This window comes from Dryobates pubescens, chromosome 20 (assembly GCF_014839835.1).
Source record: "Dryobates pubescens isolate bDryPub1 chromosome 20, bDryPub1.pri, whole genome shotgun sequence".
In the NCBI taxonomy this organism is placed as follows: Eukaryota; Metazoa; Chordata; class Aves; order Piciformes; family Picidae; genus Dryobates; species Dryobates pubescens.
In genome coordinates this window covers 1,236,592-1,305,634 of record NC_071631.1, presented here as the reverse complement: position 1 = coordinate 1,305,634, position 69,043 = coordinate 1,236,592, and the positions used below count along the sequence as shown (strand labels likewise).

Genomic DNA, 69,043 nt, shown 5'->3' with positions numbered 1-69,043 from the left:
CCACCAAACCTGACCTGGGGTGGCTCCAGGGATGGGACATCTCCCACCTCTCTGGGCAGCCCGGGGCAGGCTCTCAGCACCCTCAGTGTCAAACATTTCTCCCTTCTCTCCACTCTGAATCTGCCTCTTGGAGTCCAAACCATGCCCCCTTGTCCTGGCACCACAGGCCCTGCTCAGAACTCTGTCCTCAGCTTTCTGCTCAGCCCTTGAAGCACTGCAAGGCCACCAGGAGGTCCCCCTGGAGCCTTCTCCTCTCCAGGCTGAGCAACCCCAGCTCTCCCAGCCTGACCTCACAGCAGAGGTGCTCCAAGCCCTTGGATCATTTTTTGTGGCCTCCTCTGGACCTGCTCCAACAGGTCCCTGCCTTGTGCTGAGAGCTTCGTGCAGAGCCTCTCTCTCCCCCTCTTGTGCGAGCCCAAAGCCCTCCCGAGGCTGTGCCCACCCCTGGCACAGTCGAGAGCTCCCTGCCACCGGCCGCTCCTCCCGCAGCCGGCAGTCCCCCGGGGGTGGGGTGGTGTGGATCAAACCCCCCCGGTGCAATCAGGCAGCCATCAGCCCGTGGAGCCTGTGGACCCTGTGGTTGCCGGGCTGGCTGGCTGGAGGAACCCAACCCAAGCTTTCATTCCCCAGCCGTAAACACGGCGGGGCCGGGGCCGGCGTCGCCTCCCGTGCGGTGGAGCCGCGGCCGCCGGGGGGGCTGCAGCTTCCCGGCCGGGGTGGGGCAGGCAGCTGGGGGCTGTAATTGCCGCAGCCACCCGGCTTTAATCCACCTCTCCTCTGAGTCAGCGCCCCCGGGGGTATGCCAGGGCAGAGCTGGGGCTCACTGTGTATAGATAGAGAGAGTCGGTGGGGCTGGGGGGAGCCTGCCCCTCCCCGGTGGCTGCCCGGGTCCCAGCCAGGGGCAGAAGTACCCCGAGATGGGGAGTTAAGCAGAACCTGTTCCACCTGGTGCTGGCCCCAGCGAGGAGCGCAGCTGTGGTCGCTTCTTGCAGTTCATCTCCGGCTGAGGCAACTTCTCAAACCACCTTGAATGTGCTCCTGAGAGGCTGCCTGCTGGTGCAGGGCTCTAAGGCTGGATCAGCCCTGGGAGCCAAGGGTTGTCCATCCCAGAGGTTTCCACTCTGTCTGGCCCTGGGGGGTGCTGCCCCAGCTCCCCCCTGCCAGCCCCAGCTGCCCCCTGCCAGCCCCTGCCCCACAGCAGTGCTGGTGTGGGGGCCCAGGTGTCACAGAATGCCCTGGCTGGCAAAGACCTTGAGCCCATGGAGTCCAGCCAGAGCCTAACATCTCCCTGTGCACAGCTCTTGGACCATGTGCCTCAGCTCCTCATCCAAATGGCTTTTAAACACCTCCAGGGATGAGGACTCCACCACCACTTCCCTGGGCTGAAGATCCTCAGCACCAGAAGAGAGGGCCCAGACCTCCACCCCACCAAGGTGATGGAGAATAAAGGCTGCCACAGAATTGTTTTGGTTGGAAGAGACCTTGAAGATCATAGAATCATTGAGGTAGGAAAAGAGCTCTAAGGTCATCAAGTCCAACCTTCCACCCAGCACCTCCATGACCAGGTCCTGCTCATCAAGTCCAACTGGTAGAATGTTAGTCTCACCCTTAGGAGGTAGAGGAGCTGAGCTGAAGGTCTGAAATCCTCCCCTCTGATGAATCTGATGGAATTCTCCTGCTGACAACCAGGATTCCATCATTTCCCACTCTCAAACCCTGCCACAGCACCTGGGGCTCCCTTTGTGCCCAGCTCCTGCCAGGCTGGCTGGCAGCACTGTGGCTGATGGCAGGGATGGAGCAACTCCCCAGCACCACATGTCAGTGGTATTTGAGGGCTGAATTGGGCCTTGGGAATATTAGCAGCCTTGGAAAGTCAATAACAACATCTCCTAATGAATGCAAGATGTCCCTAGGAGACTCAGGCTCCTGCCCTCCACTGGGATCCTGTGACTGGGAGAGGAGCAGTAAACAAGCAGGAATGCTTCAGCTGGAGATGGGCAGGAGATACAGAGTCCACACAGAGGTATTTCAAACACACCCCACACGTGGGTGGTGGTGGTGGGGGTGGAGGAGGAGGGGGAGAGAAGCAGCAGCCACTGGCAGTTGTGAAACGTGGTGGTGCCTGCAGCCTGCCTGTCCCTTGTGTCTGCCTGGGGAGGGCAGAGCTTGGACACCCAACTGCTGAGCCCTGGGGAGAGCTTGGACACCCAACTGCTGAGCCCTGGGGAGGGGAGGGCTTGGACACCCAACTGCTGAGCCCTGGGGAGGGCAGAGCTTGGACACCCAACTGCTGAGCCCTGGGGAGAGCTTGGACACCCAACTGCTGAGCCATGGGGAGGGCAGAGCTTGGACACCCAACTGCTGAGCCCTGGGGAGGGGAGAGCTTGGACACCCAACTGCTGAGCCCTGGGGAGAGCTTGGACACCCAACTGCTGGGCCCTGGGGAGGGGAGAGCTTGGACACCCAACTGCTGAGCCCTGGGGAGGGCAGAGCTTGGACACCCAACTGCTGGGCCCTGGGGAGGGGAGAGCTTGGACACCCAACTGCTGAGCCCTGGGGAGGGGAGAGCTTGGACACCCAACTGCTGAGCCCTGGGGAGAGCTTGGACACCCAACTGCTGAGCCCTGGGGAGGGGAGAGCTTGGACACCCAACTGCTGAGCCCTGGGGAGGGGAGAGCTTGGACACCCAACTGCTGGGCCCTGGGGAGAGCTTGGACACCCAACTGCTGGGCCCTGGGGAGGGCAGAGCTTGGACACCCAACTGCTGAGCCCTGGGGAGAGCTTGGACACCCAACTGCTGAGCCCTGGGGAGAGCTTGGACACCCAACTGCTGAGCCCTGGGGAGGGCAGAGCTTGGACACCCAACTGCTGAGCCCTGGGGAGAGCTTGGACACCCAACTGCTGAGCCCTGGGGAGGGCAGGGCTTGGACACCCAACTGCTGAGCCCTGGGGAGAGCTTGGACACCCAACTGCTGAGCCCTGGGGAGGGGAGGGCTTGGACACCCAACTGCTGAGCCCTGGGGAGGGCAGGGCTTGGACACCCAACTGCTGAGCCCTGGGGAGGGCAGAGCTTGGACACCCAACTGCTGAGCCCTGGGGAGGGCAGAGCTTGGACACCCAACTGCTGAGCCCTGGGGAGAGCTTGGACACCCAACTGCTGGGCCCTGGGGAGGGGAGGGCTTGGGCACCCAACTGCTGAGCCCTGGGGAGGGCAGGGCTTGGGCACCCAACTGCTGAGCCCTGGGGAGGGCAGGGCTTGGACACCCAACTGCTGAGCCCTGGGGAGGGCAGAGCTTGGACACCCAACTGCTGAGCCCTGGGGAGGGCAGGGCTTGGACACCCAACTGCTGAGCCCTGGGGAGAGCAGGGCTTGGACACCCAACTGCTGAGCCCTGGGGAGGGCAGAGCTTGGACACCCAACTGCTGAGCCCTGGGGAGGGGAGGGCTTGGACACCCAACTGCTGGGCCCTGGGGAGGGCAGAGCTTGGACACCCAACTGCTGAGCCCTGGGGAGGGCAGGGCTTGGACACCCAACTGCTGGGCCCTGGGGAGGGCAGAGCTTGGACACCCAACTGCTGAGCCCTGGGGAGGGCAGAGCTTGGACACCCAACTGCTGAGCCCTGGGGAGGGCAGGGCTTGGACACCCAACTGCTGGGCCCTGGGGAGGGCAGGGCTTGGACACCCAACTGCTGAGCCCTGGGGAGGGCTTGGACACCCAACTGCTGAGCCCTGGGGAGGGCTTGGACACCAACTGCTGAGCCCTGGGGAGGGCAGGGCTTGGGCACCCAACTGCTGAGCCCTGGGGAGTCCTTCCTGCCCCCCTCTGCCACCATGCAGGGTGGGATGAGTCCTGCAGCTGTGCCCCTGAGCACCCACAGCCCTGTGACCTCTTGTGCAAGGGTTGTGTTTCCTTCTGCCCCCATCCAGGCCCTGCCTTCAGAGGCAGCCCTGTGCTCCACAGGCATCCCAGGCTGCTGAGCACCCCGGGGAGCAGTGGGGCTGCTGCTGCTGTGCCATGTGGCCAGGGGGAGCAGGTTGTGACCTCCAGGCTGTGCTGTGCCTCTCCACGCCTGGCCCCAGGCTCACTGCCCCATCCTGCCAGGCCAGTGGGAGCAGCAGCAGCACCAGGGCTCAAAACCACTCCAGAGGAGATGTGGGAAGAGGCCAGCCCTGCTCCACCACCACCTCCTCCTCCTCACTCTGCAGACACCATAGTTCCAGGCAGGTTGACCATGATTGATGTCCACCACCCACTGCCCTGTCCCACAGGCTGGTGCAGATCTGCCTGGATGCTGCCACACCACAGGGATCTGCTCCTTGACCCCAAGCTTTCCTCTGCCAAACCATCCCAGCCCTGCAGGCAGCCTCCTGAGCAGAGCATGGAGCAGGCTGCATGGAGCAGGCTGCATGGAGCAGGCTGCATGGAGCAGCTCATCCTTACCCCTTGCCAGCTGCCCACCCTTGTGTTGGGAGCAGGGTGCTGGGGCTAGGGCAGCTCTGGATCTTAGAAGTTCTGGAGGATGAAGGTGGTGAGAGCCTGGCACAGGCTGCCCAGGGAGGCTGTGGATGCTTCCTCCTGGGTGAGTTCAAGGTCAGGCTGGATGAGGCCTTGAGCAGCCTGGGCTGGTGGAAGGTGTCCCTGCCCATGGCAGGGGGTTGGAGCTCTGAGGTCCTTTCCAACCTGAGCCTTTCTGGGGTTCTATGAACCTTCAAGACCTCACCCAGCTCCACCAACCTTGCAAAGGAGCTGGAGCTGTCCCTGCCACTCTGGGTTTCCCATCCAGATGCCCTGAGCCTCACAGATTCATGGAATGGTTTGGGTTGGAAGGGACCTTCCAAGACCATCCAGTTCCAACCCCCCTGCCGTGGGCAGGGACCCCTCCCCCCAGCCCAGGCTGCTGAAGGCCTCCTCCAGCCTGGCCTTGAGCACCTCCAGGGAGGGCCACGGGGACAAACCCTGAGAGACCCAGGAGCTGCCAGCAGGTTGGAGGTGCTGCCAGCAGGCAGCCCGTGAGGCCAGGTGCCCTTGGCAGGAGCAGGGCAGGGCAGGGCAGCGTTGCCCAACCCAGGCCCAGGGAGCTGGAGATGCTTTGTGAGCAGAAAAGGAGCCCTGGCCGCGCAGGGGAGCTGGGTGTGTGCAGCTGTGGGTGTTCAGAGGCTGCAGGAGCAAGCTGGGATCGCCTGCGAGAGCCTCCTTTGTGCATTTAATTAGCGGTGAGAGCCATTTGCATGCGAGATGCCTCTCGGTCTGAAGCTGCTGTGCACTTTGTTTGCCTCAGACCACAGCAGCAGCACCTGAACCCAGCAGAGCTCGCTGCCCTTTTTCCCCCTTTGCATTTCAAAGCCAGGCTCTGCTCACCGGGCTGCTGTTGCACAACCTGCTCCCGCTGCCCCAGCGCCAGCCCTGTGCCCAGGGAGCCTTGGCACCAGCTCCCCTGGCCCCCCTCTGCCCCTGTGAGCTGGGGATGGTGCAGCTGCTGGGTGGCAAGGGCTCGGTCCTGGCCTTGGTCTCTCCTGCCTAGTGTCAGGTGATGAGATGAGAGGCAATGGCCTCAGGTTGCTCCAGGGGAGGTTTAGGTTGGTTGGTTCCTTCAGGTGATGCCTTTGGCCCCTGGCTGCTGCCCGTGGTGTGGAACAGATCTTCCACAGTTCTTTGCCAGGAGGGTGCTGGAACTCTGCAACAGGCTGCCCAGGGAGGTGCTGGAGGCTCCATCCTGGCAGATATTCAAGGTCAGGCTGGGTGTGAGGCTCTGAGCAGCCTGCTGGAGCTGGGGATGTCCCTGCTGACTGCAGGGGGGTTGGGCTGGATGATCTCAGGAGGTCCCTTCCAACCCAAACCTTTCCATGGCTCTCTGATCCTCTTCTCTCCCACACCAGAGAGGAGCCAGCAGAGCCTGGTGGCTCCTCCTGCCTACGTGAGCTCTGGCAGGCAGAGCCTCCACACCTCAGCCTGGCTCTCCCCCACCTCCTGCACCCTTGGCAGCCAGAGCAGGGCACTGGGATGGGCTGGGGCCGTCAGCCCCCCGTGCAGGGGCTGGGGGTGCCTGGGGGCACCGTGGGGGTGGTGAAGGTGAAGCCTTGACCCCGTGGTGCCTCCCAGCCCTCCGTTACACTGCAGCCCTGCAGGCAGAAGTCCCACAGCCAGGCATGGAGCCCACAGTGTCAGCCTCCCCTGGGGCACTGCTGCTCAGCTGGATGCCACCGGTGTGCAGGGACCACGACTCCGGCAGCAGCTGCAAAGCCAGCTGGGTTTGGGTCAGCCTGGCAGGGCTGCAGCAGTGGCATCCTCAGCACTTGGCATCCATCACCTCCCTGCCACCTGCCCTTGCATGGCTCCCTCGGGTTTATTCCACCCCCCTGGCTCCCTCTAATCCCTCTGGAAGCTTTTGCTGCTGAATGTGAGCTGGGAGTGCTGCAGCTGATGCCTCAGCTCGGGGCAGCAGGGCTGGGCACCCGCAGTGGCACCCTGCCACTGCAGGCTGGGTGGCCCTTGCTGGGGTGGTGGCTGAGGGCCTCTTGTAATTGAGATGAGGCTTTAACACCCAGCAGCAGGTGAGCTGACACCAGGTGGAGGGGGGGAGAGGCAGAGATGGAGGTGAGCTCAGCGTGTCTGGGTGCAGTGGGTGCTGCTCTGCCAGCCCAACCTGTCCAACCAGCCCGTGCCGCGGTGCCCAGGGCTGGGCTTGCACCACCCCCACGCGTGCCCTAGGGTGGCACCCAGGTGCCAAGCTGCATGAGAGGCTTGGGCTTCTTTTGTGCTGCAAGAGAAAGTGTGGAGCCACCTGGAATGCCAGCTCAGGTGGGGATGGCAGGAGGAGGGTGAGGGCTGTGGCACGGCCCTGGGGAGCTGGCTGGCACAGCCCTGGCAGAGTGCTCTCTGCAGAGAGCAATGTGGGTGCCCTGGGGACAGCTGGCACGGTGGGGCCATGCTGGCTGGGGTTGAGCTCTGGCTCTGGAGGGGGCTCGTGGCCAGCCCAGCCCAAGCCGTGGATGTGGAGGGAAGTCTCTGACCTGCGAGAGACCTGTGGCCACCCCAGCACAAGCCCTGGCTCCGGAGGGCACCTGCAGCCCCCCAGCCTCTCATGATCACTGCCTGCAGAGGCAACCTGTGGCCATCCCAGGCAAAGACCAGAAGCCTCCTTTGCAGTGCCTAAAGCCCCAAATCAAGCTGAACTCGAAGGCTGCCCCCAGGCAGAGGGCCACCTGGAGAAGCCAGCAGCTGCTGCAGCCCGGGGCAGGGATGGAGCACAGGAAGGAAAGAATCCTTCAGCCAAAGACTCTGCAGCAGGCTGCCCAGGGAGGCTGTGGCTGCCTCCTGCCTGGGGGTGTCCAAGGCCAGGCTGGATGAGGCCCTGAGCCTAGCTGAGAGGTGTCCCTGGGCATGGTGGGGAGCTTGGAGGAGCTGAGCTCCGAGGTCCCTTCCAACCTGAGCCATGCTGTGGTCCTGGGATGATGTAGGGGGCTGGGAATGCCTCTCTGCTCCCTGCCCACCCTGCCCAGGGAGGTGTGGGGGTGGCTGTGAGGGCCGAGGGCTTTCCCTTAGCAAAACCCAAACAATCACAACCCCCTTCCAGAGAAGCCCTGCAGCACTTCCCTCTCCCCCCAGCGAGGATTGTCTCCTCTGCTTCCAGCGCCACGGGAGAGCAGCAGGGGTGCAGCCAATGAAACCTGAAGGGCAGATGAAGCCCGGGGGGGGGGCTGCCTCTGCACTCAGTGCTCCCCTGCTCCAGGGGGTGGGGGGGAACTGGGGGGGTGGGGGGGAAGCCTCCAGCACAGCTCGTGGCTGATGTGGAGATAGAAAAGGTGGAGAACATTTCTGCAGCCTTCTGAAAACATTCCAGCAGCTCCAGGAATCAAAGCCCCATTGAGAGCTAGAGACCCCCCCTCCCCTCCCCCCCATCCAGGGGCTTTAATGAAAACCAAATCATTCTCTCTCTTTTTTTTTGTTGTTGGTTTGGGGCAGGTTTGGGGGTTGGGGTTTTTTTTCATGCCCTGAGTGTTTGCCTTTGTGAGGATTTCCAGGGGGACACAACCCAAGCTGGGGGGCTGGGATGCCAGGAATTTGGCTGCAGTTCCTCCTGGCCCAAAAGGCAGGTTAGGAATTTGGGCTTTTAGTGGTTTAGAGATCACAGAGCTGCAGAATGCTCTGGGTTGGGAAGGAGCTGTGCAGGTCCTGTGCCCATGGCACCTCAGGACCTGCTCTGAAGGCCATGGTTGGTGTGAGGGCAGTGGTTGGACTCTGTGGTCCTAGAGGGCTTTGCCAGCTGAAACCATTCCATGGATCCATGACCCAGTCCAAGCTGCCTGCAGCAAGACCACAGAGTCCTGGAAGGGCTCAGGTGGGAAGGGAGCTCAGAGCTCCTCTGCTCCAACCTCCCCATGCCCAGGGACACCTCTCAGCCAGACTCAGCTGCTCAAGGGCTCATCCAGCCTGGCCTTGAGCATCCCCAGGCAGGAGGCAGCCACAGCCTCCCTGGGCAGCCTGTGCCAGAGCCTCACCACCCTCCTGCTGAAGAGCTTCTTCCTCAGCTCCAGTCTGACCCTGCTCTGCCTCAGCTTCAAACCCTTCCCCCTTGGCCTGGCTCCAGGCACCCTCATGAGAAGTCTCTCTGCAGCCTCCCTGCAGGATCCCTTCAGGTCCTGGCAGGCAGCTCTGAGGTGCCCCTGGAGCCTTCTCCTCTGCAGGCTGCACAGCCCTAGCTCCCTCAGCCTGTGCAGATGTGGCCATGGCACCTCAGGACATGGTTTAATGGCTGTGGTGGTCTTAGCTCAGGGGCTGGACTCCAAGAGGGCTTTGCCAGCTGAAACAGCTCCATGGTTCCATGACCTAGTCCAAGCCCCCTGCAGGACGAGATGGTCCTCGTGGGTTTGGGCTTGGGCAGGTGCTCTCTCTGGCCCAGGATCAGCAGGGGCAGGAGAGGAGGCTCTTGATTGCTTGTTGGGTGAGGAGGGCTCCCAAGGTCAGGCTGAGGGCAGGAAAGCCAAGGCCCAGCTTTTGGGCTTAGTTTTTAGCAGCATGGAGCTGAGTGAACCCTGCTGTGGTGAGAGGCTGGGCAGTGCCTGCCCTCCACAGCTGGGAAGCACATCCCAGGGGCTGCAAAGTGCCTGGCCCTGAGGAGGGAAACCTCTGTGCAAAGCCTCTCTGCACCCTCCCTGGACAGCTGAGGGGGTTTATGTGTCCCCCTCCCAAAATGCTGGGTAGAAAACCAGCTGCTTTGGGTCAGCTGGGAGGCTTTTGGTAAGAAACATCTTTTTTTGGGGTCTTCTCCCCCCCACCTTCTATGTCTTTAGTGTGGAAGTGAGCTGTTGTGATGATGAGGATGATGCTGATGAAGAGGAGCTGGCAAAGCTGCCCCCCAAATGGCTTCACCCCACAGCAAGCCCCACGGCTCTGCACCCAGCTGCAGGTAAGGGGAGAGGGTGAAAGGTGGTTGCCCACCCAGCCAGGGGTGGCTGTGGCTTGGCACTGGACCACACAGCTCTGAGGCAGCACAAGGGAGGGATGCAGGGAGCCCTAAAAAACCTCAGCAGCAGGCAGGGGCAGCCTGGGGACCCCCAGGTTTTGCAGGAGCACTTAATCCCCTCGTTAACATCCCCCCCCCTTGGAACAATTCCTGCTTTGACTCTGGCTTGAACACCCAACTTTGCTTTCCAGCTCATTTCATTTATGGCTGAGGAATGGAATTGCTGCATCCATTTCATGGCAGGCAGCAGAAAGAAAGGGGGGAAAAGAGAGCCCTGGGTGTTCCTGCCCGTAATAAACCCCTCAGCTGCACAGGCAAACAGCAAAACCTGCCAAGGAGAGGCACCAGGCTGCAGCCCCCCCAGGCCCGGGGCTGGAGCGGCACGGCCGGGGCTGGAGCGGCACGGCCGGGGCTGGCAGCGGCACGGCCGGGGCTGGAGCGGCACGGCCGGGGCTGGCAGCGGCACCGCCGGGGCTGGCAGCGGCACGGCCGGGGCTGGAGCGGCACGGCCGGGGCTGGCAGCGGCACGGCCGGGGCTGGCAGCGGCACCGCCGGGGCTGGAGCGGCACGGCCGGGGCTGGAGCGGCACGGCCGGGGCTGGCAGCGGCACGGCCGGGGCTGGAGCGGCACCGCCGGGGCTGGAGCGGCACGGCCGGGGCTGGCAGCGGCACGGCCGGGGCTGGCAGCGGCACCGCCGGGGCTGGAGCGGCACGGCCGGGGCTGGCAGCGGCACCGCCGGGGCTGGAGCGGCACGGCCGGGGCTGGCAGCGGCACCGCCGGGACTGGAGCGGCACGGCCGGGGCTTGAGAGGCACGGCCGGGGCTGGAGCGGCACCGCCGGGGCTGGCAGCGGCACGGCCGGGGCTGGAGCGGCACCGCCGGGGCTGGAGCGGCACGGCCGGGGCTGGCAGCGGCACGGCCGGGGCTGGAGCGGCACGGCCGGGGCCGGGAGCGGCACGGCCGGGGCTGGAGCGGCACGGCCGGGGCTGGCAGCGGCACGGCCGGGGCTGGCAGCGGCACTGCCGGGGCCGCTCCCTGCAGCCACCCCCAGCCCTGCTGTGGCTATTTCGTTCCCCGGCTTAAAAGGCTCAGCCGTGTGGCGGGACCGGGGGGGCTGTGCTGGTTGCTGGAAGGGAAAGGAAATGCCCTGCCTGGTAGCGCTGGTGTGAAATATCCCTGCTGGAGCCCTGCCAGAGCACAGGCAGGGGCTGCAGAAGGGGTTCCCTGCATCGCCGGGGCTTGCTGTGGTGCTGGGAGGGGATCTGATCGATGGCTATCGATAGCTGAGGGGTGGAGGTGCCAGGCTCTGCTGGGTGGTGCCAGGTGATAGGACAAGGAACAAGCTGGAGCCCGGGAGCAACTTCTTTGTGGTGTGAGGCTGCTGGAGGCCTGGAGCAGGCTGCCCAGAGAGGTTCTGAGAGCCTCCAACCCCCCCTGGATGTGCTCTGGGTGCCCTGCCCTGGGTGCCCCTGCTCTGGATGGTCCCTTCCAACTCCTCCCACCCTGTGACTCCATCCTTCCACGGCCCTTGGCCACCCTCCTGCTCTCCTGGGTGGGATGGAGCCAGGGTTTGGCCGACAGAGCTCCAAAAGGTCACTGCTGGGCGCCTGCCCCTCCCCCCCGCCCCGTGCTGAGGCTGTGGGCAGCGCTGTGCCATGGGCACAGCTCAGGGCAGCAGCTCTGTGCTTCCCCTGCTCTCTGCTCTCCCTGCTGCCAGCCCAGGGCTGCTTTTGCTGCCCAGCTAAGCTCCCAGCAGAGCTCCCAGCCCTGTGCCCCCTGGAGCTTTGCTGTGCCGGTTCCCTGCCTGCCAGGAGCCCAGGGCACGTACCCACAGTGCCCCTGTGAGCACCCAGCAGCAGGGCTGCCCCTCAGGAGCTGCAGAAGCAGGCAGTGATGCTCCTGCCCCAGTGCTGGGGCCACATCCTGCCCCACAAGAGCAGAGGGCATCCCCCTGGCAGCCACACATCCCCGCGGGCATCCAGCCGGGCAGAGGTGCCTGAGCAGGGCTGGCAGGAGCTGCTGGGCACTGCTGGGTGATGCTGGGCGCTGCTGGGTGATGTTGGGCGCTGCTGGGTGATGTTGGGCGCTGCTGGGCGCTGTTGGGTGCTGCTGGGCGCTGTTGGGTGCTGCTGGGTGATGTTGGGTGCTGCTGGGCATTGCTGGGTACTGCTGGTCACTGCTAGGTGCTGCTGGGTGCCGCTGGGTGCTGCTGGGCACTGCTGGGTGCTGCTGGACGATGTTGTTTACTGCTGGGTGCCTCTGGGTGCTGCTGGGTGATGATGTGCACTGCTGGGTGCCTCTGGGTGCTGTTGGGTGCCTCTGGGTGCTGCTGGATGCCGCTGGGTGATGCTAGGCACTGCTGGGTGATGATGTGCACTGCTGGGTGCCACTGAGTGCTGCTGGGTGCCGCTGGATGCCGCTGGGTGATGCTAGGCACTGCTGGGTGATGATGTGCACTGCTGGGTGCCTCTGGGTGCTGTTGGGTGCCGCTGGGTGATGCTAGGCACTGCTGGGTGATGATGTGCACTGATGGGTGCCTCTGGGTGCTGTTGGGTGCCGCTGGGTGATGCTAGGCACTGCTGGGTGATGATGTGCACTGCTGGGTGCCTCTGGGTGCTGCTGGGTGCCTCTGGGTGCCGCTGGGTGATGTTGGGCACTGATGGGTGCCTCTGGGTGCTGCTGGGTGCCGCTGGGTGATGCTAGGCACTGCTGGGTGATGATGTGCACTGCTGGGTGCCACTGGGTGCTGCTGGGTGCCGCTGGGTGAGTTTGGGTGCCTCTGGGTGCCGCTGGGCATGCGTCCCCTGGCCACAGGGAGCTGTCCCATCACGCCTGTGCCCACGCAGGCAGGTGTCTGCCCGGGGGCACTCCCCTGGGGGGGGTGCACCGTGCCCTGGGATGCAGCCTCGTCTGCCCTGGCCTAATTAAAGCTCTGCTATCGTCCCATCTGCCGTGATTCCGAGGTTAATGAGGCCTCCCTCTCCATCCCCTCCTGCCCCAGCCCTTTGAAGTGGAGCTGCTTTCGCTGCCTGCTGTCTGCCAGCCACAGGAGGTGCTGGCTGCAACGGGCTGGGGTCCCAGGGCCGTGCCCCTCGCAGGGCTTTGAGCCTCTGTGCTGTGTCCAGTTCTGCAGTGCCCAGCACAAGGACATGGAAGTGTTGGAGCAGGGCCAGAGGAGGCCTTGGAGATGGTTAGGGGGCTGGACAGCCTCTGCTGTGAAGACAGGCTGAGAGGCTTGGGGGTGTTCAGCCTGGAGAAGGCTCCAGGGAGACCTCAGAGAAGCCTTCCTGTACCTGAAGAGGGCTACAGGAGAGCTGGGGAGGGGCTTGGAGCAGAAGGACAAGAGGCAGTGGTCTGAAACTGGAGCAGGGGAGGTTCAGATTGGACAATGGGAAGAAGTTCTTTCCTGTGAGGGTGGTGAGACTCTGGAGAGGGTTGCCCAGAGAGCCTGTGGACCCTTCATCCCTGGAAGTGTTTCAGACCAGGCTGGATGAGGCTTTGAGCAGGCTGGGCTGGTGGGAGGGGTCCCTGCCCGTGGCAGGAGGTTGGAACTGGATGAGCTTTCAGGTCCCTTCCAACCCAGCCCGGTCTGGGGTGTTCCCTGCACGCCGCCTGGGCTGCCCAAGGCAGAAGCAAGCAGGCTGCAGGGCAGAGAGGCAGCCTGGCATGAGCTGAGCAGCCAGGAGGTGTTTATGGGCAAACACAGCCTGCCTGGCTTGGGGTTTTGAACCAGAGAGTCTCCTCTGGGGTGGATGGAAGGATCTGGGGCTGATTTTAGCTGACCAAGCCGTGGTTCAGGGCTGGCTGCTGGCACTGGGAGAAAGAGCTGAGCAGAGGAGCTGCAGAGGAGACAAGGAAGGGAACATCCTGGGTGCAGCTGAGCCAAACAGCTCCTGTGACCCCCAGGAGGATGCTTCTGTGTTGCACCAAACTTGAGACCTTCTGAGTGAGCAGGAGTGAAGGATTGTTGGGGGGTTATTTTTTTGGGGGGGGTTATAGTTTGGGCCCTGGACCAGCCCCAGCCCTCTGCTCCCTGCCCTGCTCCCAGCTCCCAGCCTTGCCAAGCCTCTTGCCAGCCAGCACTGAGGGAAGAGCCAGGCAGGGCTTGCTGCCAGCAGGTCCTGCTGTGCTGTGGAATTGCCCTTTCCAGGCTGGGCTGAACAGCTCCTGCCTCTTGCAGGGGGGTGGGAATGCCACTGGCCACCTAGCAGAGAGCTGGGACACAAGGGCTGGCCCCGGGCAGGGGGTGGGAAGGGAGCAGAGCCCAGGGAGGTCAGGAGGAGGGCAGCAGCTCTGCTGCAGGGGGGAGAAGCAGAGTGGCTCAGTCCTTTTGTGCCTGCTTGGGGAATTGAAGGGGGGTAGGGGAGGAGGAGGTGGAAAAAACCAGCCCCAAGAGCTGCTGTGTATAAAATACATCACTACAAGTCTCTGGCTCCCCCAGGGCAGGGGGTCCTGCTGGCTGAGTGGATGTGAATGACGTGAAAGCTCACACTTTCCCAGACACCCTAATGAATTTTCCATGTTTTCCACCATTTAGCTTCTAAACAGGCAGCAGCCAAGGAGGGGATAATAAAATAATCAACATCCTCAAGCCTGACCTCAACAAACCTCAGCACAGCTCCCAGCCCTCCCTGCAGGGTGGCCTGCAGGAGGTGGTCATAGGGAGCAGAGAAGGGCTTGGGCTGGAAGGGAGCTCCAGAGCTCATCAGATCCAACCCCCCTGCAGGCAGCAGGGACATCCCCACCGGAGCAGCCTGCTCAGAGCCCTGCCCAGCCTCACCCTGAGACATGGCAGAGTGGGAGCCAGCAGCTCTGTTTGATGCTGGTCCAGCTGATGAGTGGCTGCAGGGGGTTGAGGTTTGCAGGTCCTGGGGGTGCAGCAAGGGTAGCAGACACCTCACAGGGTAGCCTCAATACTTCAGAGGAGCAAAACTGTGTCTTAATGATGCTGACAGAGCCCTGGAGCAGGCTGTGGAGTCTCCTGCTCTGGAGCCTTTCCAAACCCACCTGGATGCATTCTTGTGTGGACTACCCTGGGTGACCCTGCTCTGGCAGGGGGGTTGGACTGGATGGATGATCTCTGGAGCTGCCTTCCAACTTCTGCTCTTCTGTGCTTGCTCTTTGGGGCAAGGCTCCTTCAGGGCTTGAGGAGGGAAAGGGATGATGGGGAGCAGGTGAGACCCCAGAGCACCAGGGCAGGCTCACCCTTGGTGTCCTTCACAGGAACTTTTTTGCCAGCCCCAAGCTGATTTCCTCAGGCAGGAGGCTGGGACACGACACAGTCACTCAAAATCAAGGCTGGGGGTTAGAGTTTGGCCTGGAAAGAGATTTTTTTGGGTGTATTTTTTCCTTTGCTGAGACTTTGCTCGCTGTGCTCTCAAAGCAAGAAGCCTTCCTTCTCCCTTGGAGAGTTTTGAGCCCAAGCTCCACTCAGTTTAATACCTGGATGCTCAAAAGGAGAGGAGAAATCAGCCAAGCTTCACAGGATTTTATTATTGTTACTTTTTCTCCTTTTTAATTTCAGTTCCAAAAGAAACCTCCAAACATTTCTGCTCTGCCTGCCCCACACAGTGGCTTCCAGCCCTGCTTTTCAGCATCCCCGTGGAACAGAGGCAGCTCTGAGATGCTTGGCTCTGCTGGCCAGCACCAGAACCACCACCTGTGGCCACTCTCAGCTCCTGAAAGACCTTTGGCAGAGGCTTGGTGCCTGCCACATCCCATGCTGGGCTCCAGCCTTCCCATTTTAGCCCATTACATTGGTGTCAGCTCACCCACAGCCCCAGCACCCGCAGCGCTCTGGATCCTGTGCCTGGGAGGTGGCCCACGGGAAAAGAACCCCCAGGGAAGGACACCAAGCACCCCTCTGGCCCTCAGGTGTCACTGGGTGCATTTAACCATCAGCTATACAGAGAGAGTGATTGCCCATTGGAATGGGCTGCCTGGGGAGGTGGTGGAGTCACCATCCCTGGAGGTGTTCAGGAGGAGACTTGAAGGGGTGCTTGGTGCCATGGGTTAGTTGTTTGGGTGGTGTTGGATTGGTTGATGGGTTGGACACGGTGATCTTGAAGGTCTCTTCCAACCTGGTTTATTCAATGTATTCTATGTATTCTTTCTGAGCCACTTGGGCCTCCCAGCTGTGCTTTAGCTCCTGCCTTGTCCCCTCAGCACTGTGGCAGTGCCTGATCCAGCCCCAGCCTCGCCTCACCGGCACCAAAGCAGCTTTGTGGAGGGGCTGCACCTCCCACAGTGTCCTTTCCCAGAGATGATTCAGTGCAGGTTGCCTCAACAGAGCCCTTTTTCTTTGGCCTCTTTCTCTCTCCCTTTGCCTCCTCTCTCTTTTCCCTGCAGCTCTGAAGGAGGCTGTGGATCAATCTGGAATGGAAAGTTCTCCTATTTATAGCTGCACCTCGGGGTGTTTCCTCTCCCAGTAGCTGTGAAGCAGAGTCTTGGGTTTGTCTTGAAACACATTTCTGCTGGCCAGGGCTGTGGAGCTGAGTTCTCACCCAGACCATCATTTATTGTGGCTTTCTTCAGGCTTTTCCTCTGGCTTTGTGTTGGGTTTGTTGGTTCCCTCCTCCCCCCTTCCCCCCTTTGCTCCTTTTTCCCCCTCCTCTTTCCACTGCACTTTATGGAGCTGCTGCAACCAAGAGGCAGAGCTCCAGCTCCAGAATGGCCACCCCCTGGCATCAGAGGCACAGCCTGGCACTGCCCTGGCACACTGCTGCTGCTGGGCTCATTGATGGTGCTTGTGTTGAGTGCTTTGGCTCCTTGGGAGCCGCCACAGCCTCCAGCGTGTTGGCATCGGAGGCTGCTGCAGGCTGGGGGGCATTGGAGGTTTGCTTTGCAGCTGGCATTAGGGGACTGGAGGCGAGGGGTGAGTGGTGAGGGCTTGGGGTTTGGGTCCTGGGCAGGGTTTGGGCAGGAGGTTTTGTGTCTTGGGAAACAATGAGGTGATGGCAGGCAGCAGGCAGGGGGTGGGATGCTTGGCTGGGGACCCAGGGATCACCTCCCAGCTCCAAGTGGCTGCAGTGAGAGTGCTCCAGAGCCACCCTGGAGAAGCCCAAAGAGGCTTTTTCAGAGCTCAGAGAATCACAGGTTGGGAGGCTCCAGAGAAGGGGCTTGGAGGTCTCCAGAGCAGGAGACTCCACAGCCTCTCTGGGCAGCCTGCTCCAGGCCTCCAGCAGCCTCACACCAAAGAAGTTTCTCCTCGTGTTGAGGTGGAACCTCCTGGGCTCCAGCTTGTACCTGTTGGCCCTTGTCCTGTCACTGGGCATTACCCACCAGAGCCTGGCACCTTCACCCTGACCCCCACCCCTCAGATGTTTATAGCTGTTGATAGGAACCCCCCAGCCCATCACCTCCCCCCAGCCCCAGGATGGCTCCTGCCCGCCCTCCTCCCTGGACACCCTCACAGCTCCTGCTCAGGCCAGCCTGCAGCCAGCAATGCCCTCCCCCAAGACACCTGGGAAGCTCTGAGGGATCCCAGCACCAAAGCCTGGAGAAGGAGCAGGGTGGCAAACCCTCCTCTGCCCCTGGGCACGGCGCCGCTGCCCCGGGGGGGCAGTGAGCAGGCAGCAGGCAGACTTTGCATCCTTTATTGTTCCACATGGAAAGTCAGGAATGAAAAAGGATTACACAGAGGCCTGACCACCCCATCAGGTACATTGGAGAAGGACATCAACACCAGCAGCAGGGAGGCACAGCTGGACCACGCTGCTGGCTCCCTACCCAGGCGCCCACCACCCCCTCCCTGAGGCGCCCAGGCTCTGTTCTCCTCGAAGCCGGCGCAGCAGAGGCTCCTCCAGCCAGGGCTTCTTCCAACGACTTCAACAGGAGCCAGACCCTCCTCTTCCTCTCCCTCCCTCCCTCCCCACCCCCCATCCCCAGTGACAAGTGCTACAGGTTAAGAAGATGAGCTACATATTAAATACAGGGCAGAACCTTCAAGTAGGGCTGGTCTGTCACCCCCACCCCCCACCCCCAGGATCAGTATTTGGGATCAGGGACATTTGGCTCTTTTTTCCCCCCTGTTTTTTATGTTTTTAATGTCCATCAGAAGACAGCATGGGAAAAATGTAATAAAATACTCATCACCAACCAACCACTTTGGCCTTTGTTGTCTCCAGAGCTCTTTGCTCTCTTTCTCTTTGGAGTTGGTTTGGTGTTGTGGTCTTATTTTTGACCCTGCACAGGCAAAGCAGTAGAAGCAATTTGGTAAAGGAAGGGGAAGCCTTCAGCTTCAGATTAGTAGAACAAATAAGAACCCCACCAAAAATAAACCCTCAACAAACAAACAGCAACAAAAAACCCCCAAACAACCCAAAAAAACCCCAAACAAAACAAAACCAAAGCAAAACAAACTAAACCAACCCAAATAAAACCAAACCCAAACCCAACCCAACCCAAACTAAACCAAACCAAAACCAAACCCAACTCAAATAAAACCAAATCAAAACCAACCCAACCAAACCAACCAACACCAAGCCAAACTAAACCAAAACCAAACCAATCCAAATCAAACCAAAACCAAGCCCAAACAAAACCAAACTAAATCAAACCAAACCCAAACCAAACCCAAATCAAACCAAACCAAATCAAACCAAACCAACCCAAACCCAACCCAACCCAAAAAACCCCAAACCAAATAAAACCAAACCAAAACCAAACCAAGCCAAACCAAAACCAAACCATACCAACCAAACCCAAGCCAAACTAAACCAAAACCAATCCAATCCAAATCAAACCAAAACCAAACCAAACTAAACCCAAAAGAACCCAAACTAAACCAAAACCAAAACAATCCAAACTAAACTAAACCCAAACCAAACCAAATCAATCCAAATCAAACCAAAACCAAACCAAACCCAACCCAAAAAACCAACCCAAAGCTTAGATTTTTTCCCCCCTCTTTTTATAGTTCAATATTCTGTGAGCCAGGAGAAGTCAAAGAGGAGGGGGGTGGGGGTGGGGGTGGTTTCTGTACAAGCAATTGTGCATTTGGTTTTTCTCTTCTCTCCTTTAAAAACAAACAAACAAACAAACAAACAAACAAAGCAAATCATAGTGCAAAGCAAATCCTCTTGGCCTGTCCCGGGACCAGGGGCAGCTATTTACCCCTTCGGGTTGGCAGCGTGGCAAAGGAGCAGCCCAGCGGCCCTGCCACTGCTTCCCAGCCTCTTCTTCTTTCCAATCCACGCCAAGCAGTCTTAAATTAACCTGGGACTAATTAGTGCCTTCTTTCCTTTTGTGCTTTCCATCAACCCAAACAGGAATCCAGCACCACACAGGCTGCTGTGCTCCAGTTTCGACAGCTCGGCCAGCGCCGCAGAGGTGCTGGTCGGTGCTGAGGCAGGGGGGAGGGGGGGAGGGGGAGGGTTGCAGTTTTGCTGGGGGGAGGGCTGCTGCTTATTATTATTATTTATTATTTATTTATTATTATTAATAATAATTATTATTATTACTGTCTCAAAGAGTTGTTCTTCTTGTTGCTCTGTGGAACTCACGAGTGGTCATCCCAGCTCTCCAAGGAAGCCAGGATGTGGTGCTCCAGCCCGGAGGTGGTAGTGCAATTTCACAAGGCTCTGTACCCCCCCCCCGAGTGCTGACAAGCTGCCAACTGAGATTTGGGGATGGGCTGCGTGGCTGCAATGGCGAAACTCAGACAGAGGGGGGCCCGGAGGGGCAGCTCTGGGCTTCCAGTGTTCTTATTCTCGTCCAAAACCGCTGGGTGAGTGGTGGCACCGGGGGCTGGGGGCTGTCTGCACCCCTCTGCTGCGGCTGTGCTCTGCAGGGCAGTGGCTGCCACGGTTGTATGCTCCCCAGGAGCCTGCCCACATGACCTCAGCACTGCTAGCACGAGGGATGCCCAAATCCAGCCTGAATTCCCATGCCAGCACAGCCAGCCTGTGGGGACAGCCAGGTCACCAGCCCAGCCCTGGAGGAGCCTCCCCAGCCGGCTGTGACCCCCAGCCACAGTCCCTCTTGCATCCTGGGACCATAAAACCACAGAATGGCTTTGAGTTGAAAGGGACCTTGAAGATCACCAAGTTCCAACCACCCTGCCCTGGGCAGGGACACCTCCCACTAGGGTTTGCAACCTCCTTACTGGCAGCCATGAGGGTGTGAGGTGCCCGGGAGCCCTGGCTCCTCCAAACGCTGCGTGATGCCACCAGCTACCAACAGGCCAGCAGCACCTCCGGTGCCCCATCTGCAGCAAGGTGTCTGGGGTCACCTGGGGGGGATGGGGAGGAGGCTGAGGGGATGGGGAACAGGTCATGGTGCTTCACAATATTCCCACCACCAAGGGACCGAGCAGGAATTGCTCCTTTCTCCAAATCTCAGTTAGAGCTTTCAGAATGAACCAACCAGGCTGAGCCTTGTCTTAATCAGAGGAAGTCATCACGTGTCTCTGGGTGAGAACCTGGGAGAGGATGGTGACAGGAAGGTGATGCTTGGCCACCAGCTGCACCACTCAAGAGAGGATGAAAGGAAGGCTCAGAGACCGGTGGCAGGGTCACATCAAAGGCTCCCAAGTCCCTTTTGCAGCTAACATGCTTGGAAATGCACCTCACAAACTCTTGGCTCATCCTGAAGGCCTCTCCCCCTCCAGCCACCATCACTGAGCCTCACTAAGAGGAGTAAAGAGTCGCAGGGGGAGGTCAGGACAAGAGAGCAGAGAGAACAAAACCAGAGCACGTCTCGTACAGAGCTCATCCCCTGTGTAAACACAGAGGGGTGGAGGCCTGGGGGGGCTGCCAGGCATGGGATCAGCCACAGTACTGCCTTAGGAGCGATGGCAGTGAGCAGAACAGGAGCACTCAAACCTCTGCCAGCAGCAGCAGCAGCAGACCATAACAATAATGACCTCACAGCTCCTGCTCGCGGGGCTGATGCCAGCCGAGGAGTCCCCACCAGGCTCTCAGGTGCCACAGGTGGTCAGGAGCCCAGCACTGGTGGGGAGGGACAGAAAGGAGACAGGGAGGGGGGAGGGGTCCTCTTGGTTTGTTTTGTTTCCTTTTCTCATTCTTTCCTCTGTTCAGTCCTCCTGTGCTGGCTGAGAGATGGCTTGGAGGACTCCCTGGCCCTTCCTCTTCTCCAAAACACTCTGCAGGAGAAGGCTGAGCTCTCTGTGACTTCTGAATGCTTCGTGTGGGGAAGAGAAGTGAGTGAGATGAACTGAGAAGTGTCCTGCAAGAAGCAAACAGCTGATCCCAAATGTCCTCTCTGGGGGTTGTTGGTTTTCCTTTTTGTGGGTTTTTTAGTTTTTTTTTTTTAACCCCCCCCTGTATCCAATCCACAGCCTTAAAACATAGGGAGGGAACCACAAATTCAAGCCTGGGGGACACTCATCTTGAAATGTAAGGCAGGTCCTGGTCCACCTTCACTCGGTGTCTGCCCACACGCTCGCATGCAGAGGCTCCTTGGGTTGCTTGTGGGGGTTGGGAGGCTTCGGTTCCACCTTTCTTCCCCTCGGCATCGTTTCGCTCTACTCACTGCCGGGAGGAGCAAGGGAACAAGTGGCTGAGTTAAGTCAGAGCTATGGGTTCCCCGTGGTGAGGTCCTCCTAGTAGGGCCTCCAGACCGACTCATCCATCCTGCCAGTGGTGGTCATGGCCGTGGGGGAGTTGCTGTGGCTGCCGTCCGCATCCACTCCGTCGCTCTGGCTGCCCAGGTTGGCGTTCATGAGGTTGTTCCCTGCCGAGGCGCTGGTGCAAGAGGAGAGCATCCTGGTGGGGGAGCGCTCGCCCCCTGCCACCATGGAGAACTGGTAGGAGCCCGAGGAGGTGCCGTAGTACAGGTGGTAGGGAGAAGGGTTGGCCTGGAAGGGTCCGCTTTGGTTCTGCGTGGAGCCGGGGTAGGGGGGCGGCAGGTAGGTGTGGTGGAAGCGGGTGGTGGCTGGCATGCTGCTCATGCTGAGGCCGCCGATGCCCGTGGCGGAGGGTGAGGCGGTGTAGGGGAAGGCAGTGGACATGGCCCCGGGGTAGTGCATCCGAGGGTCGGAGAACCTGGTCTCAGTCAGCGCCGGCAGCGTGGGGAAGGAGCGCTCGAACTGCCGGGGGTCGGAGAAGGGGCTCAGGTCTGATGTGCCTGTTGAGCAGGGGCGGGGAGGGGGAGAGGAAGAAAGGGAGGGGTTAGAGCCCAGAGGATCACAGCTCACAGGGTGTTAGGGGTTGGGAGGGACCTCTGGAGGTCTTCGAGCCCAACTCCCCCTGCCAGAGCAGGAGCATAGAGTCCAGCACAGGTGGCACAGGAACGCACCCAGACAGGGTGATGAAGGGACTGGAGCAGCTTTGCTGTGGAGAAGGGCTGAGAGCCCTGGGGCTGTTTAGTCTGGAGAGGAGAAGGCTGAGAGGGAGCTGATCGATATCTATCGATATCTGAGGGTGGGGGTCAGGGTGAAGGTGCCAGGCTCTGTTGGGTGGTGCCCAGTGATAGGACAAGGGCCAAGAGGTACAAGCTGGAGCACAAGAAGTTCCACCTCAACATGAGGAGAAAATTCTTTATGCTGTGAGGCTGCTGGAGGCCTGGAGCAGGCTGCCCAGAGAGGCTGTGGAGCCTCCTTCTCTGGTGAGCTTCCAAATCCACCTGGATGTGTCCCTGTGTGCCCTGCCCTGGGTGCCCCTGCTCTGGCAGGGGGTTGGACTCAGGGATCTGCAGAGGTCCCTTCCAACCCCTCCCCTTCTGTGATTCTATGATTCTATTCTTGAGGCTTGGAGAGTTTGCTCTGGAGCCTGGGCCACCCCCTGCCTAGAGAATTGAAGTCAGAGGGGAAAGCATCTCTTGGGCCTGCCAGGGAAGGGAGCTGGAGAACTTACATAGAAAAAGCCTCCCCCCATTTGTTTACCTTGTTCCCATTTCCTGTCCTACAATTTGTTGTTTCCTATCCAAGAAGGGACAGGGCTCTGCTGACTTCTCTTGGGGTCTATTCATCTCTGGCAGATTAAAAACAACACCCAAACACCCACACCCCATAAACACAGAAACAAACCCCAAACTGTTTAGCCATTACATCAGCTGTGTAGTAAATAAAGGGCTGCAGGCCCCAGGCAAGCAGTCCCTGGGATACTCAGTGGTGTATACACACACACAGGGAGACAGAGAGGAAAAGCTGGAGTCCAGACCAGCCTGCTAAGCCTTCTTGTGGGTGGCCTCTTCGTGCTGATACCATCAGGGGATGGAGCTGATAAACACACAGCTGAAAACTCCCAAGCTAGGAGCCACAATATCCTTCTGCTTGAGCTCTCTCTGTCTTTTTCTCTTTCCAAGAGGACAGAGAGAGGAAAATTCTCCTCTTGGAGGAAAGGAGATTTGGGGCAGCGTGGTGGGGATGTTACCCAGCTTCCTGGGATGCCCCAGTGCCTTTTTCTGGGTGAGGGGGCCCTAAAACCATAGGGAGGTGCAGCCAGCTTGTAACTGGAGTGGGACCTCTGCTTGGTGCTGCTGGGCTCTGGGCTGCTGGGGGAAGCCCAGGTTAGAGATGGGAATCCACACCAGCAGATCCTTGGAGGACCTCAAGGCTTTTCTGTGACTCTCTCAGCTGCCCTGAGGCTGGTGCCATTCCCTGGCAGAGCCCAGCACACCTCTGGCCTTGCTGCATGTGAGACAGAGAGGAATGAGTTTCGCTCTCTGAGGAGGAGGGCTGCAAAGCCTCTGTCCTTGAGACCCCAAGGCACCAGGCTCTGGCAGTGGTTCTGCAGCAGGGCATGGCTGGAAACGCTGTGGCTGCGCCTTGCTCAGCTTTTTAACACCCTGCATGAGATGAAAATCTCTACAAGGAGCATTTCTAGCCTGAAATGCTTGGCTGCTGTGCCAAGCTCAAAGCCTGGACCAGCTGGAGGTAGCTCTTTATCCTTCCTGTTTACTCCTAAGATCTCTCTTTCCCCCTTGCTAGCAGCAGAGCCACCAGATCTCTGTCATCTGGTCTCAGTGACTGTTTGTTGGTCACATTGGCTGAGTCTTGAATCGACAGAGAGCAAGGAAATGTGTGAGAGGAGTAGGAGCACCATGCCTGTTGGGTTCAGGTATGCATCCAGACAGACAGACACGTTCAGGTGATTGCAGATTTGCTCTGCATGCAGAGGGGGGGTGGGGGTGATGGTATTTTATCTCTGTTAATTGTGATGAGGCATTTTGAACTTCTCAGGGCTGATGTTCCAGGCCCTGCAGCGTTTCCCCAGGAGGAAAAAGAAACACACACAAGAAGATAAATAAAAAATGCTTGAGCTAATCCCTTCCAGCTAACAAACGGCAAAAGGCATGCTCTGGAGGAGCAGAGAGGGAGGGGATTTGATCTGAACCCTCGCTCTCATCCCGGCTGAGTCCTTCAGCCGTCGGCCGCTGCAAGGAGAAGGTGGAGGGAAGGTTCCTCCCTCCCCTCCGGCCGCTTTTGCGGGCGATCGGCAGCGCCTTCCTTCCCACGCAGGCTCCACCGAGGAGAAAGGTGGGGGAGGCACCTGGTTTGTGAACGTGGCTGTGGCTTTGGTGCGAGATAAGAGAGAAGCAGCTCAAAGCTGTCACGAACCGCACCGCGCCGCTCTGCACACACCCGGGGCTGGCTGCAGCCGAGCCCGACGGCGGCTGCCCGGCAGTGCCGCACGCAGGGGCAGCGTCCCTGGGCTGTCTTGGAAAGCACAACGCCGTGAAGAAAAGGCTCACAGCTGACCGAGCCAACCTGGTTTCGCAGCTCAGCCTGCTGGCAGGACGCTCTGCCCCATCCCCGCGCTCTCTGCAGCTCCCTGCAGGGAGGTTGGAGCGAGGAGGGGGCAGCCTCTCCTCAGAGTCACAGAATCACAGAAGCTTTCAGGCTGGAAAAGACTCTAAGGATCACCAAGTCCAACCCAGAACCCTACTCTGCAAAGCTCGTCCCTAAGCCCTATCCCCAAGCACCACATCCAAACGACCTTTAAACACATCCAGGCTTGGTGACTCAACCACCTCCCTGGGCAGCTCATTCCAGTCCCTGACCACTCCTGCTGGGAACATGTTTTTCCTAATGTCCAGACTAAACCTACCCAGTGGTAGCTTGGTGGCTAGCAACAGGACCAGAGGAAATGGTTTCAGGCTGGATGCTAGGAAATAGTTCTTCACAGAGAGGGTTCTCAAACGTTGCAATGCTCTGCCCAGGGCAGTGGTGCAGCCTGGAGGTGTTTCAGCAGTGTGTGGACCTGGTGCTTAGGGACAGGGCTTAGTGGTGACCTTTCAGTGCTGGGTCAAAGGATGGACTGGATGAGCTTGGAGGTCTCTTTCTCTGTGGTTCTGTGAAGGCCATGCAGCTGCAACACTGAAACTGCTGTCAGGAGCTGAGAGCTGAGGTTTGGGGACCAGCTCTGCAAAGCAGCAGCTTGACCAGAGCCTGTATCAAGAGCACCCAGTGTGAGGTAGGACCACAGGACAAAAATCCTGGCTGAACTTGGAGAGTGGAAGTGCTGCTCTCTGAATGCCTCCTCCTTGAGCACTTTGCTCCAAGCAGCTGGACTGTTTTGCCATGCATGGGGAGAAAGCCATCTCAAAGTTCCTGCCCAGCCCTCAGAAACCCAACCCCCAGCCTGCTGCTCGCTACCTTCCCCAGAGCAGATGACAATCTGCAGCCATCAGACCTCACTCCTTCCTGAGCTTTCACATGCCCATAAATAATGTCCCATAAAATGCAAATTGAAATAAAACCTTAAGTGCCCAGGGCACATTTCCCTTTTCCTCTAGAACCTACTCAGAGAGGTTTGGGGTTGGGTTTTTGGTTGGTTTTTCTTTTTTTAAGAGGCTCCATTTTATTGGCCTCAGCTTGCAACGGTTGGCAGTGGCTCCTTGCTACTGATTTACACACAAGTGTGTAAGAGTGCTAATTAAAGGCTCTGTGTGTGTGTGGTGAGCAGAGCACAGAGATGCTCTCAGGGCTGGAGATGCTCCATCTATTGATGGCAAAACAGTGGTGGGCAGTGGATGAGCTCTCCAGGAGCCAGGCTTTGAATCCCTGATCTCTGAGAGAAGCATTCTGCAGGGCTGGGCCTCTGTAAATCTGAGTGGGTGCAGGTGTGAAGCCCTTAGAAAGCAAATATCTTAGAAAGCAAAGGCCTTAGAAAGCAAAGCCCTTGGAAAGCAGAGCCCTTGGAAAGCAGAGCCCTTGGCTGTGCCTGCCCCAGGTTGCCCAGAGAGGAGCTGCCCCACCTCTGGAACCATTCCAGGTCAGGTCATTTGGGGCTCTGAGCAACCTGCTGTAGTTGGGGATGTCCCTGCTGGCTGCAAGGGGGTTGGAGATGACCTTCAAAGGTCCTTTCCCACTTAGTCTTTCATCACCCAAACCTGAGTACCGGCAGAGCCCCGGTATGACTCTGTGGACTCTGTCAGTTTCCGTTTTCCCGCAGCCCCCGGGGATACCAAGCCCGTCCATCCCCGCTCCCTGCTGCAACACCCGCCGGGAGCTGAGAGCACGGAGCGGCTCCCCCCGGAGCCTCCTCCTTAACCGCCGCAATGTCACTCACGGCTCGGCTCCGCGGCGCAGGGGAAGCCCCGGCCGGGGCCCGTCCCGGTCCCGCCGCCGGCAGAGGGCCACGGCCCCGTCGGGGCCCTGGGAGGGAGAGGTGGCCGCTAGAGGGAGCCACGGCCGCGCTCGGCCCGGGGAGCCGCCAGGCGGGAAGCGGCACCCGGCGCGGCGGTGGCGGCGGCAGCGGGAGCGGGCCCGGGCCGCCGGCGCGGCGGGGAGCCCTGCGCCGTCCCAGCGCCTTCACGGAGGGATCCCCGCTCCGCCTCAGCGCCCTCGACTCAGGGCTGCCGCAGCATCCCTTCTCCTTCACCTCTAAGCTGCCCTCTCCGTCGCATCTCCCTCGGGGCTGCCCCTGCATCCCTTCTCCTTCACCTCTAAGCTGCCCTCTCCATCGCATCTCCCTCAGGGCTGCTCCTGCCCCTCGCAGATCCACGGCGCTCAGAGCCACACGCCCTGGCTGGGGGCATGTGTGCCCTCCTGCCCTCCATCCCAGGAGATCCTCACCGAAACAGCCCCGGCAAGGTCCAACCCAAACATCGCCTCCACAACCACCTAACCCCGCAGCAAAGCAACCCTCCGCCACGCTCAGCCAGCCGTCAAACAGCGACCCGAAGCAAGCAGCCTGCCGAGCAGATGGCAGGGCAATAGGAGCGGGTGAAGCTGTCCCCCCAGGTCCCCCCAGTCCCTTCCGAGCCACAGCCGAAAGCGGGCTTCAAAGGCTCCCATTTCGCTGCCTCCTTCCCCAGCGCGGGCAGAGCCCAGCAGCTCGCACACACACATCTGCGTGGTAGGATTTACTACGCCCTGCCTCGCTTACTCCCCGTCCAGCCCCCGTTTGCTTTTTTGGACCCTGGCAATCCGAGCCTGGAGTATTTCGGTTGTCCGGTTGCCAATCAAAATATTTGAAGGAAATGTTTATTTTCTTCTCGAAATCGCACCAGCTGCTGCGCTAACTGAATAAGCCTATTTAGCTGTAAGAATTTAACCATTGTAAGAGTGGATTGAGTCCCCGGCCCCCGCTCCCGCCCCCGAACTACTCCAAAACCTGACCCAATCTATCAGCGGAAATGTCAATGTTTTGGATGGGAGTTTGGGGAAGTGTGGAATGTGTATTAAATAAAAGCCATGTAAAGGTCAGAGCCCTGATTAGTAATGCCACTGTCTCCTCGTTAGGGCCGGTCCTGCCCGGGGGACCGCCTCAGGCAGGACACACCCCGCGAGTTAATTGTGCAGCTGCAATTTGCACCTTCGGGGGGGGACCCCCAGGTCCCCTCGCACGGGGAGCTGGATAGAAATAGGCTTTCAAAGCTGCTCAGCCCCTGTCCAGATGAAACAACCGCGCTCCAGTGACACAGCAGCTTGCTTGCTTGCTTGCCTGTTTTTTTTTGGCCTCAATCTGGGTCTTTTCTTGAGTGGGTGGCAAGGAGATAAATAGGAAGAGCTGCCTCTGATGGGAGCTAAAGCTTGGCTGGCTCGTGGCAGAGCCAGGCAGGGTGGTGAGGGCTGGTAATGGAGAGCAGAGGTAGGGAGGCTGGTTCGTGAGGCTGCCAACCACAGAGGTTTTGCAGGGTGTGTTCAGCCACCTCCTTTAACACCATGCCAGGGTTGGGATCTGCCTTGGATGGGCTGAAACTGCTGTCTGCACCCCTCCCGGGTAACGACTGGGAGACCTGCTCTGAGGTTCTTGGAAGCCCTCGTGGGAGCTGAGGCAACGGACCCTGCAAGAGGTCCAAACCGTTCCCCCTTGTCCTGTCTCTAGACACCCTCATGAAGAGTCCTTCTGCAGCCTTCCTGTAGGATCCCTTCCGGCATTGGAAGGCAGCTCTAAGGTCCCCCCAGTCTCCTCTCTTCTCCAGGGTGAACACCCCCAGCTCCCTCAGCCATACCTCTGCCTTCTATTCCTATGCATGCAGGTGCCTTGCAAAATCATCATGAAAAATATGGCCTGGGGGAGAAAAAGAATTCTCCTTTGCTGCCTTATGCCCTGATGATTGACAACAGTGTGAACAGCAATGATGCTCCTGCTTGGGCATGACGTACTCCTGCCTGTGGGAGGTGGAGAGGGCACAGAGATTCTCTCTCTAGACCTTTGGCTGCTTTTTCTCCACTCGTTTCTGTGATGCTTGGACCTCTAAGTTGTCTGTCAGCATTTATCATAGAATCAGGAAGTTTGGAAAAGACCTCTAAGGTCATCAAGTTCAGCCTTCACAGAAGCATTCAGGTTGGAAAAGACCCACAGGACCTCCAAGTCCAACTGACAACCCTGCTCTGCACAGCTCACCCCTAAAGCAGATCCCCAAGCACCACATCTAAACGACCTTTAGACTCACCCAGGGTTGGTGACTCAACCACCTCCCTGGGCAGCTCATTCCAATGTGTGGAGACTTTCAAGATCCACCTGGATGTGTTCCTGTGCAACCTGTGCCGGATTCTACGGTCCTGCTCTGGTAGGGGGATTGGACTTGATGACCTCTGGAGGTCTCTTCCAACCCCTAACATCACCGAATCATTGGATTGTTAGGATTGGAAGAGACCTCGAGGATCAGCCAGTTCCAACTTCCCTGCCATGGGCAGGGACACCTCACACCACATCAGGTTGCTCAGAGCCACATCCAGCCTGGCCTTAAAAACCTCCAGGGATGAGGCTTCCACCACCTCCCTGGGCAGCCTGTGCCAGGCTCTCACCACCCTCATGGGGAAGAAGCACATCCTGTGATCCTGTGATCCAATGCCTGACCACTCTTCCTAAAAAGTCTTCCTGATGTCCATTCTAAACCTCCCCTGCTGCACCTCCATGACCACTCCACCGTGTCCCAAAGTGCCACATCTCCTCCTTCTCTGAACACCTTCCAGGGATGCTGACTCCAGCACCTCCCTGGGCAGCCTGCTCGAGCATCTTCTCAATGCCTTTTGTGACCTCTCTTGCTCCCTGCTTCCTTCTCTTGCTCACTGCTCCATCTGGCATGACGGAGAGGCAGGTGGCCAGAGGTGGAGAGGAGCTGCTGTGCCCAGGGAGGTGGAGGAGCTGTGTTTGCTCTCTGCAGCCCCAGCTCATCTCTGGAGCAGGCTCTGCTCTGCTCCCCACCCACGCACGCCGGCGCTCTCACGCCTCTGCCGCCTAGGTTAACAAGTTCATTCATTTCCAAGAGCCAGCTAAAAAAGAAAGCAGCCCCTTCCTCTCACCCCATGAAAAAAAAGTAGAGCAAAAATTTACTCTGGGGGGAGGAGGAGGAGAGGTGTTGCAAAAAAAAAACCCAAAGAGGGTGTGCTGAGCATCCGCTGCTCCACGCCCATGGAGCCATCGCTCTGTATCTGATACAAGCAGCTCACAGGCTGGGTGCAAGGACTTCCTCTGCAGAGCTTGGCAGAAGAAACAAAGAATAAAATAACCCCAAACCAACACACAAGACACAGAGGGTGCTTCTGGCAGCCTGGCCAGCAGACACCCCGAGGCTGCCAAGCACCTTTGCTGCTCGCTCGTCTGATTCCCTGTGCTGCCACACAGCACAGATGCAGGCCCCAGACCCACCCTGGTGACCAGGGAAGGGCTCTCCTGGGTCCTCTCCCAGCACTTTCAGGCACCCCTAAACATGCTGGGCAACAGCCTCCTGGTCTACACAGGCAGGCAGAGCAGTGAGGCTGGGAAATCCCCAGGTATTCCCAGCTCAGTGGGTCCTGCACCACATCTCATTCCCCTCTGCAAACTCTTCGAGGTCCCTTGGGATGATCCCAGCCTTTCATGGGACCCATCCTGCCCTTCTAGGGAGGACACAGTCTCTAGAGGGAATTCAGACTGGAAGAAGATAGATTGAGATTAGATTTTAGAAGAAAATTCCCCCTCATGAGGGTGGTGAGGCACTGGAACAGGTTGCCCAGAGAAGCTGTGGAGGCTCCAAGCCTGGAAGTGTTCAAAGCCAGCTTGGATGCAGCCTTGAGCAACCTGAGCTGGCAGGAGGTGTCCCTGTCCACAGCAGGGTGGGTGGAACTAGATCTGTAAGGTCCCTTCCAATCCCAACCATTCCATGATTCTATGATCCTCCTACCAGCCAGCCTAGATTTCATTTGGGGCCAGTTGAGGCCCATCTCCTGTGCCAGCACTGTCCTTCAGAGCTTACATTAACTCCTCTCCCCCCCTGATGTTTACCCCCTCGATGTATTTATACAGAGAGCAATCAGCTCTGCTCTCAGTCTGCCTTTTCCTAGACTAAACAAGCCAGGCTCTCCCAGCTTCCTCTCCCACCACAGCTTCTCTCTTCCCCACACCATCCCCAGGGCTTTGCCCACATCCCCCTGCCCTGCACCAACTGCAGCAGGCTCAGTCCCCATCCCTCCATCCCGGGAAGGTAACGAATCAGCTAACGGTGCTGAGTGGAGCGGGTGGGTGGGCTGAGCTGGAAAGGCTCCCTGGATGGCAGGCACTCCCTCTGGCCTGCCTCTGCCTTGCTCTTTACCTGCATTCAAAGGGTATTAAAAAAAAATAAATTAACAAGCCCTGACTACATGAAAGGAAGTTGCTGAATTTACAACCCAGCCTGCAGCTAGACCACCTTGCCTGCCGAGCAGGTTCGGACCAGGCCAAGCCTACCATGGGAAACCCACTGCAGAGCAGCAGGCTGATAGGGGAGCTGATGGGGTGATAGGAGAGCGATAGAGCTCCAGCCCTGCTCTGCTGCTCTGGGGCTGCACTGCAGCCAAGCATCTCAGCAATGCAGGCAATGCCCTCCTGCAGCGGGACCGCAGGCTGGAGGCTCCCCATGGGCACTCCGAGTCTGGCAGCCAGGGATGCCAGCCTAGCACAAATCCCACGTCAAAGGCAGGATGGCATCCCTGGAGCCTGGGGGGAGCTCACCTGGTAGCTCACTCCAAGCTCACGTGGTAGCTCCCTCCAAGCTCACCTGGTAGCTCACTCCAAGCTCACCTGGTAGCTCACTCCAAGCTCATCTGGTAGCTCCCTCCTCTGCTGCTCGCTCGGTAAGGAGCTGCGGTGCTCTGGCACCTGAGCTGTGGCTGGGAGACGGAGGCGGCCGCACGGCAGCGGCAGCAGCAGCGCTGGTGGCTGCTGGGGGGTGGGAGGGATGCTGTGGTTCATCTCTTTGATGGTTAGAGGCCAAATTCATTTGAGGGGCACACAGTGAGCAGCGGGCAGGGGTAATTGAGGGGAGCAGAAGAGCAGTTTGAAGCGAGGCAGGGCCGGCTGCGGAGCCTGAAAGCAGGCAGGAAACCCAGCTCGGGCGCTCGCCTTCCTCTGAGGCTGCAGCCCAATCCCACAATGTGCTCTCTTCCCACTAATGCTTGCCTGGCTTCCTTTGGAAACAATTTAGCCTCTGCTCGTGGTGAAATGTTTTCATCCATTAAGAAACGGATATTTTAAAGAAACCATAAGTCGATCTGGATGGGGATTAGGAAGCAGCAATTCAGGGGATTTGCTGGGCCCATAATTCAGGGCTCAACCTCAGAGCAGCCACGTTGCACTTCAGAAACAATAGGGCACTGGCTGCCCGTGCCAAGAGGCTTCTTAAAAGTAACCTAATACTTTAAAAATGTATGTTTAAAAAGAGAAAGAGAGAAGGTTTGGGACTCGAAATGCAGAGGGTGAAGCACTCTGCTGCTGGCTGCGTCGGAGACCTCGCGCCGGCCTGAAGGAAGGGCTTGGAAATGGAGCTGGTTACAGCTGAGCAGCTTCCAGACCAGGAGATCTGAAGGCTCTCCACCAGCAAAGACAACATCTCCCAAACCATTCAGCAGACACTGAGGGCTAGCAGAGGCAGGATGGAGCTTGCAAAAGGATCCAGAGCCTTCACTGCCCTCCCCAGGAAGCCGCTGGGGCACTCTGGAGAGGTTAAGCGCAGTCATCAGCTCGCTCTGGTACCGAGTAGATCACCTTTGAAACCACTTAGCAGCGGTGCTGGTGTGCACAGGGCCCCGACGTGTGGCTGGACAGGGCAGGCAGTTGCCTCTGAGTGGTTGAAGATGTTTCCACCACGGAGCTGGAAGGCAGGAGCCGGCTGCGTGGGCGGTCCCCCCTCTGTTGCAATGGCAGCAAAAGGCTTCAGCGTGGAGCACAGCTGAGACGTGGGCGAGGGCAAAGCCTCGAGTGGGTTGGGGGCTGGGGGGAGGTGCTGCTAAGACCATCCCAGTTCCCCCTAGGAGGATCTGTGTGACTGCCACCATCCCACTTCCCCCCTGCCCCAAAGCAAGGAGGGGGAGGGGGCCGAGAAGCAGGGGAAGGCTGGCAGAGGGAAGCTCCTGGAACATCTTGCTTCACTTTTGAGAGCTACTCCAGTTGATTTTTGCCTCTTTTTTCTGCCTTTTTTCTGCCTTTTTTGTAAGTCAGCAAGACAAAGCTCCCAAGGCAGCAGGCACGCAAGGCTCTGGCTTCGTGTGCCCCGTAATAAGGAACCATTTCAAGCCATCCTAATGACAGCTTGGTGTCTGGCTGTGGAGAGGAGATGGGAGAGCAGGGATTTCAAAACCTCATATTTTCCAGCCCTCACTGGAGAAGCACCAGGCCAGATCCTCAATGGAGGCAAACAGCTCTGCCCTGCTCTGCTGAAGCCAGCGAAGCAGGGCTCTCGGGTACCAGGTAAGAGTCTGTCTGTCCTGCCTGCCCAGCTATGGGGCCAGATTCTCATCACAGCTACAGCCAGGTGAGCCCACAATTAGCCTTTTCTCCTCCCAAAGCCCTGTGAGTAGGAAGGAAGGTTTGCAGAGGGTTGCAAATGTCCATCTGGATCCACCTGTGCTGGATTCTCTGGTCCTGCTCTGGCAGGGGGGTTGGGCTCGGTGATCTTTGGAGGTCCCTTCCAACCCCTGACACCCTGGGATCCTGTTTGCAGCAGCCAGGCATGGGAAGGGATTGGTTCTCCATCCATCCACATGAGGTAAAGCAAGATGGAAGCTGCTGAAACACACTGAGACTGGGAAACCAGCAGGAGGGCAGGATCTGGCCTGCTCAGCCATGGTGCTGAGCAGGCTCTCCTCCCAGGCTTCCTGGCATGCCCTTCATAAACGATCTCTTGTCTTTTACCGGGAGGGCTTTGGTTTGAGACCATCTAACCTCAGGATGATCATTTTACATGGGGGCTATTTATAACCTCCTGGGGCTGCTTTACTGAAAGCCTTCTGCAGATGGCTGAAGGCCAGATTCTTCTCCCAGCTACACCAATGCCCTTGCCATGATCTCCACAGCCCTCACTCCCAGGAAGGAAAGATTGGGCTGAATTAGGGCAAAGGACTCCAGTTCCTCCCCGAGATCACTGCAGTCTCCTACAGGATCCCAGGATATTAGGGGATGGAATGGACCTGTGGAGGTCATCAAGTCCAACCCCCCCAGCCAGAGCAGGACCATAGAATCCAGCACAGGATTGGATCCACAGGAATGCACCCAGGTGGGGCTTGAAAGCCTCCAGAGAAGGAGACTCCACAACCTCTCCGGGCAGCCTGCTCCAGCGCTCTGTGCTATGCATCTCCCTGCTTCAAAGCCCAAACCTCTCGTGCTGTGTCAGGGGGTTTGAGGTGTCTGAGTCCTACCTCGGTGGCCAAGGCTCTTTCCTGAGCATCTCAGCTCCCCAGGCCTGGTTTTGCCAGAAGTGGATTAGGAAAGGTTGCTGCAAACTGCTGGGTCAGCAGAACCAAGAGGCCAACCGCCGCCGGCGGAGCCAGCGGAGGGCTGCCGGCTGTGGGCGGCGGCAGAGGGGGGACCCTGCCCCCTCCACCTCTCTCCTTGGCTCCTTTTTAATCCCTGCACAGGGAGGCTGAAAATACTCAGGTTGGGAAGCAAGCAGGTAAAGGGTAGCAGGGGCCGGATGAACTCCAGCCTGCCCCCGGCCCTCCCTCCCTCCCTCCTCGCCCATATCTCGTTATGCTTTTTGCTAATCACCTTCTCGAGTGTGCTACCCAAGAACCTGCCAAGTCGTGAGAATTACAGCCCTGTTAACTCCTCTGTTGTTCTTGGCACGGGCCAGGCTCCACTTGCCTGGGTTAAAAATGATGATCTTTGTGAATAAGCCATGTGTGTGTGAGAGAGGGAGAGAAAGAGGTTGGATTTTTATGATTATTATGATTATTATGATTAGGATTGGTTATAGCCAGCCCTGGGCTTGAGATTTGCAAACTACTGGAGCTGCTTCTGCTCCCCAGCTCCGCTGGGAAGAACCCACAAGGAATTTCCAGCCAGTTCCTGCAGCTTGGGAAGGAAGGAGCCAAGAGCAGAGCGTGTACAGACTGCCCCTTTTTTTGTGTTGCAGCGTTCCGGGTGCTTTGGAAGGGCTGGGGCTGGGGGTGGCTAATTCTCTGTGTCTCCACTCCTGCTGGCACTTGACATTTGGGGATTTGGCAGAGGCAGCAGCCTGTGGCCAGTTGCTTTTTTTGGGGGTTTGGGGTTTTCTTGGGGCTTTTTCTTCATGCTGAATTTGTGTCATCACCTGATTGTCTGCTCCAAACGATGCTCCTTGGCTTTCTGACACCACAGGGGACTGAGCTAATTTTAAACACTCAGCTTATTATTACTATTTCTTTTTCTCCCTCCCCCCAAGCACCTCTCTCTCTCTCTCTCTATTATGCAGCCAATGGGATGAGCCTAGGGTTGGGGTTTTTTTTACCCCCCCCCCCCCCCTTTGCTTCTTTCAAACCAAAATCAAATTAGAAGCCATCACCACCCCTCCCTTTGGCAGCCAATGGGATCAGCCTACAAAACGATTTTTTTCCTCTCTCCCTCCCTTTTGCTTCTTTCAAACCAAAATCAAATTATAATGCTCCCCCCAAGCCTTATGCAGCCAGTGAGATGGAGCCTACACAACCCTTCTCCCCACCCCCCCTTTCCTTCTTGCTTCTTTCAAACCAAAATCAAATTAGAATCCTTCCCCCCCCCCCCAATGCAGCCAATGGGATCAGCCTACAAGACTCTTCTTTTTCCCCCCCACCCCTTTCCTTTTTGCTGCTTTCAAACCAAAATCAAATGGTAATCCTGACCCCCATGCAGCCAGCAGGCTGGGGAGGGGTCTGGAGCACAGCCCTGTGAGGAGAGGCTGAGGGAGCTGGGGTTGCTTAGCCTGGAGAAGAGGAGGCTCAGGGGAGACCTTCTTGCCATCTACAACTACCTGAAGGGAGGCTGTAGCCAGGTGGGGGATGGTCTCTTCTCCCAGGCACCCAGCACCAGAACAAGAGGACACAGTCTCAGGCTGTGCCAGGGGAGGTTTAGGCTGGAGGTGAGGAGAAAGTTCTACACAGAGAGAGTTGTTGGCCACTGGAATGTGCTGCCCAGGGAGGTGGTGGAGTCCCTGGAGGTGTTCAAGAGGGGATTGGACATGGCACTTGAAGCCATGGTTTAGTAGTCATGAGGTGCTGGGTGACAGGTTGGACTTGATGATCTTTGAGGTCTCTTCCAACCTTATTGATTCTATGATTCAATAGGATGAGCCTAGAAAACCCTTTCCACCTCCCCCCCCCCTCCTTTCCCTCTTGCTCCTTTCAAACCAAAATCAAATGATAAATCCTCCCCCCTCTTATGCATCCAGACTACAAAACTCTTCTTCCCCCCCTCCCTTTCCCTCTTGCTCCTCTCAAACCAGAATCAAATGCTAATCCTTCCTCCCCTCCCCTCTGCAGCCAATGGGATCAGCCTACAAAACTCTTCTTCCCCACCTCCCTTTCCCTCTTGCTCCTTTCAAACCCAAATCAAATGATAAATCCTCCCCCCTCCCTTATGCAGCCAATAGGATGAGCCTAGAAAACTCTTTCCACCATCCCCCCCTTTCCCTCTTGCTCCTTTCAAACCAGAATCAACTGATAATCCTCCCCCCACCCCCCACCCCCTAAATGCCTGGGCTCCTTCTCATGCAGCCTGCTAATATCAATGAACATTCCAAGCATAAAGATTTGCATTGCAATGAGAAAGAAATTAAATTTTCACTGTAATTTGAGGTTGGGAGGAGCAGGAGCAGCTTCTAACAGCTTGGGTAACGTTTTCCAACATGTTTTTGGTTGGGTTTGGGGTTTTTTTTTTGGGGGGTGCCTCAGACACCCTCCCTGCCAAGGCCACTGAGGGTTTCCCAACCTCACTTCTGCCAGCGCAACGCAAAGGCCTTTGGGGAGGGCAACTTTTCAGCAGGGCTCAAAAGACAAAGAGCTTAAATCCTTGCCCTTAAATCCTCATTAAGGTTCTCTGCTGATTTGCAAAAGGAAGACAGCAGCAAGGTCAGGAATGCATGGGAGAGGAGCAGGTCTGAGGTGCAGACAGCAGCAGGGACTCTCCCCGTACAGCCCGGTGGCAGCTGGCTGCGCTGAGAGGTGCACAGAGCCAGGAGCACCGAGGCTGGGGAGGGACTTTCGACAAGGACAAGAGGGTCACAGGATCACGTTAGGGGGTGGAAGGGACCTCTGGAGACCATCAAGTCCAACCCCAATCATGTCCAACTCCCAGTCAAGTCTGTTCCCCAAGAGGGAAAGGATTGAAGCTGGAAGAAGGCAGATTGAGACTGGAGATTAGGAAGAAATTCCTTCCAGTGAGGCTGGGGAGGCACTGGCACAGGTTGCCCAGGGAGGCTGTGGATGTCCCCTCCCTGGAGGTGTTCAAGGCCAGGTTAGATGAGGCCCTGAGCAACCTGGGCTGGTGGGAGGCGTCCCTGCCAGTGGCAGGGGGTTGGAGCTGGATGATCCTTGAGGTCCCTTCCAACCCAACCCATTCCATAATCTCCCAGCACCTTGCTTAGTTTGGGGCTGAAATGCAGGAGCATGGGAATGAGCAGCCTGACCCTTCTTGGGTAACTCTGGTGGCAATTCCTACCTCTTTCCTGGCAAGAAACAGGGATGCAGATTCCCAGGGCGTGCCTGAGGGCTCAGCTCTGCTGCTGGCAAACCTGGGAAGAGCAGAGGCTCGGGGGGTGTGCACGCGTGTGCCCGTGCAGGTGTGTGGGGAATTATGCTGGAATTGGGTGATGGATCACCAGACTTGGCATAAACACAGGGCAGCAAGATAAGAAACCCTTCTGGATTAGCATGCAAAGTGCAATACACCCTTTGGAGCTGCTGCTTAACTGTCTACGCCTTCGTGTCAAAGAAGCTCCTGGATTCAAGGAGCTTTGCTCTCATCTCCCTCACGTTCCTGCTGCGACTGCTCAGCTTCTCCTAAGGGCTCACATCCATGGTTCTGTGATCCTGCCTCGTGGTGCACAGAGCACAGTCACCTGGGTTTATGATTCAGCAGCCATCTGCTGATCTAAAGGGTGCAAAAAAGGCTTCCAGCATCAAGGAACCCAACCAACCCCCTCCCTGGCTTGACCCCAGGCTGGGCTCCTTACCCAGGGCAGAGCTGGACTCCAGCCCAGCTCCACTCCCTGTCTGGCCGTGGCAGGGGCACGAGGGTTTGGGGTGTGATGCCAGGCTGGGGCACCCAGCCAGTTACCTTGTATTGGAGTCTGAGCCTGGGACCCAAAGTGGCTTGGGGTGCTGAGGGATCCGCGGGGGTTGGGCGTTGTTGGGGTGACTCTCATGGACTGGCGCAGCCGTTCCAGCTCCCCGTAGCGGTCGGTGAAGGGCTTGGCTTGGTCCTCTAGCTTTTGTCTGTGCCCTGGAACGTGATAAGAGAGTCTGGTATCTCATCAGTTACCCTTTGGCTACAGCACCCTGCTTACACACAGAGGCAGAGCAGGCTCCATCTCCGTGGGGTGCTATCGTTCGCGCAGGGGGCGATGCGTGGCAGCCCTGGTGGGGAGCAGCTCCCTGGGGGGCTTTGCAGGGCACACACATGTGGGAAGAGCTCAGGGTTCAGACCAGCAGAGCCTTCTGGAGAAGGGGCCACAGAGTGACCCATGCAGGAGGCCCCAGATGATCTGCCTAGTCAGTGTCTGAGCAAGGAGCAGGATGTGGGTGTCAGGGTCAGGGTGCCCTGAGCTGTGCCCAAGTGACCAGCCCTCACCAGCCCTCATTCGCTCCAGACAAGGAGGGAGGACCTGTGCAAGGCAGGAGATCTGCTGGCAGGGTGGTGATTGTGGACCCAGCAGAGGAAATGTTGGCTCTTAGGTATTTTCTACAGCGTTTGCTGAGTGCATGGAGAACAAACTCTTGTCTCACTCCAGCCCCCTCCCCAGCTTCGCTCAACCAACTGGCTCAGACCCGAGCAGGGGTGGAGAAGGCCCAGCAGGAGGGCTGGGAGCAGCCCCCACCCCGGTACCACACCTTGGCCATCTCACTTTGCTGCTTTCTGTTCCTCTTTTCCTAGCAGTGAAATGGGGAGAGAGGCTCTTCACCTCCCTCCCCCCGGCGGGGCAGCAGCTAATGAGCATTTGTAAAGCACTCCCACAGCTCCTTAGGTAGCAGCTGCTGGCACAGGGCAATAATTATTACATTTATGCTAATTGTCCCCAGGCAAGAGGCTCATGAGGAGCACTTGATACAGAACTTTCGCATTTTACTATATTAATCATCCCCAAACAGCTTCACTCTCTCTGGGCCGGGTTCCAGTCTCAGTTACACCCGCACAAAGCTGGAGGGACTCCAGGCAAGCCAGAGCTGCTTTGCTTTTACATCAGTCCCAGGTTCTAGACCTTGGATTCTCCTTGGCTCTTTACCTGCCCCAGCCAGACAGCCGTGCAGCACCTCCAGCTCTTTGCACCTGCCATGAAAGGACCTTCCCGAAGTGGCCTTATCCCGGCGGGATCGGGAGCGGAGCTCGGGGGCACTGGAGGTGTGCAGGCATGCCAGGGAGGCAGGAGAGGAGCTGGGAAGAAAACCCTTCTGCAGCTCCTCTGAGAGCTGGGCCTTATCAGATCCAGCCCCATGGCCCAAAGCCACCAAGTCAAGCTGGGTTCTTGGTGGCTTTTCAGGAGCGAAGCAAAGCGTTTGGAAGGCGAAAATTGCCACCAGGCTCTTGCTTCGCTCCCCTTCCCTCACCCTTCACAGCTGCTCGGTGTGAGCTGGGTGTCAGCTTGTAGCAAAGTCACAGAAAGTCCCCAGACTTCCCCCTCTTTCAATCTGATGTCTGCTATCTGCTCATCTCCAGCTTGCTTGGCTCCTGGTGCTCAGGCTGCACTTGCCAGGCTGGCTGCGGAGACGCTGGATGGGAGAGGAGAGCAGATCCACACTGCCAGCTGAGCTCCCTGCCATGGCAGCTCTCCATGGGTATCCCAACAACAAACCACCCCCAGCCATGGTGGGTTTTTGAGGGGCTTTGACCCTCTCCTGGGAGCTCCACATCCAAATGAGCTCCACCTCCACCACCCCCCCTCCAACTCCACAGTCCTCAGGCTCCCAGGCCTGCGAAAGCCCAAACCGAACACAAACCTGCTGACACCAGCGAGCAAGACTTGCTCAAGACAAACTCCCAGCAGAAGGCAAAAACCCTGCAGTGCTTTGAAAACACATCCTCCCCTCTGTGTGAAGCAAACCAAAGAAACCTCAAATCAACACCAGAAAATCTCTCTTCTGATCTCTGTGCATCCCTAGACCTGGGGCATCTCTGTGTTATCTGAGTGCCCTTGCATCTGTCACATGGGGCTTGTGCTTTCCCCCAAGGGGCAGAGTGTGCAGTGAGGTGTCCTGTTTTGCTTTGCTCCCCTTTGGAGTAGTTCAGTTTACTTTTGAGCACAGAAGAAGAAGGGGGGGGGGGGGGGGGGGGGGGGGAAATAAGTTCCACCTTTTTTCTCTCCCCCACCCTTTAACCACTTTTCACAGGCAGAGCTTCACAGAGAAGCCAGAAAGGACTTCAAGCTCCAGCAAGAAATTGAATGGAAATGAAATTCTCTGCCTCTATCTCAGTGGCAACCCCATCCTGTGGTAATATCTGGCATGTGACAGAGAAAAGCCTGAAAAATAGATCAAGTGAGCTCTGTGCTGATAATGCTTCTAAAGATGATTCAGCTGCGCAGCTCAGCCCAGGGCTGGATGTGGCTCCACCAAGCTGCACTGGGGGCAATCAGCTCCCCGAGCTGTCTGAACGTGGGCACAGCCCCGAGGGGTTTGTAAGCCTCAAGGGCTGTCCCCACACCTTCTAAGAGGGGCTGCTTTGTGGGGAGACCCAGCAGCCTCCCCCCAAAACCCCCCTGAAACTGTCCTGCTAGGTGGAAAGCAGAGGATGCAAATGCAAGCCAAGGCAGAGGCTCGTTGAGGAGTGAAAGCCCAGAGGGGAGCTGTGGCAGGCCCATGACCCTTCCCAGCCCTCCTAGACCCTCTCTGGTTTGTATCCCACTCCCACCTGCATGGGTGGGACCTGGCAGCACGAAACTGCATGGAACAAGGCAGTGAGTTAAATCCCCACCAGTGTGGGCTGCCAACCCCTCTGGAGTGAAAGCCCAGAGGAGAGCTGCGGCAGGACCGTGACCCTTCCCAGCCCTCCTAGACCCTCTCTGGTTTGTGTCCCACCCCCGCCTGCATGGGTGGGACCTGGCAGCACGAAACCGCATGGGACCAGGCGGTGAACGAGTTAAAAAGCCACCACTGCGGACTGCCAGCCCTCTTTGGTACAGGCTGTCTCCCCAGCACTTCCTGCCACTTGTCACTTGGGGCTGGGGACGTCAGCCTTTGTCACGCAAGAGAGGATCGCTGCTAATGGCTTTCTTTCATCGGAACAACCTCAACTTTTTAATTCCTGCAGCGGTTGGCTTCATTAAAAGCCCTTCCCCAGCTACCCGCAGCTGTCACGGAGAGGAAACCGATGCCATCAGGCGAACAATGGCTCATACCTTGGAGAAGGGGAAGGTGGTTTCTAAGCTTCACCCAGGGACTGACTCAAAGCCTCCCGAAGCCACTGGGTGGATTTTTTTTGTTTCTTTCAGTCGACTTCAAACAGCTCCAAGACCTCATCCCAAGAAATCTGTCTGCAAAGCCTTAGCCACCCTGACCTGGGCATTTTCACAGGCTCACAGAATTGTCAGGGTTGGGAGGGACCTCAGGGATCATCGAGCTCCAACCCATGGGCAGGGACACGCAGTATCACCAAGGTTGGAAGAGACCCCAAGGATCACCAAGTCCAAGCTGTCTCCACAGACCTCACGGCTAGACCATGGCACCAAGTGCCACGTCCAATCCCCTCTTGAACACCTCCAGGGACGGTGACTCCACCACCTCCCTGGAGACCTCACACTAGATCAGGTTGCTCAGAGCCACATCCAGCCTGGCCTTCAAACCCTCCAGGGCTGGGGCACGAAACCTGCTCTCGGGCTGGAGGTTTGTGCGCTGCCTTTCCAGCTGTGCCAGCCCCGGCTGGCAGGTCAATGTTTATGGAAACCCTCAGCCCTGGGTGCTAGAAAATGCTGGCAGCCTCTGACCTTGGGCACTTGGTGTCAACAGGACAAGGGTTCCAGAGCTGGCTCGGGTTCCTGAAGGGCTCCAGCCTGATATTGAACATGACATGAAGTAAACATTGACAGATCACCTTCCATCCCGATGTGGTAACAAGATCCCTATCAGCATATCAAACAAACCATCCCATTGAACACTTCCCAGCTGGAAGGCTGGATGTGAACCTGACACTTCAGGCCACTAATAAGAAGCATGCTGGAAGCTTTGGGTGTTTCCTTGGAATGCAGACAGCGGAGCAGTGTGTGCTGCTCTGCAGCTCAGCCCCTCCAAGCTGGGAGCTGCAAACATGCTTTCTGCATTAAAACATTTCAGAGGCCAGACAGACTCTTGCTCCTCCTTCTAGAAGTGTGCAACCTGAGGTGGCTTCTGAAACTGGGATGTGGATGAGGTTTCTCAGCAGCGGAGGGGGGGCCCATGGGGGTCCACCAAAAGCACTTTGCTTCCCCCCCATCACTGGGATGCAGAACATAAAGCTGACCAAAGGTAGCAAGGGGCTCCAGGAACTTCCTGGCTTGAGTGATGCCAACAGCCCGGAGCTGGCAGATTTGATTTGAAACAAGCACTGCCTGGGGGTCCTGCTCCTCTTGACCTGTGTTGAGCTGTAGAGGGGGTCCCAGGCAGGAGGGACAAGGAGCTGCACAGCCCATTCTCAGCCTCAGTGGCTCCAGGTTTGGGTGTCACGTTTGTCCCCATCCCCTGCCAGAGCCCTGAGCTACCACAGGACAGGAGAGCAGATGGTGGGAAGTGGCTTGGCCCTCCCCAGGCACCTTGCTGTGAAATGCTGGCAGCAAGCTGGAGCAGAGGAAACGTGGAGTGCTTCAGCTGAGGGGGGAGATGCTCAGCTGCACACACATTTGCAGATCATTTCCTTAGCTCCACCGAGGAGGAGACAAGAACCAGGAGACGGTAGTGTGGGCTGGGGCTGCAGCTCCAGCAGAGCCATCAGCAGCCCCAGAGGCCCACGCCTGGCCAGCTTCAAAGCAAGGCTCCAAGCATCCCACCCCAGGGCCCCACCAGCCTCCACCAAAGGCTCTACTCTGCTCTTCACAGCCAAACTCCACAGCCTGGCCAAGGAGGAGCTGGTGAAGAGCAGCCTGAGCTGCCATGCTGCACACAACCCAGGGGCTTCGTCTCTACACGTCCACGAGAGTGGACCACAAGAAAGCAATCGGCAGTGGCTGAAGCTCTGTCTCCGTGCGTCAACCACCTCCCAGATCCCTCCTGCAGCCCTCAAAACAGGCACTTCAGAGGCACACCAATGCTCTGCACAGGCTGGAATTTTTTCCCCAGTCTCAGCCTTGGCTAGACTATCAAGTCCCAGCATGTGCTCCAGAAACAAGCCCCATGTGAAACTCCTGTGCTCTGGGAGCAGCAGGGCCTGTCCCTGACAGGAGATGTTGGGGTGGTTTCAGCCTTGCACTCCTGCAGCAGCACAAGACTTGAACATCCCTCAGGTTTTTCCCCCTGGAATCCCACCTCCAGCTTCAGACTCACCATGGGCAATTCCCAGCCAAGAAGGACAAAGAGAGAGAGGGGAGGACAGCATGGAGATGGGAATTGGGCTGCCCTCGGTGCCAGGAGCTGGAAGGGACTGAGGGCACAGCTTGGGTACTGGGGGCAGTTCTGGGTGCTACAGGACAGGAAGGACATTGAGGTGCTGGAGGGTGTCCAGAGAAGAGCAATGAGGCTGGTGAGGGGTTTGAGGGCATCATATGAGGAGCAGCTGAGGGAGCTGGGGCTCCAGCTGTGGAGCTGGAGAAAAGGAAGCTGAGGGGGAGAGCTCATTGCTCTCTACAACTCCCTGAGAGGAGGCTGCAGTGAGGCTGGTGCCGGTGTCTTCTCCCAGGTAGCCAGCAACAGAACAAGAGGAAAGGGGTTGGAGTTGCACCAGGGAATGTTTAGGTTGGCTATTAGGAAGAATTTCTTCCCTGCAAGAGAGGTCAGAGACTGGCACAGGCTGCCCAGGGAGGTGGTGGAGTCCCCATCCCTGGAGGGGTTCAAGAAACCTGTGGCCATGGCACCTGGGGGCTGTGCTTGCTGTGTTCTGGTTGGGCTCAATGACCTTAAAGACCTTTTCCAACCTGAATGCTCTCCATGGAGAACGATGGAGACATCCACCAAGCTCTGGTGAGCAGCAGCAGCAGCCAGCAAGTGCCAGCACTACTTCAGGCCACTTCCAAAAAGTGCAGCTGAGCAGATCAGAGGAGGAAAGCGCTGGGAAGGAGCTGCCCAGCAGAGCCCAGCAGAGCCCAGCACAGATAACTCATTCTTCACATGTTTGAAGTGGGGCTGCTTACGCCATTTGGAAGGGGAATCAGTCACGGCCAGGCTTTGCTTTGGTTTCCTCTGGCTTTCATGAGACACTGCTGCTACTGTCCTCCTCCAGCTTGGAGAGGAGGAGGAGGAGGAGGAGAAGGAGGAGGAGGAAGAGGAGTGTGTCGCAATGCACTGGGCTCGCATGTCCTGGCAGAGGCTTTGCTCCAGCAGCCAGAGGAAAATAATATTTGATGGGGTGGGGGAAGAGAATTGGTTGAGGGGTTGGGGGAAGAGAATTGCTTAAGGGGTTGGGGGAAGAGAATTCTTTAAGGGGTTAGGGAGGAAGAGAATTGTTTGAGGGGTTGGGGGGGAAGAGAATTGTTTGAGGGGTTGGGGGGGAAGAGAATTGTTTGAGGGGTTGGGGGAAGAGAATTGGTTGAGGGGTTGGGGGAAGAGAATTGCTTAAGGGGTTGGGGGAAGAGAATTGTTTGAGGGGTTGGGGGAAGAGAATTGTTTGAGGGGTTGGGGGAAGAGAATTGGTTGAGGGGTTGGGGGGGAAGAGAATTGTTTGAGGGGTTGGGGGGGAAGAGAATTGTTTGAGGGGTTGGGGGAAGAGAATTGGTTGAGGGGTTGGGGGAAGAGAATTGCTTAAGGGGCTGGGGGAAGAGAATTGTTTGAGGGGTTGGGGGGGAAGAGAATTGGTTGAGGGGTTGGGGGGGGAAGAGAATTGTTTGAGGGGTTGGGGGGGGAAGAGAATTCTTTAAGGGGTTGAGGGGAAGAGAATTCTTTAAGGGGTTGGGGGGGGAAGAGAATTCTTTAAGGGGTTGGGGAGAAGAGAATTCTTTAAGGGGTTGGGGGGGGAGAGAATTCTTTAAGGGGTTGGGGGGGAAGAGAATTCTCAACCCACCTCCCCAGCCAAAAAGAAAAAAAAAAGGGGGGGGGGAAGAAAAGACAAAAAATGGAAGGAAAAAAAAATGCTGCTAATTTTGAAAGCTTCTCTAGCTGGTGGTGGTCTGAGATGAATTGGCTGCCTCTGAAAGGATGAAAATAAATATCCCTCCTCTCTTTTTTTTTTGAAGGAAATAGGCTGGCTCCTGGCCAGCTGGCAGGAAGCTCAGAGATATGTTGCATTTACAGTAGGGTTTTTTACTGTCTGAAGCTCCAGCAGCAGCAGTGATGCTGGCTCTGGGCAGCCTGGTATTGATTAGTTGGCTTTGCAAGCCCCTAATCTCCTCTCACTTATGGGTTAGAGTCCCTCCACTTTGCCTCTCTCCCTGCAATGGGAGGCCTGGCAAGTGGGGCAGCTGCTGAGAAATCCTGAAGTGGCCTTTCTCACTGCACTTGGAGACCCCAAGATTTTATTTGGTGGCCTCTTATTACACTGGGAGCCCTCCAGAGTTTATTTGGTGGCTTTTAATTACACTGGGAGACACCAAGGTTTTATGTGGTGGCCTTTCATTGCCCTAGCAGAGCCCCAGATTTTATTTTGGAGCCTTTCCTTACACTGGAAGACCCTCAGATTTTATTTGGTGGCTTTTAATTACACTGGGACACACACCCCACCCCACCCCCCGCCCCAGATTCTTTTGGTGGCCTCTATTGGGAGCACTTAAGAGCACAGGGAGAGCTGGGGAGTGGAATTCTCAGCAACAGACTGGGTAAAATCCATCAGGTTTCAGCATTTAGCTCACTTGTGCCTGACTGAAATATCCCCACGAGGTCTTTCCTGCCTCCTCCCATCCTTCAGGACCTCTGAAAAGGAGCCTCTGAGAGTGCAGAGTGATGGGGGTTCAAAAAGTTTTGATTTGCAGAGCTGGAAGTTTCTCACACACCTCCCTCCCCCCCCCCCCCCCCTTTGCATGTCACAGAGCAGCAGCTCAGTGCAGAGCTGTGGGAGCTGCAGCAGCTTTCAGGAGGGTGCAGACCCCTCCAGCACTGCTGACTGCCCTGCAGTTGCTCCCACGTCCAGCAAGGCCAAATCCCTTGCTGGGCTGTGCCTCACTTCCCATGGAACCAGGCAAAACCCCCGAGTTAAAGAGCTCAGAGCTGGGTGCTGGGGAGGAAGCAAGACACATCTCAAGTCCCTCCAGCTGGTATTGCCTCAGCCAGGCCTGAGATCAGAGGTACAGCTGCAGATGTTTGCTGTCACCACACAGATCAGTGGAGTGATGCCAATCCAGTGCCTGCTATCTAACAGCCTGAGATGGGACCTGTGTGGTACCAGCAGGGCTGGTTCTTCCCCTACTTAATAACCTGTTCCATTAGGGCAAGCACATCACATTCCTCTGGGTGACATTTGCCCAGGGTGGAAAGGAGCAGCTGCTGGGTGCAGACCTGCGCAGGGAATGTGCCATGGTGCACCTAATGGAGGAGAGATGTTTGATGCTGCAGGGCAGGGTGGCAGCTGGCTGGGTGCAACAGCTTCTGCCAGCTGGTCCTGTGCTCTTGGAGACATGGCCTGGCTTGAGCTGGATGGGACCTTAAAGGTCATCTAGTTCCAAACCCCTGCCGTGGGCAGGGACACCTCACACCAGCCCAGGTTGCCCAAAGCCTCACCCAGCCTGTCCATAAAACACTTCCAGGGATGAGCTGTCCACAAGCTCTCTGAGCAGCCTGTTCCAGCGTCTCCCCATCTTCACAGTAAAGAACTTGTCCCTAATGTCCAACCTAAATCTACCCTGCTCCAGTTTCAGTCCATTGCCCCTTGCCCTGTCACAACAAACCCTCCCCAGCTGCCCCGGAGCTCCCTTCAGGTACTGAGAGGCTGCTCCGAGGTCTCCTTAGAGCCTTCTCTTCTCCAGGCTGAACAGCCCCAACTCCCTCAGCCTATCCTCCCAGGAGAGGTTCTCCAGCCCTGTAACACAGCACAGCCCACCGCAGACCCAAGCTTTCCCAAGGTCTGAGGGTGCTGAGCACTGGGTTTCCCCTTTGCCCTAGGACAGAGCTGGAGCTGAGCCCTGGCATTCTCATGCTAATAGCCCCCGGATCCCAGGACTGAGCTCCGAGCTCCATCTCCAGAGTCTGGCTGCTGTGTCAGATAATTACAGCTCCTGCTGAGCTCTGCCTGCACACACAGCCAGAGCCAGAAGCAGGAGCCCCAGAGCAATGCTACCTGCACAGCACCCTCAGCCCTCTCTGCAAGGCTGCTGCTCCAAAGCCAAGCCCAGCAGAGCTGCGCCCAGGCTGACCACAGCTGTGGGCACCGAGCTGGGCTCCTGGCTTTGGGCAGCTCAGGGCTGCTGAGCTGCTCCCTGCTCCCAGATGTGGTTTTGGGATGTTCTCAGCTGAGAACCTCCGTGCAAGGAGGCACAGCAGCAGGGAGCTGGGCTGCTCAGCACCTTCAGGGGACAGGCTGAGGGAGCTGGGGTTGTTGAGTCTGCAGAAGGGAAGGCTCCAGGGAGACTTTCGAGCAGCCTGCCAGTGCCTCAAGGGAGCTACAAGAAACCTGGGGAGGGACTGGTTTAGAGGGGCCTGTAGTGATAGGAGGAGGGGCAATGGTTTGAAACTGGAACTAGGCTTAGGTTGGACATTAGGAGGAAGTTCTTTACTCTGAGGGTGGTGAGATGCTGGAACAGGTTGTTCAGAGAGGTGGTGGAGGGCCCAATCTCTGGATACATTCAAGGTCAAACATGATGGGGCCCTGAGCAACCTGGTTAAAGAAGTCCCTGCAGACTTTTGGGGGTAGGGTGGACAAAACCTTCGAGGCTCCCTTCCAACCCAATGATTCTTGCTGCCATCCTCCCCAGTGTGAAGGCTCAGAGGCCAGGACAGGCATCAGGGCTGCTTTCTGCTGCTGGGTCCCTCTTCTTCCTCCCCTCTCCTGCTGCTGTGCTCAGGTCCACTGGACAGTCAGGTAGAGCAATGCCAGATCACGTCTGAGCCCCTTCCGCTGCAGGATGTGATTTATCTGGGGCTGGCTGCAGAGCAGGTGCCTGAGCTCCAGCAGCGGAAGAGAAGGGTCCTCGGAACTAAATTTCATCTCACTCTGAGTCAAATCCTCTTCCTCCCTCTGCCACATCATTAAAGTGATTGGTTGGGCTGATAAGGCCTTTTGAGAGGGAGAAATGAGACGTGTCCTGCCCTGACATCTGATGTGATCTTGTGGTTTGGTTGGGTAGTTCTGGTCCTTGAGCTGTTGTCTTCCCTGAAACGAAACTTGCCTTTCAGCACTGACTCTTCATTCCCCATCCCCAACCCCCTCTCTTTTTCCCCAGTCTGGGATCCTTCTCACTGCCCTCCTGAGCTCCCAAATCCTGCCTGAGGGAAGCAGGGTGATGCAAAGCCCTGGCCCTGAGCGCAGCCAAGCAACCTTTGTCCTCTCTGTGCTCTCCCCAGGGAATGGTCACAGCATGGAGGGGACCTGAAAGAGCATCCAGTTCCAACCTCCTGCCACGGGCAGGGACACCTCCTGCCAGCCCAAGCTGCTCTAGGCCTCATCCAGGCCAGTCTTACATGCTGCTCTGCACTTCCCCAGCACCCAGATGTCCCCATGCTGGGGGTGCTGAGCAGGTCACACATCTGCCTGGGGATCTTGCCCAACCCAACTCAACCCACAGAAACCCAGGGCTGGGCTGGGCTGCTCTTCCCCCCCAAAGGATTTTTATCCACCCAGCTCAGAGCTGCGCCATGACTCCCCCTGCCCTGGCAGGATTGGACCCCGAAGGGGTTAAGTGGATAGCAGTGCCTAGAAGAGATGAGAGGAGGAGGTAGTTGAAGATAATTGCTTTGCATGCATGTACCAACAGCAGCCCAAACTGCCTCTGCAGGAAAACTATGCCCTGGACGGTCTCAGCAGATACCAAAGGGTGCAAATTTCCACCCCCCCGGGATCAAAACACATCAGTGATGAGAATGCAAACAGAGGAAGCCTCCTGCTCAGCCAGCACCGAGCTGCAAGGGCTCCAGCATCCACTGGGCAGCTCCAAGCCAGCTCCTCCTCATCCCTTCACACTCCAGAGCTGGCTGCTGCCCCATCAGCCCCCAGCGAACTCCAAGAGATGTGGGCTCAGCCTTTGCCTCCTGCACAGCCACTCTCTGTGAAGGTCCCAACTCCTGGGGTGGTAGGGAGGTGTTTAAGGGATCTGGGAGCTGGAGGGTGAGAGTGGGTGCCCCACTCAAGCTGCCTGGTAGGACCTGAGGTGATGGCACCAGTGCTGTGCCATCTTCCCAGCCCCTCACCCTGCCAAGCCTTTGCTTTTCATTTGCCTCTATCTAAAGAGCAGACAGGACAGGAAAGGCTGGGATGGAGCTGAGTGGGCTCAGTGCAGGAGGCTCTCAGGCACCATCCATGCAAGTGTCTCATCCCAGGCACTGAGAACCTCGCCAGCAGCTGGAGGGACAGCAGAGCAAACAGCAATAAAAGTCAAATGTTAAAGCACTGAGGACTTTTTCCATGCCTGCCTTGTTTCAGGACACCCCAAGACCCCTACACCAAATCCAAAGCTCTTTTGCTTCTCCAGGTAAGGCTGCTCCATGCAGGGCTGGATCACTGAGGAGCTAAACAGAGGCCACCAGCTCCAGGTGGGCTCTGACTGGCAACTCTGGAGGCTGGAGCATGGCCAGGCTTAGCCTGGTGTCCCTCAGCAGTGTCACCCTCCCTCCTGTGCCCAAGAACCACCACAAGAAAGCATCACAGTGGGTTTGAACAAAAGGAAATGGCCTCAAGCTGCACCAGGAGAGGTTTAGGTGGGAGATAAGGAAAAAATTCTGTCCTGCAAGACTGGTCAGGGCCTGGCAGAGGCTGCCCAGGGAGGTGGTGGAGTCCCCACCCCTGCAGGTGTTCAAGAAACCTGTGGCCATGGCACCTGGGGACATGGTTTGGTGGCCATGGTGGTCTCAGGTTGGACTTGGTCTCGGAGGTGTTTTCCAACCCACACAATTCTGTGATCCTCAGAGCAGTGCTGAAGCTCCAAGATGATTGCATGGAGCCCTCAGGGTCTCTTTAAACATCCACCTCCGGTGGCTGCAGCCTGTGCAGGGCTGGGAGCTAATAGGGAAGTGGGAAAGTGGCACTCAGGATTTCCTCCTCTTCCTCCCCAGGGAAGGGGACAGGTCTCAAGAAGTGGGAAAGAGCTTATTTTAAACAGCACCTTCAAAATGAGAGCAAATTAGAGCAACTCTACAGCAGCAAGCAACTGCCCAGGAAGTGGGGAGGTCACTTCGCTCTTTAAGTGCTCTTGGTTTGATTGATTTCATTCTTGGGTTTACTTTTCCCCTGTATTTTCCTTTTTCCCCCTTTGCATTTCCTCCTTTTTTTTCCCCCCTCACTCCTCCTCTTCTGTAATTCCAGAGCAAACTGGGAGCTCTCTGTGTGTTTATTTCTAGCTAAGGACAAGCAAGGGAGTAAAACAAAACACCCTACTAATACCCAAATCCAGCCCCCCAGGGGAGCACCTCAGCACTCAGCCTGCTTTTAATTACTGAAACTTCTGCAGTCCCAGCTTCACACATCCCCACAAGGAAGCCTCTTGGCCAAGATAAAGATCTGGAGTTGGACAATGCTGGCACAACGCAGCCCCTGTCTTAGGTCTCCATTTGAGCTCCTGAGCGGCTCAAGACCCTCTAATAATTGCTGATCTCTTCCCCAAGCGTTTGCCAAAGCTGCAGCAGATCTCCCAAGGGTAAAAGGCACTGCAGATGTGGGCTGGCACTGCCCTGGGCACGCTGCAGGCTGGGGGCCCCCAAAATTGCCCACGGGGATATGGCAGCAGGGCATCATTTTGCTCTTGCTCCTCTTTGGCTCCCATCCAGCTGCCCCACTCCCTTGTCTGTCTCCTCAGCTATTTCAGGCTGTGCCTCACTGACCCACACTCATCTCCACCCCTCAGTAGATCCCAGTTCAGCCCTGTCCCAGGAATGGGAGAGCTGCAGATTTGATTTCACCAACTGGCTTCATGAAGCTGGCAGCCCAGAGGACCACAAACCTCCCTGCAATGCTCCCAAGCCCCACAGAGCTCTTCCAGGTCCTCATCTCCTCTCAAAGCTGCTTTGAATCCTAACAAAACCATGAGGCAAACTTTCCCCCCATACACCAGCTTCCAGTGCAGGATTGGTGGTGTGGATCTACAGGAATCCCTCCCCAGCACAGGTCCACACAACAAAGCATTCTGGCCAAAATCCACCCCCCAGGCTGTGGAGCAAACAGCAGCCTTGCTGTGGGGTTCCTGGCACCAGCCTGGCACCCCAAGAGCAGCTCTGCCTTTCCCAGCAATTCCCCTGCCACAAAAGGCAGCTGGGCTGGGCTGGATGAATGAATTCATGGGAATGTCTCTGCTGCATCTTTCCTTCTTTGGTTCCCCCCCCCCCCAAAGCTCTGCAAATGAGGGAAGCCCCAAATTGCTGCTCTTTGCTGCAAGCAATGCCCAAGGAGTCAGAAGCCTCACCAGAAACCTTTGCTGCTTTCAGAGCCAGCACAACCCAGAGGTTAGCAAGGAAAGAGCCAACTCCCCAAGCTACCAACCACTGCTTTGTGTTTTTGTGATGGCATTTAAGCCATCAGGGCATGAAAATACCACTGAAGGAGTCATGAGCTGCTGGAGCCCAGGAAAACCAAACAGCACCATGGGGAACCCCCCCCCCCCCGAACCCCCTGCAGCCTGAGCCCTGCTGGCAGGGAGCACCAAGGAGCTGACTCAGCTCTCTGGACTCCCCCAACCATGGCACAGCCTCAGCTTTGGGCAAGCTTCAAGCAAAGCTTCAAACAAACACATCCCCACCGGGCTCAGGGGGGAGCAGAGCTGGTTTGGGGGTCAAGACTGGTGCCCAGTAGAGACAGTGGCTGGGGAGGGATCAGCTCCACTCCTGCAACCACCTGGATTAAAGCACTGAAGCTTCCCAGTGGAGCCCACAGCAGATAATGTCCAAGTGCTCAGCCTCTCAGTCCCCTGCCCAAGATCTGGGGGTCAAGCTGGGCAAGGATGAGAGGCTCAAAGAGGGGCAGCACCGTCTCAGAGGGGGTGCTTGGTGATTTGTGGTTGTTAACTTCATACTGGGGGCTCTGCAGAGCTTATTCTGCTTACCAGGGTGGGATAGTTTGCCTCCTTTCCCTTTCCTAAGCAAAATGGGGTTGAGTTTTGCCACCTCTGGCTGTAAAACTCGGACTGTGCAGCCATGAGGGATGGGGAAGGTGGTGTGGGGGTGCTGCTTGCCTTGCTAGCAGGGTCCTGTGCAGCCTTTTCCTCTCTAGCCTCAAACTGGAGGAGCCACTAAAACTCAAAGGGTTTAATAAAAGGCAGCCCCAGAGCAGAGACTCCTCAGAGCTCAAGGGAAAAGGAAAAGGATTCAAATGCACCTTAAAGAAATCAGTTAGAAAATAAACTCTGGGGGAAAGACAACTTCAGGAATGCTTTTTTCAGGCTGCTTTGCAGACACCCTGAGGTTGGAGGAGCTGGGGCCAGGGAGATGCTGGGCGTGGGATGAGAAGAGAGATGGAGGTGGTGAGATAGGAGGTGTGGGCAGTGCTGCCAAGGTGTGTCTGGGCTGGTGGGTCCAAGGCAGGTTGGGGTGGTTCAGGGAGCTGCTTTCTATCAAGGTGGCTTCAAGATGGAGAAAGAAGCCACAGCCAGGGATGTGTCATCCCCAGTAAGGTGCTGAGCCAACCCCTTCTCCTCCCTGGCTGCCAGCTGGGCCATGGCACTGCCTGGGCCATGGTTTGATGGCCTTGGTGGTGTTAGCTCAATGGTTGGATCTGATGATCTTAAAAGGCTTTTCCAGCTGAAACCACTCTATGGGCAGCACCAGCTGCCCCCCTACAGGGGGGCTGGGGACAGCTTTCTCCCCCAGCCATGCCAGCATCCTACTATCAACAGTGGTGGAAGCTGCACTTACAGATAGGATTTTCCCCTTCACAGTTTTCCTCCCAGGTTTTTTGGCCTTTTTGCCTCATGCTTGGAGCCAAGAGTGCCCAGTGCAAGAGGTGCTCAAGGGCAGCCAGCAGCCAAGCCACAGCCTTCTGCCCACTGACTGCCAGCACCCCAGGTGCCACCAACACCTTGCCCATGGAACTGGGGGGTGGGAGAAGACCTTCAGCTCAAGTCCAACCACAACCTAACATCTCCCTGTACACAACTCTTACACCATGGCCCTCAGCTTCTCACCCAAACACCTTCTGAGCATCACCACCTCCCTGGGCAGCCTGTGCCAGTGCCTGCTGACCCTTTTTGGTGAACAAGTTTTCCCCCAGTATCCAACCTAGACCTCCCCTGGAGCAACTCAAAGGCATGGATAAGGAGGGTTCCACCCTCTGCCCATGCCAGGCTCTTCATTTCCTGGCTGTGGGGCAGGCTGACATCGTGTGCAAGGGGCAGGCAGGGAGGGAAGCCCTCAGCCAGCTGAGGCTCTCGAGAAGGTGAGAGCAGAAAGTGACTGTTCCTGGAAACAGCTCAGAGCCGTGGGAGGTGAGAAGCCTTTCCACCCACCAGCTATGTGCTGTGTGAAGGGGGTGCAGGTGCTCAGGCTGTCCCCTCTGGGGTGACAGCACTCCCAGCACGGCCTCATTGCTCCCTTCCCAGGGATGTGGTGGCAAAGCAGCCTTTCAAGGAAGGAAATTGGCCACAGAGGTGATTTCTGCCTGAGCAGGATGGAGCCCAGCCAGAAAAGCCCTGTGGGGACAACATGGTAGGATATGAAATGCTTTTTCCTATCACTCTCCTCCTACCAGCTGCAGCCCAGCAGGCACTGCAGGATGGGGACATGCTCCTGGCACTGGCTGTGGTCACACCGAGCAGGGACGCAACCGAAAGCAGCAGGGCTCTGACGCAGGCAGCCAGGATGAGCTGGGTGGGTGACACCAGCAGGCATCACCAGCACCACCACAAGCATTCACACCACTGCTGTGGCCAAGTGGGTGACAAGGAGGGGGATGTGGGGGAGCCCCTCATTCTTCAGGTCCCCTTTTCCTCATCCTCACCCTCTCCATTGCATCACTCAGCCCAGGACAGAAGATGAACCTGCAGTGAAAGAGCAGGGAGGTGAATGCTGCTGGGCAGGGGCTGCAGCCTCCAGTGCCTCTCTCCAGCATCTTCCCCCCTCCTCTACCCACTTCTTAGCTGGGGGGTGTGAAGAAAACCAGCTCCATTCACCCAGACTTACACAGCATGAAACCTCAGAAAGCAACCTGACACTCAGAGAGGTCCAAGCCCTCACCACAGGAGCACTGTCACCCTGCTGTGGCTGCCTTGCAGCCCTTCCCCCACCTGCCCAGCACCAGCACCTGAGGCCCTCCGCATGCCCACAGCCAGATGGGGTTTACCCCAGGAGAGCACAGCTGGGTACAGCTGTGCTTCCTCACAAGGGTTATGGTGGGTGATGAAGTCATCTTGGTCTCCTCCTCTGCTGCCTTGCCAAGGAAGAAATGGGTCAGAAATCAGCAAGAAGAGGTTAGGGATAAAGGAGATTTAGGAAGTGGGGAGGGAAGGGGCAAAGGAAGGGGCAAGAGGATGGCAGCCAGCAGGTGGGTGTGAGGAGGAGGCCCTGGAGATGCTCCTGTTCAGCCAGGAACAGACTAAACATCCCTGTAGAGCTTCCAGCTATTCATTTTTCCATGTTCTGCCTCTTGTGGATTGTTTTGCAAGCAGCTGTGGACGAGAGAGGGCTTTGCACCGAGGGCTGGAGCTCGGCTAGAGTCAGGCTCTTGCTAAATAAAGAACTGCAGAGAAGGAGGGAGAGGGGAGGGAGGAGGGGAAAAAAAATAAGAAAAAGAAGGAAATTCCACAGGAAGTTCAAATATTTTATTACTTCCTGTTTGCACAAAGTATGTCAACACTTGGCACCCGGGGAGCAGTTTGTTTAGAGCTAAGGTGTCAAGCTGGAAAAAAATGGGGGGGGGAAACGTCCTTTTCCTCTCCAGATCTGACCCAGAAAAAAAGGCTGAGCACAAGGAAAAAAGGAAAAGAAATCTCTTGGAGGGAGCTGGAGGCTGGGAGGGAGCCCAAGGGATGGGTTGCGAGGGATGCTTGGGGACCGCAGCGCAGCAGCCGGGACTTGGCCAAAGCCGCTGCTGCTATCAGCCTCACACACGCCCCAGCGCTGCTCCTCCCTTGGCTTTGGGTCCTTCAAACAAACATGCTCGGGTGGCTTTAACACCACGGCGCAGCTCTCCTGCTCTCCCCATCCAGGCTTCATCCCCCAGCCCCACGAGGGGCTCCGGCTGTCAGCCGCTTCCCGGCAATTTCTCGCCCACCTCCGCTCGGTTTCAAGCTCCTCAGAAGTTTCTTTTCTGGGCACGGCTTGAGTTAAAAGACTCCCTCGAGGGCTAAAGATGAAGCGATGGGACAGGGGTAGAAGATGAATGGGATGCTCAGAGGTGGGGCGTGGAGCCCAGCCACGTCTCTGGCCCCAAAACCCCACGAGAACATTTGCCGGAGGAATTTCACCGCATCTGAGAAGACGATGCCCAGGGCTTTCCCAGGATGCCAAGACAAATGGCCAATTCTTTCCCCATTAAGGGTGCTTCTCTGCCCGCTCACACCAGCCCCACAGCCAGCCTCCAGCCCCGGCCAGTGCTGATCCTGCACAACAGGAGCCAACGCACACCAGGTCCTACTCATTTCCAGCCAAAAAGGAGGAAAGAAAAGCCCTATATAGGTTTTTTGTTGTTGTTGTTCTTTTTTTACACACAGATATATATAGAATCAGAGAATCGTTTTGCTTGGAAAAGCCCTTTCAGATCCTCCAGTCCAACCATTCCCTGACTCTACCGAGGCTGGGTCAAAACCACATCCCTCAGCGCCACAGCTCTGCCTCTTTGAAAGACCTCCAGGGATGGGCACTCAACCACCTCCCTGGGCAGCCTGGGCCGGGCTTTGAGAGCCCTTTGGAGCAAAGAAGTTTCTTCTGATGTCCGACCTAACCCTGCCCTGGTGCAACTTGAGACCATTTTCTCCCATCCTATCACTCGATACTTAAGAGAGACCAACCCCCACCTGGCTCCGACCTCCTTTCAGGCAGCGGCAGATTCACACAGACGTGTTTAAAAGCATAGATAATGCATAGACACGCAGCCAAAAAAAGAGAGCGATTCCTGCGGGCAGCTCTCACCTGGCAAAGCCAAGCAGAGACCGGGCAGCACAAACCCCTCAGGTTCGGCCGAGGGTGGTTGTTAGGGGGGCTGTAAGCGGCTCCGCTGGCCGGCCGCCGAGCCCGGCGGGTGCCGGAGCGCTCCGGGGTGCTACAACCAGAGAGCCACCCAGCGGCAGGTGAACCTGGAAAGCCGCTTTGGATTCCCACCGCCGAGCCCAGCTCGGTTCCACACCGGGAGTTTCGGCAGAGCCACCGCAGGGAGGGAGGGCAAAGGGCAACAGGGAATTTGTTTGTTTCGGTTTGCGTGGTCGTTAGAAAACGCAATCCAAAATGTGGCCAAAAAAACCCAAAGAGAAGAAAAAGGGATTTGGACATAAGGGTTTGGGTTGGGTTTTTCCCTTCCCTGGACTCTCAGCAATCATCACTTTAAGCCCCAGGGTTAAACTGGGCATCAAAAATATGCCCTTCACAAGCAGCAAGCCTATATTCATCTGAAGAACTCATCCAGCACAGCACAAGTGGAGTCTGAACTTCTTCAAATCAGCAGTTTCTAGGACGTAGGGGTGCAGGGACAGGGGAGAGCTCAGACTTTGGGGGCCACACAAGGCAAGGGAAGCAGCCAACAAACACCACTCAGGCATCCTTAAGGAGCCTACACCTCCAGCACAAACATCTGAAGATCCACAAATCAGGAAGACAGAAATAAAAGCAGAAAAACTGATGACTTTGCAGCCCTGGGAGACATCCCAGGGAGGGCACCCCTGGGGCACAGCAGGGCAGAGCCAGGACGAGTCGCTCCAGCCTCTGGTTTTGCCGAGCTGTGCCAAGCGAAGGCAGAGCCCCAACCCAAACAGCGCTGGGCGAGCGTGCCCACGGCTCAGCCCCCAGCTCCCTGCCCTGGCCACGAAGCCTTCAGCTCTGTATCAGACAATGGAAATCAAAGATGGGGAGCGGTGGGGCCGAGCTGCTGAAATTCAGGAGGAGCAGGAATGATTCAGCAGGGGGTTGGCCAGCGCTGGCTATCGGCGAAATCAGAGCAAACCAAACGCTCCGAGTGGCAACTATCTCACCTTGTATTATTATTTATGTATTCCTGATGATGAGCATGATTATTGTTATTATTACTAGAAAGGTGATCTGATAGGGTAGATAAAGGGCTGAGCCAGGAGTCAGGAGACCTGGTTTCTATTCCTGACTTGGAAGTGTTGTGAAATCCCCTGCCCAAGCCCTGTCTGGTTTCCCTCCCAGGCCCGGGCCGAGCCCGGTCCCAGCGGCTCAGCACCCACCACGACCTACCTTTAATCACCACCGCAGCCCCACAACAGGGCCCTGCCTTGTCCTTTCGGGCTTAAAAGAAAAACCAGCAGCCTTGCCCAAGCCCAGGCTTTGCCAATCCAGCCCAGCAGCTCGACAGGCTCCCGGAAAGCCTCCCGTGCTTCAAAATAGAAATCAAAGGGGGAAGGAAAATCCAAACAACCCCGGCGCAAACCAAACCCCCTCGCCGAGGCAACAGCCTCCACCTGGCCTGACATCAAGGGGCAGCAGTGGCCCAACAACAGCATCAACAGAAAATGTTTTCTGAGGCATATTTAGAAGGCTCAAGCAGCTTCCCTTCCATTTGGGCACCGACAGCTTTACACGCAAAGGGAACAAACTCTGCTTTATAGTCCCTGGGGTGCTGCTGAGCGAGGAGGAGGAAGATGGAGCAAAAAAAGTGTAGATGGAGGCCCGAGAGAAGGGGTCCCACCCCACTGGGGATGCCAGAGAGCAAAAGAAAAATTACTCCTGGCAAAAGGAAACTCCTCCAGGCAACAGAACCAGAGCATTTCCCTGCCCTCCTCGGGTCATGAGAGTTGCCAAGGTGAGCTCAAACCAGCCCGACGCTGAAAACCAACCCAAGCCACCTCCCCGAAGAGCCACCCTCAGCCAAGAGGCACCAGCCTGCACCCAGGAGCCTACTCGGTCACAACAGAGACATTTCTGTGGTTGAATCATCTCTTTGGTTTTCTCAAGCAACGCAGCCCCCAGCCACGGGCACTGCCAGCCGGAGCCTTTGACAACCCGAAAGCGAAACCACCGCTAACCAAAAGGGGAAGGCTCTCGTCGAGCTCTCCTGGGCCCGTGAGGACGGCCAGGCAAACACAAGCACTGTGTGGAGGAAACCTGCAAACAGTTTTAGTTCAGCAGCAAGTCAGCCCCCGGAGCCAGGCACAGCATCTCTGGCTCTCTAACCCCGTCTGTGCACTGCCAGATCTGAGTCCTTTCTGGTTTGGTTGTTGAAGTCCAAAGTGTTGCCCCCCACATGCCCCAACCACCACCAGGAGCAGGGCAATAAAATCATCCCCCCAGGATGGGATGTGGAGCACAGTGAGAGTGAGCAGCAAAGCAAGGAGAGAAAATCCAGGCAGCCAAGCCATGCCCACTGCATCGTGTGCTCCTGGAGCTCACTCAGCTCCACCACCGTCGCCTTATCTCCACACACTGCCTGTCCTGGCTGCAGAGACATCCTGCATCCTTCGGCCGTGGAGAGCTTGGCCCCCTGCACACACTCCCCTCCTTCCCCCCTCCCCAAAGCATTTCTCAGTGCTGCCAAGTCAAACACATCACTCACTCCGTGGCTCCCGGGGTCCATCCACGGTCACTTTGATGGCTCGGTGATAGGTAGCGACTTGGGTGGGGTTGGTGAACACGGTGATGGTCAGGGTGAAGCTTTTGCCTGCAGGAGGTGGTGGGAGAAGGGGGGGGGGGGGGGGGGGCCAACAAAACACACAGGGTAAGAGAAATGAGGATATTCACATGGGTTCAGGTCTTGTGGGAGCAGAAGGCTCCTGCTGGAGCAAGCTCAGACACAAGTCTCCACAGCCACCCAGCCCCACCACACACATCATTTAATTTTATGAGACGTCGCTGCCGAGACACAAAGCTCGGCCAGCTCCCGCTGGGGTTCAGCTGGCTGCAGCAGAGACAGCCTTGGACCTGCTTCAGAGCAGGAGCCAGGACCTTCCTAGAGCAAAAAGTCACTTGTCCCCTGCTTCCCCCTGCCCTGTCCCCATATCGACCCCTCCACCCACAGCAGCTTCCTGGTTCCTTCCTGCTCTAGATGCTTCCCCTTTTTTTCTCATGGGAATCCAAGCCTGAAATGCAGCTCTGGATGCAGAACTCCCTCCTTGGGGGATGGATTTGGGTCCTGGCAGCCATGGGATGCTCCTGCTAGAGCAAGCTGGTGAGGTGGCATCAGTCTGTAGGTGCTGGTGTGTTTGGCCCCGTGCATGCCCCCAGGCAGGGACCTTTGGGGGGGATCTGCAGTAGGGTCTTGGCCGTTCAGGTACCCACACATGGGGGGGGCAGGACTAGAAATTGGAAACTACAAAACTGGAACTGAACCTGGCCAGCTTTGGCCACCAGACAGCTGGCTGTGGGGACTGTCCCCTTGTCCCAGCCCTGACAACAGAGCAGGAACTTGCTGTCGGGGAAAGTGCTCGGACACCACCGTGGGGGCTGTCAGAGATGTTTCTGGAGCACCAAGCTTGTCACCTTTAAAAAGCAGGGGCAAAGCAGTCAAAAGTTCTTGGGAGCCCAGTTTTGCACAAACCCAACCCTTACCGTGGCACAACAGGTTTCCATCTGCAGCCCAAACCCCCTTTTGGCATCCCAGAGGGTCTCATCATTCCCCTTTCCTCTCCCAGCACCCATCCAAAATCCAACCCCATTCATCTCCTGCAGCCTCGGCATCCCCCATCCCCCATCCTCTGCCCTCTCCATGTCCAGCTAATGGGGAGGCTGCAGGAGATCAGGACTTCTCCATGGGAAGGACTGCTGCTTTCCTGCAGCCTCCCTGGTCTGGGGATCCCCTCGGGTAAAGGAGGGAGGTTGCACACGCAAGGGAGCAAACCACTCTAACCAACCCCCGAGAGCAATCACCGTGGGATTTCAAAGGCATTGAGTATTTCAGAGGTATAAATCCCAGCAGGAATCAGGCTGGGAATGCCTGGGCAATAGCCCTCAGCTCCTCCAGCCTTTATTTCCCAAATAATAAATGCGGTAAGAAACCACCAACTCCTTTCCCTTTTCCCCTAAAGGGATTAGGGGTTTTTCAGCTCCAGACTATCATCTGTCTACAGGGCTGGACCTGAGAATATCCACAGTAAAACAAACCACGATTTGTACTGCCAGAAGGAAAGGGGAGGGGGGGGGGGAGGGGAAAGAAATTTAAAAGAAAATAATAATAAAAGAAAATAATAAAAAGGAAAAGGAAATTCTCTCCTCTGGAGGACATCCTGCAGTTACCCCAGGTGGGAGAATTCCTCCGTGGAAGCGTTAAAGAGGGAAATGCTGGCTTTAACGCAGCAAGCGAACACCAACCGCTGCCCTACCTCACGACTAAACGCTGCACAAAGTCTCAGCTCAATTTCTGCCCCAAAACGTTTTTGTTGTTTCTGTTTTCCCCCCCACCCTCCCAAGCGCGATTTGAATCCCCAGCGGAATGATTTCCGCCGACAACCTGCGCGGAGGAGCCGCAGCCTGCGCCGTGTGAAGGCTCCCGGCTGCCCGCACGGCCGAGTCAAAACCAACCGGCACCGAGGGTTTGTTGGCAAAATCTTTGCAGAACAGCAGCGCAGGGATGAGGATCATTAGGAGTAATTATTTAGGAAGTTCTGCGGGAGGAGAGGGAAGGGGAAGGAGCCGGCAGCGGCCAGGCAAGCCCAGCTTGGGAGCCGCACAACCCTGAGCCCCGCAGCTCCTCACCCAGCTCCCTGCGAACTGCTGCATCACCTCGGTTTAGATTTTGAATATTTTATTCTCCATGGGCAACAACTTCCCTGCATTTCGGTTTTCCACCCCCTGCTCTCTGCAGAGCCCTCCAGGGAGGGCGGCTGCAGCTCGGAGCCAGCCAGGCCGTTTTTAGGGCTCTTAACCAGCTCTCAGAAAGCCTCCCATGAATCGAGAATGATAATTATTACTCAGCATCATTTTTACTCACTTCCCGCCTTCTTGGGAAGCCGAGCTGAAGCTAATCACTCCCACCCAGTTTGCCGGCTGAGAGGGGCTGGATCCCAGCTCCTGGGTGGGTTTGGAAGCACCTACGGCTCCCTGGGGAATGTCGTGGCTGGGAGAGCAGCATCCTACTGGCTTCGGCTTTCGTTTTACACTGAAATCCGAGCAGAAAAGGGGCTTTGGGGGTTGCTTTTACTTTTTAGAGCGAAGCATAGAAGGAAATGCATCCTTCTCCCCACTCAGTTTTCTTGCACAGAGGGATGGTAATATTGGAGGAGGTCGGGGAACGACCTGCTCTTCCCAGCTCACCCTGCCGGAGAACGATCCCCAAACCGTTAAATTCTGAAACCGCCCAGTTCTGCACCATTTCAGGTCGTGATTAGAAACGAGAGCCTGGCAGCTCCGGGTTCGAAGGGCTCCCGCAGCTCAGCCTGCTGGCTGTGCGTGTTTACAGATGCGCACGTCCGCGCACCGAGAGACACAAACACACAGCTCTGCTCCAACGAAATATTTTGCAGCGAATTCCAATTTCTGCCAGAATAAACGAAAGCAGCACCAGGCTCGCAGGGATGAAGCCAAGAAAGTGAAATTAAGTGCGATATTCAGAATATATATATAAAAAAAACAAGCCACAGAAACGATTTCCCCCCTGTGTTAAATAGGTCTGAAAGAGCTGGGGAGGGCTCGGCCGTACACGGGGAGCTCAAAACAGGCTTCACCCTAAGAGGAAACCTCACCGTGCCACCTCCACACCAACCCCAGGGGTGGTTAGCGCTCTGCAGATGCTACAAAGCAGCTCAGCACTGGAATGAGCCTCCTCGCCCCAAAGCCTTTTCGAGGCAGCGGAGGTGTTGCCACTGCTGCAATGAGCCTTGGCCAGGACTCTGCCCAAGGAAAGAGTCTCTTCAACTCAAGTGCTTCCTGAGACAGCGAGCTACTGTTAATTGAGAGCTTGGGACTGCAGAGGAGCAGAGTTAATAATGAATTCAAGGGTCAGGCTGAGCTTGGGCTGCATTCAGCTGGGAGATTTGTGTAATGAGAATGAAAAAAAGAAAACCCAAACCAACCAACCAAACAACAACAACAAAAAAAAACCCTCCCGAAACCCAGAAAGAAACGAGCCTAAGAGAATAATTGATTACAGAAATGAAAGCTTAATTCATGAAAGAGGAAAACATTTTCCATCCATCAACCTGCAACCAGTTAAGTGGAGAGTTTTAAAGAAACTGCGAGATGGAGAAGGAGCCAACAGGAAAAAGGAAATGTATGAAAGAATGTAAACTATTCCAGCTTCATAAAGAGGAACAAGTAAACAGTTATTACATGCAAATAAATCCTAACATCACTGCTCTTAATTAATGCAGAGAAGTCAAAATATATCCGACATTGTGTGTATACATTCGAAGCCCCGGCGAGAACGCTGCCATATGGCCATTAAAATGTAATATTCATCCTTTGGTTTAAATGAGCAACTGAAGTGCTTCGCTCCGCAGCGTTCAGTGGGGATGAAACGCTGCGATTCTCCTTCACCCGCTTTGAAACCCAGGTAGAATTCGGCTGCTCGGGATGCGGTGGGAAGGAGAGGCTCTGCTCCCACCACCCGCTCGCAGTTCCGTGGTTGTGGAGGATTTATTTCCCTCTCCTGGGACGGCACAGCCCCGCTTCCTCCACTATTTGTTTGGGAGAAGCCGGCAGCGTGATCCGGTTAAGGCGAAACGATGGAGTCAACCTCCATGACCAAAAAGCAGATTTCCCCTCTTGCTTTTCCATGCACCAAAACGTGGAGAAAATAAACGAATCTTCCCCCAAAAGCACCCCAAAAACCTGCCCGGCCCCCGCAGGAGCGGAGCCTGTCCTCACCCCTGCCCGCTGCGGTCCCCTCCTTGCCGAGCTCTGGGTTAGGATTTTACTTGAAATCCTGGATTTCGCACCATTCCAAGCCCAGCTGCCAGGTGGGTTTGATCCCTGAGCAGAGTCACCTGCGGAGGGGCCGCACCACCCAGACACCGCTGCCTCCAATTATCTCCCTGATGAGAGAAATTCGGGCGGATTCGGGCTTCAGTTTTTAAACCCTCGAAGATTTGGAACAAAATCGAGAAAATTTTGGCTTAAATTTTTGAGGCTTCGGGATAAAATCGGGAACACTTGGGGTTAAATTCTTGATGAGGATTTGGGATAAAATCGGGGGGAAAGGGGCTGCTTACCAGCCCGTGCACCTGAGAGGAGCAGCCTCACCCTACACCGCAGGTTTTACGACGGGTTGTTTCTCGTTTTTTTCCTGTATCGCCTTTTCCTTAACCCTCGGCAAAAGGAAGACCCAGGGCTGAGGAGGGCAGAGCCGGGGCGGGGGGGGCGTCGACTGGGGCTGCTCCTGCATGCCTACTGCATCCCGCTCGGGATCTGCTTTGGGGCTGGGGGTTTCCTCCCAACGTGACAAACCCAGCCCGCAGCAACAAAACCACCGGCTGGAGAGAAACACCCCGTTAAAATGGAATTAAATTAAAATAGAATTAATTAAAATAGAATTAGTTAAAATCTAAAAGCTTGTGGCTTTCGTTGGGGCTTTTTTATCCTTTCCCCCTTTTTTTCCTTTTTTTCTCTCCTAAAAAGCTAAATAAAAAAGGAACCATTTTCCGGCCGGTACCTACCCCTGCCGCTTCTCCCAACAAATCTGAGGTCGTTAAATCTCGCTACTTGGTTTTTCATCACGGCGGAGGCGTTGCGGAGCTCGGCCGAGTAGTTTTCGTCGTTCCCTGCCATCACCGTCACCACCGTCCCATCGGGGACATCTCCCAGAGCTACGACCTAGGGCAAGACGAGAGGATTTTAGGCTAAAGTTACCCGCGGTCGGAGCTAACCTAAACCCCTAACACCACCCCCAAACCAAAGCAAAACCAAAAGCAATTCGAACCTCCGAGGAAGGCTAAAGGAAGGGGGAAATGAGCTTTTAAAAGGAACAAGGGGCTTCCAGAGGATGGGGAGGGGTGGTCGCCTGGTTTTCGGCGCCACCGTGGGGGTTTGATGCTTTTATTTTGTTTGATTTGGGCGGGGGAAGAAAAATAAGCGCTGCCGAGAGCAGGGCGGCCGCCACCAGGGCCTCGTAACTCCGCGCCCGGCCCGGGAAGGCATAGGGAGCCGGCGGAGAGGCCGAAAAGGAACCTCCTTCAAGGGGAGCAACACCCCGGGCTGTCGGCACCGGTACGGCCAGGGGAAGCCGATTTGCAAACCCTTCCCCATCCCCTCTGGCTTCCCCGGGACTCCAGTGCCGTCCTGCCTGTCTCCCCCCGGCTCTCCCCACTCTTATTTTTGGCTTTCCTCGCCTCAACCCCGTTCCCATACGCCCCAGCTCCGGGAGCGCAGCAGCGGGAATGCCCGGGCCGGGGATGCCCCTTTGGGTCACCCCATCCCGATGGAGCGGAGCCGGGCTGCCGCGGGGAGCCCGGGGAGCGCAACCCGGTGCCGATGCTTCAGCTTTCTGCTTTCTTTTTGCAGATTAGATCTGCCTCGCCTGCCTCTCTCTCTCTCTCTCCCAGGAAGGTAATTAACCTCCACTCTCATTAAACTTCAAAGTTGCCTGAGAGCTCCTAACTGTACAGAATATCTAAGCTGCTGTGACCGCGGGGCAATGCGGAGACTTGATTAAAAATAATAAGCCGGGCTCTCTTGTGAAGGTGATGTCAGGAGCGAGTTAAAGTGAAAGAGGCGGAGGGCAAAAGGCGAGTGGATCTGGGCGAAGGGCAAGCCCGGAGCCGGTCCCGGTCCCTCCAAGCCACCGGAGCCCCCCGTCCGGTCACAGACTCTCCCCCCCGTCCCAGCTCACCGCTTACCTTGAAGGCGACCGGCAGCGTCTTGTTGCACCTCCAGTGGGACGGCAGCACCGAACACAAGAAGTTAGGGCTGTCGGTTCGCACCAGTTCTCCGGCGTGGTCGGCCAGTACATCCACGACGGAGCGGACTTCGGGTCGAGCCCTGGCTCCCGGTGCGGCGGCCCCCAGCGCCCCGCTGTTCTCGCCCATTTTACCGCAGGGGAAGGCCGTGGAGGGGGGTGTGAAGCGCCTGCTGGTGCTCGGGTCTACGGGAATACGCATCACAACGGCGGGCGTCAGGGAGCCGCCGCGGCCCGGGGGTACGAGGAGGGACCTGGCGGGGCCCGGTGCCCAGCGTTCGGTTGAGACGGGGTTCGGCAGCGGGGCGCGGCGGGGGCAGCGGCGGCCGAGCCCCGCGTTGCCTCGTTCCGTCCCGACAGATCACCGTCCTCGGTGGGGCGGCGCGGGAAGAACAGCGCGGGTTGCTCTCTCCCACCCGGTTCCGGGCTTCGTTCCCGGTGGTTTCGCTGCGGTCCCGTCCGGCCCGCCCGGGGAAAGGCGGTGCGGAACCCCGGCAGAGCCACGTCGCGTTCGGGCACCCTCGGCCGGGCAGCCCCGAAAACCAGCTCCCAAGTGTCAGCCGCGCCGCCCGGTACCGTATTTACTGCCGGCCCCGGGGGGGGCGGGCAGTGCCCTGACGGACGGGGCGCTGCGCCAATGGGAGGGGGCTGCGGGGGGTCCTTCACTCCGCCCACCAACTAACGCCTGCGGGGATAAGGGGCGTGGTCATTGATGAGGAGGCGTGGTCTCTCCTGGTGTAGGCGTGGTCTCGCCCGCTATAGGCGTGGCCAGGCACCCACGCCCCCGCGGGTCTGGTCGGGGGGGGCGGTCGCACGTCGGGGCCCCGGTGGCTTCTCGCCGCCGCCACCGCCGGAGGGTTTTGGGGCGCTATGAAGCCGGTTTGGGGCCGGAGCCGCTGCCGTGCAGAGAGGCTGGAAACACAGCGCGAACCCTGCCGCCTCCCCCTCTGCCAGACGAGCCGCTGCCCCCTCCCCGCGGTGGCTCGGCCGGGGAGGGACAGGGGGAAGCGGCGGCCGCGGGGCAGCCACCGGCGACCACTGGCACTCGCGTCCCCGATGCGGGTAGCTCGATAAAAACCTCTGTTCTTCAGTCTCCACTTTTTGCCTCCAAATAAATGAAAACCGCCTCGATCTCTGGCGGCCCCGGAGCGCCCGCAGCCTCCGGTGCCCGCGGTAGGTCCTACGGGACTGCGGCTGCGGGCAGAGCCAGTGGCACCGGCCGGAATCGTTGGCGAGAAAATTCGTGGCGAAGCCACGGTTCTGCGGGAACACAACGAAGGCAGCACTTTGCTCCACTATACGGCTGCCCGCGGTGCCGCGGCCGCGGAAACGCCGAACCGCGGGTTGGACGGGAGAGAGCAGGGGGGCAGAACCGGCGATGAGGAGGAGGTTTCTCTGCCCGGTGGTTTCCTGGTGGGTCTGAACTCCACCACGGGCTGCCGACAGTGTTAAGAGACCGAGACGGCCCGTGGGAGCGGAGCCCGCTCGGTCGCAGCATTCCCGGCTCTAGGCTGCGTGGTGTGAAAAGCGATTTTTCGTTAAACCGAAACAGAATTAACCCAGAGACCCCCCCCCGAATTCTCCTTCTCCTGAACTCCCTCCACAAACTAAGGCAGCGCTCTCCTCCGCAAGCCGCGATGCCTGGACGGGTGTACCCGGATCGCGCTCCGCATCCCGCTGCTCGCCAGACCCAGAAACCTCCCGGGTTTGCCCCAACGAAACGAAAATCGCGGATTTTTCTGTATTGCGAAGGAGCAAACCGACAGCGAGCCGTTAACAACCGGGGCAGCGCTGGCTGTCGCACCGGCCGCCCCGCTGGGAGAGCCGGATCGGTCGAGCCGGTGGCGTGGGCAGTTGAGAGCTCAAGCTGCCCCAGGGGGATGCCGCCAGCCCCGCATGTTTCCCGCAGTTACCGGCCCTCACATTCTGCCCTTTTTAGGTGAAAGCTACCGCCGGGTTCCGTTCTATTTTTCACCCCCCTTTCAACAGCGGCGGGGGGACCCACACACCCCCCAGAGCTCCAGGACGGAAGGATGTCAGACCCGGACCGAGTTTGTTGAGGGCTCGGTACGACCCCATCCTGATACCCGGCTACCCCGGTACCCCCATCCCGAGGAGCGGGAGGGAAGCAGGGAGACGGATGAGCGAGGGGGGGTGTCACACCGCGCATGCTCGGCAGCTGCGGTGCCGCAGCGCGGCCGCTAGTTGGAGCTAAGGCTTCGCTGTCCGCGACGGGGCGGCCCGAGGCACCCCGGGATCGTCTCCGGTCCGCTGACCCCATTCCCAGCCTGCTGACCCCATTCCTGTTCCGCTGAACAACCCCAGCCCGAACAGAGCTGCTTCGCGGCAGCGAGATGCTCGTTTCCAGGTCTCTAGAATCACAGAGTCAGACTGGTTTGGGTGGGAAGGGATCTTTAAAGGTGACCCTGTTCCAACGCCCCTGCAGTCAGCAGGGACCTCTGCAGCTAGATCAGGTCGCTCAGGGCCCCAAACAACCTGACCTGGAATAGTTCCAGGGATGGGGCAGCTCTCACCTCGCTGGGCAACTTGGGGCAGGGTCTCACCACTTTCAGCATAAAACATTTCCTCCTCCTTTCCAGTCTACATCTCCCTCTTTCAGTTCATCCTTCCTTGTCCTGCCACTACAGGCCCTGCTCAAAAGTCTGTCCCCAGCTTTCTGCTCAGCTCCTTGAAACACCAAAAGGCCACCAGAAAGTCTCCCTGGAGCCTTCTCTTCTCCAGGCTGAAAAAGCCCAACTCTTTCAGCCTGGCCTCACAGCAGAGGGCTTCCAGTCCTGCCAGCATTGCTGTGGCCTCCTCTGGACCCACTCCAACCCACACCAACCCCTTCAAGTCTCTCCTGTGCTGAGGACTCCAGAGCTGGCCCCAGCACTGTAGGTGGGATCTCAGCTGAGTGGAGCAGAGGGACAGGATCTCCTCCCTCCACCTGCTGGCCACACATCTCTGGATGCAGCCCAGAGTTATCTTCCCTGCCTTTCCTGTTTTATCCATCCCATGTCCACTCACAGCCCTGCATCCTCCCACTTCTCTAATCCCCTTTTATACTGGGAGCAACCTGTTGGCAAGGGCTCCTAATTACATCACCTTGGTGTCCTCAGGGCGACATGCAACTGTCTCCCCAAAGCACCCTGACTCCACAACCTCCCTTGGCAGCCTGCTCCAGGCTCTGGCAACTACTGGAGAGAGTCCAGCAGAAGCTATGAAGATGCTGAGGGTCTTGGAACATCTCTGTGAAGAGGAAAGAGTGAGAGCCCTGGGGCTGTTTAGCCTAGAGAAGGGCAGCCCCAGAGGGGGTCTGATAAATGAGTATAAATATCTGAAGGGTGGAGGGCAAGAGGATGGGGCTGGGCTCTTCCCAGTGGTGGCCACTGATAGGCCAAGGCACAACCCAGAAGGCTTCACTTGAGCTTAAGGAGAAACTTCTTTGGTGTGAGGGTGCTGGAGGCCTGGAGCAGGCTGCCCAGAGAGGCTGTGGAGTCTCCTCTGGAGAGCTTCCAACCCCCTCCCTCCGGCCCCTGTGCCCCTGGGCAAGCTGCTGTGGGTGCCCTGCTGGGGCAAAGGGGTTGGGCTGGGTGATGTGCAGAGGTCCCTTCCAGCCCCCCACCACACTGGGATCCTGTGGCTGCTGCTCAGCAGCAGAGCTGCTCCTTCCCACTCCAGGAGGAAGCTTTCTATTAAAACTTCATCACAGACTCTGCCTCCAGCTCTCAGGAGCCCGGCACTCAGTGGGACCATGCCGGGTGTCTGGATCTGGTTTGTAGTTCAGGGAAGGGGCTCTGAGAGCAGCAGGCAGCCTGCTATTCATTCATAAATCACACAGCAGATGCCGGGGCCGATGGGGTGCGCGACGGTGACAGTTTTTAACCCCTGAGTGTCACCGCTCACAGGGGCTCCCTTGGGGCGATTGCAGGCGCTGCAGGCACAGGTCCCTGCGGGAGGAAGCTGCGTGGCTCGGGGGAAGGAACGAGGGGGAGCTGGGGAGGGGGAGAAAAGGCAGTGGCTGCCCCAGCCATAAATCAGGGGGAAGCCTGTGCTCGGGCGAGGGACCAGCTCCCGGAGCCTGTTGACGACTCCAGCAGCGCTGCACTGGGCTCTGCTCCGCTGTTGCTGTGCCCCAGGCTTGGGTGATGCCCACAGTGGGGGAAACCCTTCTCAGCACCTGCTTCCAGGGCCAGGGCTGCAGCTGGGCATCGAATTCTGAGCCAGGGCATCCATTAACCCCACGGGAGCCACAGCTGCTCAGTTTCATCCAGCTTGCTGTCTGCACATGCAGCACTGGTGCCCAGAATCCAGGAATCTTTCCTGGGACAGCAAGAGGAGGATGAGGAGGATTTCTAGCAGGAGTTTCTGAAATGCTGCCTCCAGGGAAAAATCCGTCTGAGACTCCCACCTGATTGCCTGGGGCCAAGTTTCAAGGCGTGGAGTGATAGGAAGAGTGGCAAAGGCTTCAGATTGGAAGGAGATGGATTTAAATGAGAGCCTAGGAAGAAACTCTTCTCCAGGAGGGTGGTGAGGCACTGGAGCAGGTTGCCCAGAGAAGCTGTGGAGGCTCCAAGCCTGGAAGTGTTCAAAGTCAGCTTGGATGCAGCCTTGAGCAACCTGAGCTAGTAGGAGGTGTCCCTGCCCATGGCAG

General features: G+C 57.4%; 1 protein-coding gene across 1 annotated transcript; it reads right to left on the bottom strand.

The window, feature by feature from the left end:
* Positions 1 to 21,026: 21,026 nt before the first annotated feature.
* On the bottom strand, positions 21,027 to 64,591 carry RUNX3 (RUNX family transcription factor 3). The gene is made up of 5 exons (XM_054170806.1): positions 64,331 to 64,591; positions 63,152 to 63,308; positions 58,120 to 58,224; positions 37,342 to 37,506; positions 21,027 to 21,550 (listed from the first exon to the last, which is right to left on the bottom strand). The coding sequence occupies exons 1-5, from the start codon at positions 64,589 to 64,591 to the stop codon at positions 21,027 to 21,029; spliced, it is 1,212 nt and encodes a 403-aa protein (XP_054026781.1).
* Between the last annotated feature and the right edge of the window lie 4,452 nt (positions 64,592 to 69,043).

Coding starts and splice junctions, on each gene's coding strand:
- RUNX3 (XM_054170806.1), bottom strand. CDS start 64,591: ATGCGTATTCCCGTAGACCCGAGCACCAGCAGGCGCTTCACACCCCCC. Junction 63,309..64,330: donor CGCTGCCGGTCGCCTTCAAG/GTAAGCGGTGAG, acceptor GTCTTGCCCTAG/GTCGTAGCTCTGGGAGATGT. Junction 21,551..37,341: donor GGCTCAGACTCCAATACAAG/GTAACTGGCTGG, acceptor CCTGCTCAACAG/GCACATCAGACCTGAGCCCC.